This window comes from Lethenteron reissneri, chromosome 4, assembly GCF_015708825.2.
Source record: "Lethenteron reissneri isolate LAM-NWPU_2019-01 chromosome 4, ASM1570882v1, whole genome shotgun sequence".
Taxonomy (NCBI): domain Eukaryota; kingdom Metazoa; phylum Chordata; class Hyperoartia; order Petromyzontiformes; family Petromyzontidae; genus Lethenteron; species Lethenteron reissneri.
In genome coordinates this window covers 2751249-2823337 of record NC_083782.1, presented here as the reverse complement: position 1 = coordinate 2823337, position 72089 = coordinate 2751249, and the positions used below count along the sequence as shown (strand labels likewise).

Sequence of the window (72089 nt, the reverse complement as noted above, 5' to 3'; positions counted from 1 at the left end):
GAGTTAGATTTCGTGGCGAAGATTGATGCAACACATCCTTTCTCTGTGGCCAGTGAAAAACAAATTGTCGCATGGCAAGGCTGCATCATTTGGTGTGAAATCAATACCAGTTGCTCCATGGCTCAGACCATAACAAAACGATGAAGGCAGCAGCAATGCCCAGTTGAACATCGGGACACTGCTTGAAAAAATATGTATTGATTAAAGCTATCTCGAAACACACTCATACATTTGTGATGTATTCTGTTAACTGTATTGGGTAACTAAATGATATCCCCAGTGAGCAATCATCATTAGCCTTGCTCTATCTACTACTAGATGAAAACCTCACCACGCCAAGATAATTCCTCGCGATCTTGCGATGCACAAATCCATATATTTGTTTTTTTCGTATGGGGCTGATGCGGTGTGCAATATATATGTAGATAACAGGAGAGATTAAAAAAACGTAAGTTAAATCACACATATAAAACAAATGAGGGAGAAAACTGCGTTCAATCTCGCAATGCATTTCAAAAACGAAAACGCATTACTCTGTTTTTCAGTTTCGCAGGCACAAAAATAAAATAAAAAAGCCGGTCAGAATGCAGAAAGTCAGTGATGGGGAAATTCTGTTGAAGCGGAAAATGCATATGGGCGAACGTGACCCCAGAATCTCCGGATTATCAGATGCTCCGGAAAGCAAGGCACACCCCAAAAACGTTTGCCCGGTGAAAATCAAATAATCTAAATCTAGTCACGCACACGCACAGCAACCAGATCATGAGGGGCAGGGCCCAACTCTTACATTACAACTTTTACTTGGGGGTGGGGTGGGGGGAATGTGTCTCTTATATTCCGAATAAGATGGTACTGTAAACGGATTTAACCCGAACATTGGACAAAAGATTTAGTGATGCCACTGTGTTAAAATTTCTGAAGGTTTAAAAAAAAAAACAATATATACAATAAAATTGAGAGCTGGTTGTTGTTTTTGTCACCATTTTCAAAGAACTCAACGCGTTCGTCGACTGGGCTCCTTCAGGGACGTTTCCAGAATTGATAAATTGATCAAAAGAAATGAGTTGGTCATGTTACTGGTGTGGTTAGCACGCTGAGCTGTGAACCTGGTAACCCCAAATTCGATTGCCGCCCCGACCAATAACATGTGAAGGTTTGAACCCGTCCTGAGCTTCCCCTCGGCTGACTCGGCCTTAAATGCGTAGCCGGTGTGGTGCGTATAAAACTTCGACAAAGGCGGGCAGGCATGGGGTTTAGCCACCATCCCCCTCGTGCGCCGTGCCGGCTTTCGTAGGTGCTCGCTAACAACACTTGCCCCAACAGTCAGGTAAGGATCTTTGTCTTTTGTTTGTTTTCCATAAATATATCCCAACCAGGACCACGCTGAACATTTATTTCGACGCTTTGCGTGGCAAAGAATTAATTAATCTGCTTTTATTCGTATTATTATCACAAGTTAATAATTTGGGTGGAACAGTGGTGGCGTAGTGGTTAGGGCACTGCGCTATGAACCTGTCAAAACCAGAGTTCAATTCCCAGTCACGACCAACGCAAGTGGCGAGTGAGGGGCCGTCCATAAATGACGTCACGCACCTAGGGGGGGGGGGTCAGACATTTGTGACGATGTGTGACGAGGGAGGGGGGGGGTTGAGAAATGTGACGTCACATCAAAATGCGCAACTTTAAATAAATATAGAATTGTTAGAACAACACTAATTGTTATAACAACACTCCTCCAACATCAGAGTGCAGCACCACATTAAATACGCACTACAATGACAATAGTTTAAAGCGATTTGAAGCAAGTTTTGTTTCAAAATGGAAAATTGTTTTTTGGGGGGGGGCAGAACTTTGTGAAATCATATTTGAGGGGGGTCTGACTTTTTATTTATGGACGGCCCCTGATATCTGAGCGCCCACTCTTTGCCACTCTGTAACTGAACCAGTGGGGTTAAGTTGTGGTCACCACATGGCATCCAGCAGTAATTTGACAAAGGGGCTATACGGTATAATAAAGACAGCATTTTGGGAGGGGGTCAGAGAGCAGAAGGATTCTGAGTTGAAAATGGCTCAGCTGCCAGTCTGACACTGCCCTTCCAGCACGTATATATATTAAAATTAATATATTTGAATTGGGTAATTGAATTTCGAAGAGAGAAAAAAATTACACTGGCGTATTTATACATTTTTATAGTGCTTTAGAATTTTCCTGATTAAAGAGAACCCCCCAACGCGCCTCGGACAGCCAATCTTAAGCTCAAAGAAATAATGGTCTCTTTGAAACATTAAAGACTAAAAATTGCACTCGCACAAACCGCTTCGAGGAAGAGGATAACAAATATAATACGCAAAACAAAATAGTATTGGGACACAAAAAATATTTAGAGGCAGCGACCCCCCACCCCCCCAAAAAAAATCGAGACGACACCGTTTTCTTTGATATCGTGTCGCCACTTCAAGTGCGCCCGTGAGCGAATCGACGACGCTCGCGGCTCAACACGATGCGAGCCAACTCCATCCACAGTTTTATGAAGCCTCCCGGCCATGGACCAAATGCATTAGGGGCTGAACTCCAGTGACCCCCCTCCACCACCACCCTGTGATCCCGAGTGGAGGAAAAGAGGGGATTAGGACAGATTTGACACTTTCCATTCGGCGAGCTGGCCAAGCGCACTCGGGGGGGTGGGGGGCAGGCAACTCGCAAGCTGGATTGCGGGGCTGAGTCTATCGATGCGTGTCGCATATGCAAGGTGTGGCGTCGCGCCGACGAAACGCCGTAATATATATCGTGTGCATATGAATACCCCCTCCCCCCTTCCAACCTTTGCTATAACATATAGGGTGTGTGTGATGTGTGTGAAAAAAAACTATTCTCGCTCGGAGCAGACGTAACTGTGCTCGCCAAACTGCTACGTGCGTTCGATTAAAAGTGGGGAGCGGTGGCGCAGTGGTTAGCGCACAGCGCAAATTTGGTTCGATTTCCAACCGTGGATTACCGAATTCTCTGGATTATAAGGCGCATCGGAAAGTAAAACCGACCCAAAACGTATAAAATTATACAAAGCTGGTAGCACAGCACACACAAGAACTGGATAATAAAACGCACACGCACACACAACTTTAGCTTTCAAATACAAGGGGGTAAGGTGCGTCTTATAATCTAGAGTATACGGTACAGCATTGATGAGTGACATCTGAAGCGGTGTTGTGCCTCCCCTAGGTGAACTCAGCATTAACATCAATCCTTGGTACAGTGTGCAAACATCGGCACCGGGAAGATGAAGGTAGCCAGGCACGATGCTGACCACGCCACATCCTAAAGATGCTGTTTCCTGTCATTAATATGTGCTCGTTAACAGCCCAAACAGTCTCTTAAATGATGGGGAATCTTTGATCCCAGAATTCTGAACGTGAGATAAGTCATTACATCTGAGATGCAACGTCTTTTTAATCCATCTCGAGCCACGGCGCTGTTTATAGTAACAATTGGCGATTCATCTCTACGGTGCTCATGTACTTTTGTTTTTATTCTGAGACATTCGGGGCCGTACATAAATGACGTCACGCGATTTTGGACGATTTTTACCCCCCCCCCCCCTCGTCACACGGCGTCACAAAATGTCAGACCCCCCCTCAAATATGACGTCACAAATCTCTGCCCCCTCCCCCCAAATAAAAAATGCTTCAAATCGCTTAAAACTATTGTCATTGTAGTGCGTATTTAATGTGGCGCTGCACTCTTATGTTGTAGGAGAAAACATTTATTAAAAAGTATTTTTAATTAAGTAGAACGCAAACTGCCAAATCGCTGTCTATGGTGCTGACGTTATGAAAAACCGCCACTTTTTCAAATTTTCTTTCTGTGGATGTCACACCTGATGATGATTGCTTGTGTTGCAGTCGAAACATCGTGAGAATTTGTATTGTTTTATATTTATATTATTTTATTATTTTCCTTCTACGTGACTTTACCGAAAGAACCAAGAATAGAACATGTCTATATTTATTTAAAGTTGCGCATTTTTATGTGACGTCACATTTATCAAACCCCCCCTCGTCACACATCGTCACAAATGTATGACCCTTCCCCCCAGGTGCGTGACGTCATTTATGGACGGCCCCTTACAAGCAGACGAATGGAAATCGAACACTACACGCAGCTCATGTCCCTTGACCTTCTTCCGGCGCCGTATGGAGCCATCCGTGCTCATCACTCACGACGGAGCCGGAAAATATCGCGGACGTAAGCATTCCTTGCCAGAAATCGAAAACAAACAAACAAAAAATTGCCACCTCTAAGAATTCATCATCATCATAATCAGCCATGATCAATCCACTGCTGGATGAAGGAATCCTCAAGCCATCACCATTTCTTGTGCGCCAGCAATGTGTCCCCCCCACCCCGGCACCTGCGCAAGAACCGATGTAATTGCTCCATCAATTTGTGTGTGTTGAGTTTGTTGTCCGCCATTCCATTAGCGCGGTTGGCTACGTACGGTGCGAAGGAAGTTCAACATTGTACATACAGTAGAACCCAGTGGCGGCTCCTGCAAAATCTCTCAGGGGGGGCAAATGTCTGGATGATTGATAAGGATAAGGTCCACCCATGCAATGGATAAATTACCAGCTTAAGCATGTAAAGGCAACTTCACTTCTTTAATATTAATGAAAAATAAAGTGACTCTTACAATACATCTTGTTTGTTTCTATACTCACTATTAAAACAAACCACTCAAGTTTCTTTTATTAAAGATTCCACTAGGTGGCGACAAATTATATTGTTGGATGAAACGTGCTTACGTATGATGACGTTAGCACGTATGATGACGTAAGCACGTTAGGGCGAGCCCTCCCGGAAGCCATAGAGAATGCATTGCAGCGCCCCCGTTCGAAAAAAAACATCTTTGAATGTAAGTCTATGGGGCCACTCGGGGCGATTCTCAGCTGGAGGGAAATCGCCCAAAAAGAGGCGGTACTCCACAGAACGTGACATGACGCTGATTGGACTATATCCAGAGGCACAGTGACGGCGAGCGTGACTCTGTGGTTGAATGACATTGGTGGTGCGTCGCCCAATCGCCCTAATGAAGAAACCGCCCCTGGTAGAACCCCTCTTAATGACGGTCATTGGTTCCACGAAACCAGTCGTTAAGTGCTTTGGTCGTTCAGCGAGTCTAGGAAATACACGTTAAAGGCTTAAATTGTTCCGATAGCATCGAAAGCTTTTCTTTGAACCTATCTACGTGACTTTACCGAAAGACCCAAGGGGCCGTCCATAAATGACGTCACGCACCCGGGGTGGGGGGGGGGGAATCAGACATTTGTGACGATGTGTGACGAGGAGGGGGGGGGGGGTGAGAAATATGACGTCACATCAAAACGCGCAACTTTAAATGAATATAAACAACACGTTCTACTTAATTAAATAGACTTTTTTATAAATGTTTTCTCAGTGCAGCAACACATTAAATACGCCCTACAATGACAATAGTTTAAAGCGATTTGAAGCGTGTTTTTTTTTGGGGGGGGGCAGAGCTCAAAATCGCCCAAAATCGCGTGACGTCATGTATGAACGGCCCCCAAAGAATATGAATTCCTGCAGTCACGAAAGCTTTAAGTCAATATTTTTACACTTTTTCACCCACAAAACTTACATTGTAATATTTAAATAATGGATATTAATACATAAAGATTCTAGCAGCGTTGTAAGTGTAGTGTATAGTAGTGTAGTGTATAGTAGTGTAGTATATAGTGCAGTGTATAGTAGTGTAGTGTGTAGTGTATAGTAGTGTAGTGTATAGTGTAGTGTATAGTAGTGTAGTGTATAGTAGTGTATAGTGTATTGTATAGTATGTAGTGTATAGTAGTGTAGTGTATAGTGCAGTGTATAGTAGTGTAGTGTATAGTAGTGTAGTGTATAGTGTAGTGCATAGTGTAGTGTATAGTAGTGTAGTGTATAGTGTAGTGCATAGTGTAGTGTATAGTAGTGTAGTGTATAGTGTAGTGTATAGTAGTGTAGTGTATAGTAGTGTAGTGTATAGTGTACTGTATAGTAGTGTAGTGAATAGTAGTGTAGTGTATAGTGTAGTGTATAGTAGTGTAGTGTATAGTAGTGTAGTGTATAGTGCAGTGTATAGTAGTGTAGTGTATAGTGCAGTGTATAGTAGTGTAGTGTATAGTAGTGTAGTGTATAGTGCAGTGTATAGTAGTGTAGTGAATAGTAGTGTAGTGTATAGTGCAGTGTATAGTAGTGTAGTGTATAGTGTAGTGCATAGTGTAGTGTATAGTAGTGTAGTGTATAGTGTACTGTATAGTAGTGTAGTGAATAGTATTGTAGTGTATAGTGTAGTGTATAGTAGTTTAGTGTATAGTAGTGTAGTGTATAGTACAGTGTATAGTAGTGTAGTGTATAGTGCAGTGTATAGTAGTGTAGTGAATAGTAGTGTAGTGTATAGTGCAGTGTATAGTAGTGTAGTGAATAGTAGTGTAGTGTATAGTGTAGTGTATAGTAGTGTAGTGTATAGTAGTGTAGTGTATAGTGCAGTGTATAGTAGTGTAGTGAATAGTAGTGTAGTGTATAGTGTAGTGTATAGTAGTGTAGTGTATAGTAGTGTAGTGTATAGTGCAGTGTATAGTAGTGTAGTGAATAGTAGTGTAGTGTATAGTGCAGTGTATAGTAGTGTAGTGTATAGTAGTGTAGTGTATAGTGCAGTGTATAGTAGTGTAGTGAATAGTAGTGTAGTGTATAGTGTAGTGTATAGTAGTGTAGTGTATAGTGCAGTGTATAGTAGTGTAGTGAATAGTAGTGTAGTGTATAGTGTAGTGTATAGTAGTGTAGTGTATAGTGCAGTGTATAGTAGTGTAGTGAATAGTAGTGTAGTGTATAGTGCAGTCTATAGTAGTGTAGTGTATAGTAGTGTAGTGTATAGTGCAGTGTATAGTAGTGTAGTGTATAGTGCAGTGTATAGTAGTGTAGTGAATAGTAGTGTAGTGTATAGTGCAGTGTATAGTAGTGCAGTGTATAGTAGTGTAGTGTATAGTGTAGTGTATAGTGCAGTGTATAGTAGTGTAGTGAATAGTAGTGTAGTGTATAGTGTAGTGTATAGTAGTGTAGTGTATAGTGCAGTGTATAGTAGTGTAGTGAATAGTAGTGTAGTGTATAGTGTAGTGTATAGTAGTGTAGTGTATAGTGCAGTGTATAGTAGTGTAGTGAATAGTAGTGTAGTGTATAGTGCAGTCTATAGTAGTGTAGTGTATAGTAGTGTAGTGTATAGTGCAGTGTATAGTAGTGTAGTGTATAGTGCAGTGTATAGTAGTGTAGTGAATAGTAGTGTAGTGTATAGTGCAGTGTATAGTAGTGCAGTGTATAGTAGTGTAGTGTATAGTGTAGTGTATAGTGCAGTGTATAGTAGTGTAGTGTATAGTGCAGTGTATAGTAGTGTAGTGTATAGTGCAGTGTATAGTAGTGGCCTTTCTCCAGGTGCTCTGGAGCGGCTGCTGACCAACCAGGGAAGGAATTTCTCTTCCTCTCTATTTAAGGACATGTGCAACCTCCTGTGTACACAAAAAGTGTGCACTTCCCCGTACTACCCACAAACTGACGGGATGGTTGAGCGTCTTCATCAGATGCTCACCTCAATGCTGTGCCACCAGGTTGATGAGTCTCAACTGGATTGGGATCTCCATATCCCCAGGGTCCTAGCGACCGGGTACTCGCCATTCTATCTCATGTATGGCTGCGATGGCAATCCCCCGGCGGACGTGCAGCTACACATCACACCGCTCGCCTCGAAATAAAAATTGTCAGACCACATCCAGTTCAAGATTAAAAAAACTGACCAAGGCATGGAAGGCCGCCAGGGAAAATTCCGGGGCAAGGCAATTGGCCAACGAGAAGTTGCAGGGCCACCGCGTATCCGAGCACATATGGGCTGAAGGTGACCGGGCTTGGCTACACTGCCCCCAGGTTCCCCTGGCAACATCCCCGAAATTGCTAAGACCCTGGAGGGGGCCGGTCAAGGTTGTCCGAGTCGTCCGCCCCCAGTGTGTTAAGGTTTAATGGGGGAAACGGTCTTGGCACGTACACCCGGGCCTGAAACCCTATGTAACGCCTGCGGAACCTCACCCTGAGACATGCCGTCCCACCCTCAGATGCCGCGGGAATGAGGCCTTCACGGCCACCGGCGTCGGCTGCCCCCACAACCGAGCGCCCACCTGCCCCACCTGATGGGGCCCTGACGGGGCCGGCCTCTCCTGACCCGCCCCTGCGGGCTGTTCCCCACTTCGAACCAATTTCTGCTGAGCCGCCACAGAGACCTTGTGGCTCGTACGATGGTCCTGCTACGTGGACCCGATTCAAGACCCCCCGGTTTTCGTGATTCTCCACACGCCCATGCCACACACACTTCCCCCTTCCGTCGATTAGACTTTGTTGCCACCATTGAACCTTAACACACTGGGGGCGGTTGCGTTGTCGTGGTCGTTGATCGTGTGTGTACCACAGGGTGTGGGCGGTCGCGTGTGCACCATCGTACTCCCATGTATATTTGTAAATAATGTACACGTACAGGTGGGCTGGAGTATTTATATGGGTTTTTATTTTTGTTGTTATTGTTGCGTTGAGGCACACATACTCATTGTTGTGTTCGATGTTCATAAAAAAAGAGGGGGGGGGGCTGGCAGCCAAGACGGCTGAGCGCTACGAGGGGGGGGGGGGTAATGTAGTGGGTATTGTTAGCGTTACACGTGGTTACCACTAGTTGCCTGGTGTAGCGTCAGCCATGGGTCAACAGGGGGCAACAGCAAGTACGGCTTGTATCAAGTAACGCCGTTAGGCCAGGGAACCCAGAGGGCAGTTGGGAACCGGAGGTACACACCCCAGGCCCCCAGTGGGGGCTGGGGGATTACGCAATAGTTGAGGTCCCTCCAGAAGGTTCCAGAGAGTAGGCGTGGCCAGGGGCGAAGTGACCCTGGGAGCTGTTGTAAGTCGGACCTCTGAACGGGTTCTGCAGTCATCGTCAAGCTGAAGACCGAAGAGCCAGCCCAGAATAGGACCCTGGGAACCTGACGTCCTTCTAAGGGCCAGGACCGAGTGGGCAAGTGGCCTTGACCCGAGGACCTTGGCTGGGTCGGGTCAGGTAGCCTCCCCTAGGTCCCCCTAGCCGGAGGGCTGAGATATAGAGTAAGTGGTCCCAGTGATTAGGGTACGCTAGCCCAGAGGCTATACCTCCCCAGGGCATCGGGTGGAAGGGGCCAATACCCCTTTGTGTCAGGGACCTTGTGTTACCGTTATAGTTGTTATATATAAACGTGTTGCCTCCAAAGAAGACTGGGTCTCCATCATTACCACTACATATATATCATTTCCTAGATGGAACCGATTGTTGCACGTTCTGAGATGATAATGTCTTTACTACGCTGCTGGTAATGTCGTTACTACGCCACTGATAATGTCGTTCCTACGCCACTGATAATGTCGTTACGACGCTGCTGGTAATGTCGTTACTACGCTGCTGGTAATGACGTTACTACGCCACTAATAATGTCGTTACTACGCCACTGATAATGTCGTTACTATGCCACTGGTAATGACATTACTACGCCACTGATAATGTCGTTACCAGGCCACTGCTCAACACACATACAAGCCAAGCGAATGAAAACCCCGACAAACACGAAGCTAAATAAAAAACGACTCAACAAATTTAAGAAAAGACACCAACGCAAAGAAAAACACGCAGAGTAGAACAACGCGCACGGCCGCGTTCGAAAGTGGTCGCTCAGTGAACACGTTGCAGAGATTTGGGGCTTTGGCACCGTGCACAGGGCACACGGTCACCCATCGGGAGCGGGAGCGGGAGTCCCTCATATTAAGCTAATATGAAAACACAAATTCTTTACTTGCATGGTGAAGTCATTATGTTTTTTCATTTGCTATACAGACAGATAATACGACAAATCGCTAACCTTAAACACCCAGTCTGGATTTGAAGCTTTCGTGACTGCAGGAATCCATACTCTTCGCGTCTTTCGGTAAAGTCACGTCGGTAGAAAAAATAAAATAATAGATCACATCTATTATATCGATCACATCTATTATTTAAAATTTTTCTACCTGTGTGACTTTACCAAAAGAACCAAAAAGTACTTAAACACCCAGTCGTTCATACAAGTTAAAGGCAGTATAATACTATAATAATAGAGCAAGTGCAGAATCGCTGAACCGGAATTGATAGCTTGAACGCATTTAGCGCGGGGCACTTGAAAGTGCTGGGCCCGTAGCTACCTTTGCTACTCGGATAATCCGGCACTGTGTGGGACGTTTACCGTCAAGGTCGTGGCCGGACACGCTACGGTCGGATATGCGACGTCGTGCCGGTGGAGCACACCGAGCGAGCGTGTCGCTAACCAGAGGAGGGGAGCGTGGCTGGGCATGGGCCCCCCCGGTGCAAGGGATCCAATGGAGCCTCTCCAAATCCGCCTTCCCAATCGTGTGCGTGTGAAAATTAGCGTAGCATCGACGACGCGCGTGCGAGCACACTTGTGCACAAATATGTGCACATACACTCGGACGCAATGCGCGTGCACTTGCACGCACAGATTAGACACACAGAAGGGCATGTGTATGTAGTAGAGTTAACTACTCGATGTTCACAAACTGGGAGAGCAAATCGTTGACAAGGTTTTCCCGCTCAAACTAACGGTCAGGGTCTCACAAGCTGTGAGCACTGACCGTAAACAAGGTTTTCCCGCGTGACCAAATGGTCAGGGTCAGATAGGGTGAATTGGGATCCAAACGCAGATTGGGAACGACCAATCACAGGGTTCCACAAGGTGGCCGGGGATTGGACAACTCGGCCACGAACAAGTATAAAGCCAGAGCGCTCAGAGCTCTATGTCCAGTCAGAGGACACTGAAGAGCGGGATATTAAGTAGCCTGTAGGGTGCGGAGGCTTGTACCTTCTGAGTGTAACGGGTGAGGGGACCGTATACCCCTCAGTGCATAGGGACTGTGTTCATAATACAAATAAAGGTGTGTGCTACAAACGACGTTGAAGAGTCCGTCTGTACAACATTACATGTATTTCACTTGCACACTTTAACTGTTGCATACTTGCAAAAATACAAGGATCTCCCATATAGCCTTAGCAGACTGTTGGGGCAAGTGCTGTTAGCGAGCACCTATAAAGGCCGGCACGGCACACGAGGGGGTGGGTGGCCAATACCACGCCCGTCCGCCTTTGTCTCCCTAGTGGCGATGTTTACACATCGCACCAGGTACTCATTTGAGGCTGAGTCGACCTAGGGGAGGCCCAGGACCGGTTCAAATAATCGTCACTGATGTTGGCCGTGAGCGGAAATCGAACCCGGGTCACCAGGTTCGTAGCACAGCGCGCTAACCGCTAAACTACCGCCCCCACTTGCACACGTACACACATACATGAAAACACACGAACACACTTTTAAACACTAACGTACAAGCATACATACATGTACTCCCATACGACAAAGACAAAAATCCCCCGTGTAGCCTCAACAGACTTTAGTGGCAAGGGCTGTTAGTGAGTGGCACCTATGAAGGTCGGCACGGCACACGAGGGGGTGGGTGGCCAGCAGCACCACGCCCGGCCGCCTTTGTCTCCCGATTGGCGATGTTTACACACCGCGCCTGGTACGTATTCTAGCTGAGGCCCAGGACTCTTTCAGATAATTGTCACCGGCGTTGGCCGTGAGCTTACCGTATGTTGAACTTCTTTTGCGCCGTATGTTGCCTAGGCCCTTCCGACCCAGCGGGGCCCCGTTGCAATTGCACCGCCTGCACACCTGATCTCCACGTGGCAGCGGTTGACCAGCAGGCTCTGCAAGGGCTTTCTCCGCCCCGTCTGGTGTTTCGCTTACACACAAAGTGATTGGCCAAACACCAAAGTGGAACTTCCCACATGAACAACCATGCATGACCTTGAACTAGGATTCATGTGATATCATTTTTCATTATAAGCCATGATATCGCATTTCACGGTGAGACTAATATTTTACGTGTCAGCGTTCTTTACATTTGTAATCGTATGTCGGAATGTTATCCTCTTCTCTTTGTGCCTCGATGCACATCGAGCACGAACCAAGATTGCTTCGACGTAAATCGGCTGTGGTTCACGCGATATAAGCCTCATGCCGGACATCTATCTTGGAATCATCGCAGCTTTACAATTTAAAGTGCTTACATAATGCACATGCTGTTGAGAACTTGATGAGTCACAGAGCCGGCAGGCTATCGATTTCTCTGCACAAAGTTATACAAGAAAGTTCAAGTCTAGTAGCTATTTAATTTGGGAACTTTATATATTCTCGTGAATATTTTGCGAAGGCATCAAACATCTGAGGTGAATTCAAACAAGCAACGGTGATCGCGTTGCGACGACATTTCGCGCAACAGAGAGGAACGGTGCGACAAGCGAAGATCTTAAATCGCACGATTCATCGTAGAATCGCCACACCGCGGCGACCATATGTTGATCCTCCTGCCAGTGAAGTATGGTCGAGCAGAGCCCCCAAGACTGACGTGGCATGGAGAGGCTTTCCTTCACCAGTGGAAGGCCAAACTGCCGTCAATTATTTATCGTATAAAGAGCCTGCGGTTCAACAAAGATTTATTTTCGGGCCTGTTGGTGCAGGAAGGATTCCGTTAGGCCCAAAACTTTCGCAGATTGATGGCGAGTCGAATGCATTTAATCCCGTCGTATCAATACTCTTGAGTCACTTAACCGAATCGTCCTCAAATCCATCTATTATCCCTTCTACTTTCAATCCGTTATTTTTGTCGGTGCTTATACCCCCCAGAGGATGGATTGATAGGTTGATACGGTGTGAACAAATAGACACTATTTTGTGACAAACCCCACGAGAGCCGTGTATTGGAAGCTTTGCCACATATGTCATATATATAGACCGACGTATGGGAGCGACACACATTCTCATAAGAACTCAAGTATTTCACAATGCCCATCTCTGCCCTGCAGAAGCAGTGGTGCAACGGTTAGTGCAATGCGCTATGGAACCCAGTGACGGAATTGTTTTGTTTGGCCACGGCTAACATCAGTGGTGAGTGATATCTGAACGGGGTGAAACTCATTGGGCGACACGTTATCATTGTCGATGAGGATTTGCCCACAAAATAGAAACCTGGTTACAGCAGGGACAAAAAAATAATCAGGGAACAATCCAAAAACAACGGTAGGCGGTCAAGTTCCGATTTGCCAATGTCGTGCATAAGCACGGTACATCTCATGCAATGGGTATGGCTAAACGGTGAATCGGCAAATGTGCTGTGCACCTACACGTATGTTTACATTGTCTCGTCAAGGATCATGAAGCATCACAGCAGCAGCGTTTGGCTGGCCATCGAACAAAGACGGTCACAGCATCGTGCGCTTTCAGATTCGCTTCTGCGTCCGTCTGAAATGCTCTTCCTTCTGATATTAAGAAGCCACTGTAGCTACGCACTTTTAAACCTAGACTGAAGAATCGTTATTTTTTAAACAATGTTTTTTTGTATTTAGTTTGTTGTACTTCCCCCTCACCTCCGATCACCACGGTTGGCTACGTACGGTGCGAAAGAAGTTCAACGTACAATACGTGACTGCAACCATCGCTACTCAAATTACACACACGCACACCACAGCCGACGGGCAAATGTTCAGAGGGTTAATCTTTTGGCGGCTGCGTCATCAGACTCCTGTTTTCTCAGTAACGGCTTAAGCCACTGCAAAACGTTTCTCTGCTTAAACTTGTGGCATTTTGCCTCACTTGCAACAACCCGCACACCAATCGATTTTCAAGGCTTCGGTCCAATAGCCAGATTCCCAAGAGATAACTGAGTTAAAATGTAGATTCGCCTCGCGAGTTCGAACGATCCAGTTGCTTACGTGTCAGATTTACTCTGCCAGCTGGATGCCTTCTCCCGTGCAAGTGGCTCAGTATTGGCCAATGCACCGATGCTTTACGGTTATGTTCATGGCTTTTACTTAGTGACGTTATAGTGCGGGCATTAATTGTGAAGAGCAATAATCGCTGTCAAATGGCTTCATCGTTATCTCAGGGCTATAAGGCGCACTTTTTTGACTCCTGTATTTAAGCACCCGTTGGGAGTGCATCGTATAATCCGTCAGGTGTGTGCGTGTGTGCGTGACCAGATTTTAATAACTTTATTGACCGCAGACAAGTTTGGTGCGCGTCAGACTATCAGAAGTGCCTTTCAATCCAGAGAATGCGGTCATTATCAAGGCAAATGTTGCGTTGGTGTTTTCCTCAAAAGGCATTGGTAAATCAACGTTTACACACATTATAGATCGAGGTTGAGCATCAAAATGGTGTCAACTTTTTTTCCGTTTAAACTGTTTAAATGCACTATGTGGTTTCAACTTGAACTCGAGAGCGCTTAGCCAGTATGCTGAAAATCCTGGGTTCGAATCCAGAAAAACTGCCTGTTATCAAACGGGGTTCTTAAGCGTAGTGAGTTGAAGGTCACGGCCCAGTCACCAATAACTGCACACAACAAAAACCCGTGCTCTGTGATATCCGTTTCTGCGGGCCATTCTCCAGACACAGGGTCGTACTGCTCTGCGAGATATTTATATCTAATTCTTCCTCTTTTGACATGATTTCGATAGTATAATCGGGTTAAAAGTGGGCTTGGGGGGGGTGGAAATATATATATTGAACCAAAAAAAGTACTTAATCCTATAACCACTTACAGAATACAAATCTATATACGTCTTTCCGGAGGACACATGTTCGCCTGTTTCACCCTGCACTCACTGAATCTCAAGACTCCCTTCAGCAGAATCCTGCCAAATGTTTCGCGGTAGGGGGGGGGTCGACGTCGCTGCTTGTAATCCCGATTTTCAGTAAATGTGCCGTGTAACTTTTCAGGATTGCGACGTTTTGGGCCAACACCGGTTCAGGTACACGTTTATCTTAGGTAGGGGAAGAATCCCATAAGAATCGGGAGAAAACCCCATGAAGGACGGGTCGGGGGGGGGGGAGAACGCATAAACTCCACGAAGACATTTTGGGGTGTGAATATAAATGTGTCGTTAAACCCGCCACCACCCGCACACAGCCAGTCACTAAGGTCCGTCACAGCACACCGGTAAGCTGGAGAGTAAACCCACCGCCACATCTACAATTCGACCACCGTGACGTTTCTCCGGCAATTACAACCAGCATCATCAAATGTTGTGGGGCTGACTCTTCAACACACCGGTGATGTGCACGAGTAACGAATTGGCACGTGTCGTTTACGTGACAAACTTGATTAAATTTGGCTGTTGTCGGGTGGTGGCGGGTTTAACGACACATTGATATTTAGGCGATCTAACCCAAAAATAAAAGCTATATTGTGGACAAGATTGGTCACGAAAGGCTCCTACCACTACCACTACTACGCGTTAAACTCCACGACGAAATCTGCCCGAGTCAGGAATTGAACCCAGATGCTTGTTGGCATTAGGCACGAATGTTACCGCTGCACGCTTCCCCATCACCAACCGCACTGCGTGGCAAGCGCGAGAGAAAGTATGGTCAAACAACCCGCGCTACTGACGGTGAGCGAGGCGACGAAGCCAGCAGTGGATTGAACGAGTGGCTGTAACAACACGTGTTTTGCAATTCGGTACCAACCTCATCAATAACGCTGCACAACACTATGAGCAATAGTCACAAGATTCATGATCTTCATGATGCAATCAGAGGGCATGCTCCTTCGTGTATAGTGAAGTGCCCGTCAATTGGCTTTTCACAAGGGTGTGTCTCTCCCTGTGGTCGGGTGGATTTTTCTCCGGGTCCTCAGGGGTTTTCCCTCCACATTTTAGAATCACCATCACGCGTTCAGAGTGTCTGGCTGATATAAATGTCCACGTGATCATAAGCAACTTCGTTGAGCTATCATTTGATGATGGCCAGGTCGCTTCTGAAAAAATCTACAAAGTCGGTGGGCCCTTACCTGGAAAAAATCAACCTAAAATGTTTATACATTTTGACTTAAAACTTTCGTGACTGCAGGAGTTTATATTATTGGTTCTTTCGGTAAAGTCACGAAGATAGGAAACACAAATAATAAAATAAAAAATAAATTGAACTTTTTTATTTGAAGAAATAATACATTTTTTAATTAATTGAAAATATTTTTATTTTTTATTTTTTTATTTTCTACGTGACTTTTCCGAAAGAACCAAGAATATAAAAAATGTTCATAGTTTTTTGGCGGAAAGACCCCCACTAGAGGGAGCTCGAGAAAGAGAGAGAATGCCTCTTGTGGACGAATCTTCCACGACTGCACAGACGTCTCGGAAGACGTGGCAGTACCCACACTTCACCCCACCATACGCAAACTGCGGGCTCGGCTAACTTGCTGCGTGTGCAGTGTTCGTGCTGCTGTGTTGACAACGGCGGGAGGGGAGGAGGTTTAATAGACGTGCCCATTACTGCCGCGCCGGTAGATCGAACCGTGCAGTAACACAACCACAACAACAAACACGACCACTCACGAGAAAAGGTAATCGCAAAAACACTCCTCTCTCCCAGGACGCAAGGCCAGTGTTTCCCGGCGGCATTTTATCGACCAGTCTCAGATGAAGCGAGGTGGTGATGATGATGATGGTGGCGGTGATGGTGGTGTTGGCAAAGGGAAGTCCAAGAGCTGGGCTGAAGCCAACGGCGAGCCAGGCAATTGCGCAACGACCGGTGGGCGACTGCTTTGCCTTGGTGCCGCTGTCACGGTTTCCGCGTTCGAGTGAAGCCGCCGCGTGAAGTTGGAGGGCAGCGGGGATGTTTGCGAGCGGGCTCCTTGCTCCACAACCTCGTTGCCAGACAACCTGCGCAGGTGGTTCGCCAACCCGCCCGCGTGCGCGCGCGCAACCGAAGAGGTCGGCCGCTTGCACAGAACGGTGCGAAATAAGTTCAACATGACATGAACCAAAAACAGGACGCGGCTGTGTTTTTTCAGAAAGTTGGCGAATTAGCGAAGCGTGCGTGCGGGGGCAGAGGCGGGTGAATGATGAGCGTTGTGCCCTTGGTGCCGTGAAACGAGAATTGGAGAGGAACGAACAAAAATCGGGGTTTTTTTCTTTCTCGCGGCCGCGGGAAGTGAGCAGAGCGGAGAGTTGCGAGGACCGGACACACCTGGACAGGTGTGCGGAGGTGAGTCCAGACAACACGCGCCGCGCTAACCCTGCCCACAGGTGACAACGTAGTGCACGCAACGCGCCCTTGCCAAACCACCGGACATCTGAACACAACGGCGAAACAATATGAGACGGGCGACGTTTCGGGAAATGGGCAATTCTTCTTCATAGGCGTAATTTTTTGTTGGTATTGCAATGAAGATTTTACGTGATGTGAAAATTGTATTGACCAAAACATAATTGGTATCGATAGCATGCGCCTGCTAATAACTACACATCTTCACATGATCTATGTTGAACTTATTTCGCAACCTAAGTTGCGAACCGTGCTAATCGAATGTGCGAGTTAAATCCGGGTCGAGGGTCAGTCAACAAACGCCAATGTCAATCCACTGCTGGATGAGTCCGTCGAAGTGGTTACTTGACCACACTTCACCATGCTGCAAACACGGCGATTCGCTCTGTTTGCGGACACTTGCTGCCTGCACGGTCTATAAATAATTGCACGAGAGACCGTGTAAGTTGGTGTGGTCAGGAACCCACCCGACCGCCTTTGTATCCCCAGAAACACACCGCAGGACAGATTAAGAAGATGCCGCATGCCGTTAAAGCTGTGTGTTGTTAGGAATCGAACCCAGGTCGCTGGAATCGTTCTCTCCACGTGTTCTCACACAAAGACAAAGATACCCCGTGTAGCCTTACCAGACTGGTGGGGCAAGTGCTGTTAGCGAGCACCTATGAAGGCCGGCACGGCGCGCGAGGGAGTGGGTGGCCCACCACCTTTGTCTCCCCAGTGGCGATGTTTAAATACCGCACCAGGTACTCATTTAAGGCTGAGTCGACCTAGGGGAGGGCCCAGGACCTGTTCAGATAATTAATCGTCACCGGTGTTGGCAGTGAGCGGGTATCGAATTCGGGTCGCCGGGTTTCGTATCGCAGCGCACTAACCACTACACTACCGCTCCCCACACATACTCATGAGCTCTCACCCACACGCTCGTACTTACACAAAAAAAGACAAAGATACCCCGTATAGCCTTAACATACATTTGGGGCAAGTGCTGTGAGCGAGCACCCATGATGGCCGGCACGGCACACGAGGGAGTGGGTGGCCAGCAGCACACTTGCACCCACGCAGGCGCCCTGACTTAGCATTCCAACATTCATTGGTCCACTTGTAACAAAAATACAAAGATTGTTGGGGGGCTCGTGCTCACGGCCAACACTTGTAACACACACTCCCACACACGCGCACACATGTACACTCATTCGCTCACTCAACTCGCATGAATACTCACTCTTCACAAACACACGCGCTCATACACTGGCTCACTAACGCACGCGCTCACACACCCCACCACTCTCTCACGCGTACACTCACACAGACGCATTCACTCTGAAAGCACGCGTTCACTCGCTGTACTCCCTTTACTCCCACACACCTGCCCTCGCACACTCCAGCACACTCACGCACAGATGCCCTACATGGAAGTTCTGGGGCGCTCGGCCGAGCCGGTCGCCTTCCTCTCGGGTCTGGCGTCCTCCCTCGTGGGTCCGACCATCCTCATGCTGGTGTACGAGCGAAGCGGAGCGACACTGGACAGCCGACACGACGGCTCCGACGGCACGACGCACGTGGCCTGCGGCGGCGGCGGCAATGCCACGACGCTGGCGGGCTCGGAAGACGACGCCCAAAAACGCGCCTCGCAGTTCTTCATGTTCTACAACATCGCCTCGAGCGTGAGCGCCATGGTGCCCAGCCTCGTCATGGGTCAGCTGGGAGACCTGCTGAGTCGACGGCTGCTGCTGGTGGTGCCCCTGCTGGGCACCTTGTTGTCCCAGCTGCTCCTGCTCTTCGTGGTCGGCGTGAACATGCCCCTGCAGTGGCTCTACGGCTACGTGCTCATCTCGGGCCTCACCGGGGGTTCCTCGACGCTCTGGGCCGGGGCCAACGCATACGCGGCCCAAGCAGCCCGGACACCGCCGCCAAGCTCGCAAGTCGGGCGGAGTGACGAGGATAGGCCAGGAGGGGATCACGACGGTGACGACGGCGACGCCGAGGCGTCGGAGGGCGCCCCGTTGTTCTCCGACCGTTCGCGAAGCCACGCGGCCGGCACCGGCTACGGCAGCGCGGCCGCCGCGATCGACGACGGCAGAGGGCCCGGGGGCGGCCTCTGTGACGTCGGAGAGGCGCCGTCGTCCAATCAGGGAACGGCTCGGCAGGGGCGCGGGATTCAAACGCCCGTGCGGCACGGGCGCAGCTCACGCAGGCTCATGTTGCTCGAGCTGTCGTTTGGCTTGGCGGCCACGCTGGGCAGCATCGCCTCGGGACACGTCTTCGCCAACTTCAGGCTGCCGCTTTCGTTCAAACACGGCTCGTTTTCAGTGCTGGCCGCGATGTTCATGTACACGCTGGCAATCTTCTACTCGCTCTTCGTGCTCAAAGACGTCAGGCCGCAGGCGACGGCCAGAGAGGCCAGCAGGGTCACCCTGAAGGGAGTCCTCCACGTCTACAGATTTGGGATGTTCAAGGTACGGCCACCGGTTTCACGTTATGAATACACTGCATTCATGTGTGCATCCCTCTTGTCAACTCACTGCTGGATGATGTGGGTTTCCCCACGTCGTGAAGTTCGAGGGGATGATTTGCAGTGCGGGTTGTTGAAGGTGGTGAGCATACGGTGAAGCTTATAAGTACAGAACAACAACGGACGTTGCTTTACGGCCCACAGCGTAGCCTCACGGCGGCGATATTTGTAACTGGGTGTAAACATTCGTTTCGTTATTTAGGAAAGCTCCAGTTGAGTCTCATGATTGCTTTTGAGAAGGGTCCTGCATTGGGGTGTGTGGGTTATTTGTGTTTTGTATTGAGTGGATTTGCATGTGATAGGAAACCAAAAGTACACATGGGGAAAACAACTCAGAGGTCTGCACACAGACAACTTACACGAGCTCACTTGTACTGCCATTCTGCTGGCCATCTTGCAGCACAGCAGATTTTCCACCAACCTTTGCTTCCAAAGAGCTGGATCACTGGTTATCAATTGCCACCACATTGAAAACAAAACGTCTCATGTTATGCATATTTATATAATGCCTTATTCCAAGACACTTTAACATTCGACATAAGATGACAGTGGTTGAGATAAAAAGAGGTTATTAAAAGTGGTGGTGGTGTAGTTACATGGTGACGAGAGAACAGGTGGGGGTGGTTAAGGAGGGTTGGGGTAGTAATAGGGGTTGGAGTAGTGATAGGGGTTTGGGTAGTGGTAGGGGTTGGGTAGTGGTTTAGGAAGTGATAGGGGTTGGATTATTGGTAGGGGTTGTGATAGGGGTTGGGGTAGTGATAGGGGTTGGGGTAGTGGTAGGGGTTGGGGTATTTGTAGGGGTTGTGATAGGGGTTGTGGTAGTGATAGTGGTAGGGGTTGTGATAGGGGTTGGGGTAGTATTAGTGGTTGGGGTAGGCCTGGTCATAGCTGGGAGGCGGAGGTAGGAAGCAGCAAGAGGATGGACCAGAGCAGGGGTCATCAACCTGCACCACCGATTAGCACGGTTGGCTACAACATGGTGTGAAAGAAGCTCAACATGCACACGTACATACAGACATAATGTGACCGTACTGATTCGTCGACTGATGGCGCTTGCAGCCAGGTGGCCCCAGCGATCAGCGCACGGTCTTCGTCCTGCTCTTCACTAGCGCCATGCTCTACCAGCTGGTGGTGCGCGCCTTCGTCGACTTTCTGGGACTCTTCATGCTCCGCTCGCCACTCTGCTTTGGGCCGGACCTCGTGGGCTACGCCACGGCCATTGGCTGCTGCATCTACATCAGCAGCTTCCTCGCCAACCTGATGCTGTCGCGCTGCTGGACGGACCAGGCGTTAGCCATGATGGGTGTCGCGTCCTTCTGCGTGGGCACCTTGGTGATGACCTTCATCAAGACGATGCCGATGTTCTTCGTAGGTACTTATCCCGCCCGTCCGCGCATGCGTGCGTCGCTCAGTAGTTCAATCAATTTCTGCCAATGTTGAGGACTTGTGTCTACCGGGCTTGACTGTTTTGTGTCCCCTGAACGGTGTTCGTCTACCGTCATGAAGGTCAAAACACTCCCCTTTCCGCTGCCTTCCGCTCGCCGCTTTGCTTTGGAGATCCCTCCGACGGTCTCGTTTTTTCAATTTCTTACGAGCTCGTTCAAGTCACGTATTAAGCTCTCATCTATTGCACCTTCAATCGCGCCTTTTGTCGCTGGCTGCTTGGTACTTCGGCCCTTTGGGCCTGTGCCCCAGTTTAAAGTTTATTTTGTTTAACCAGCTTGAGAAGACGAGAGATCAGGAGAGATTCTCGTTAATCAAAACACTACACCATATGACATTGTTTTTTCCGAGACCAAGGTGCTCTGCAAACCCTCGGACCACCATCAGAAATTTGTTCATGAAGCCATCCAGATATACAAACACAGACAAAACTTTAATCGAGAAGATGGATTCAGATTTAGCAATCATTGGAAAGATGTGATCATTTTCTCACCTGAAGATGGACGCTTGTGTTGCAACCGAAACGTCGTATTTTTTTATCAGAGTATTTTTTTTTGCATTCTGATCACAAGCATTGTGGTGAATGCAGACAAGATTCCTTGTAAAAGGTTTCAGTTTGGTGTTTTAACATCTTAACACCTGTTTTGTTGCCAGAAAAAAGAGGTTGTTTTGTTTATTCAGGAAAGAATTGCAGAGTCTCATTACCTTTTCTAGAGGTTCCATGGTGGCAAATTTCGTTTTACTTATCCCTGAAAGTCTCATCGGGTTTCAATATATATTTCTAGAAAGAGTCCAACTTGAATTGGGATTATTGGCCAACTCCTTGTTTTAATGAGTACTGGCTTCTTTATGCGTGGGAGGAAACCGGAGTGGCCGGAGAAAATCCACGGGGCATTCAATAAAAAGAAAACCTCATGTTAGCACAGTTGGACAGATCGGGGACGCACTTGCTGTACCGCCAATTCTTGGCCACTTAAAAAAAAAAACAGAGGGATTTGGGGGGCCTCACATATTGTACCTTCTTGATCTCAGAAGGAATTGATGATGAGGTGTATGTATGTACGTATGTCGAAACTTCTTTCGCACCGTAAGTTAGCAAACCGTGCTAATTGGAGGTGCCACGACTGGTAATGATGACCTCATCATCTTGCCAGATTTGGGCGGCCCTCGTTTTTGAACCAGTTTCCAAAATTGAACCAGACGTGCGTGTACACATTGATATTTCGTGCAGCTAATTAGTCAAGGTTTACGTGTTAATTAAATTAGCACTGGCAAGGCTAATTACGTATTGAAAAAAATCTGATTATAATCATAGGCAGCGATCATATTTACCTAATTATCTAAATTACCCGCAGATGTTAATGAGGATTTATATTCAGGCGTGTTTGGATTAATGACAACAGCGACCTTGCTGGTTGCATTAAATGAATAGAGAATCTCTAATTGAACGCACGTGCCGCTAAATAATTTAACCGCGAATTAATTTATTCAAAACTTATCGTTATTTTTTTGTTATCTCAATAAGGTATTTAAGAATGTATTGCCCATACTAATTTACGAAGATTGATCATTAGATTTGCACAGAATAGGTGGTTGGGTGTCGCCTAATTTTCAGTTGGCTTTAGTGTCGCACTCCACAGGAGGTGGTGGTGGTGTAGGTTCACTGTTAATTGGGGCCGTATTGAGTACAGGGACTCCTCTACTAACAAACGAGTTAGGTTCCAGAGGTCTGTTCGTAAATTAAAATGTGTATAAGTGAAGGAGCCACCGCACGTGTACTCCTCTACTTACGAACATCTAATTGTAAATAAACTCCTCTACTTACGAACGTCGACTTATGAACTTTCAGAGATACGAACAAACCTGTCCGTATGTCTAGTTGCCTGTTCTGACCGAGAGTCGTAAGTTCAACCGCTGCTCAATATACGGCGGTGGTGGCATCTACATCTATAGAACATGAAGAATCAGTGGCATCTACACCTACAGGAGTATTATACAACTTTTAAAGCCATTCCTCGTGTTTAGTGTACACGCCGTACAACATGTTTGGAATCGACAGGAGTAAAGTTTGACTTACGAACAGATCGACTTACGAACAGACGTCTGGAACTCGTTCGTAAGTAGAGGAGTATCTGTATTTGTAAGTGAGTAAGCACAATACTCAGAGCGACGTAGAACTTTACGGGCGGCTTAATTTGCTCGATGCACGATGAGAGTTGTAGTTAGGGAAGAGGGTTGTCCGTTGCCATGCAGTGTTAAGTTTGAGCATTAGGGTGGCAGGACGGCATAGTGGTTATGGTCGTGCCTCACATCTAAGAAGGACCCAAGGGTTTGATACCCGAATGGGGCGCCTTTCTACGTAATGGTTGTTTTAATATATTCTCTCTCCCCGTTCTGCACGGAATTTCCTCCCGGTTGACCGGTTTTCTTACATGGCACAAAAAAAACACATACACATTGTAACCGGTATTGGCCAAATATCCCAAAGCTGAACAATTACATTGCAAATTACTCATTTGGAACAACACGCAAATACGGCAAGCAACATTGCCCCCTCGCGCAGAAAGTTGCAGGACCCCTCCTTGGAAGAGAGTCGTGAGACGTTCCTCGGTAAACAAGTGCAATAATGGTAACAACATCAGTGGCCCTGCCATTTAGAAACATGCATTGAGATGATGTCGGTGCTATAAATGTCCAAATGATGGTGCCACTTTGTTGAGCTATCATTTGTGACCAGGTCGCTTCTGAAAAATAAGTTAACACATAAGTGGGCTTTGCCTGGTAGGATGGAGATGGTTTAGTGTTGTCTTTGTTTGTGTTTGGGTGATTTGTTCACCTTTTTTGTACTTTTTCGCTATCATGTTATTGTACTGTTTGTTGTAGTAACGTTCTTGCCCGCTCTGACTGCACATCTGTGAAAAAGAGCTTTATAGCTCATCGGATTCTTCCAGATGAAATATATATTCTGATAATGCATTCACTCAATCAACGCCCAGGTTTCTCATCCTTTGGGGGCCTATATTCAAATATTTGGGGGGTTTATTTGTATGTTTGTAGTTACAAGTGTAGACCCCCGTCATATTCATTAGGAATGTAAGCTTCCCAGCCCTTTTAGAACACCACCATATCTGGCAACAGCGAACCCACTCCGTGGCAGGTGTGTGTCGACCTATCCGACTGCAGCACCATGTGACAGACGCTGCCAAGATATCGTTGGCGTGCGTCATAACCTGGCCTATAAATAGACGCGGAGAAGCTGCCAAAACACGAACAACACTCACCTTGCAGGTGACTTGTTGAGAGCAAGGTGAGCAGGGGAAAACCCAGCGACAGTTTTCTACTTGTGCCCCCCCCAACACCACCACCCGCCCCCAACTAGTTTGTGCAGAAGGTTCAGTTTCATTCATTAGGTATAACCCTGCGAGCCATGCGGCTATTGACTCGGGTGCAACCGCAACAAAACAAAAACATGAACAAGAAGCATCTTAAAGTGACGAGACTAAACGCAACAGAAAAGTCCTGGGGGAAAAAAACAAAGTATTCCAGAAAAAACACCGTATTTCAAAGCTGTGTGCAAAAATCCCAGTGGGATGCAAGTCAAACAATAACAACCATAAGACAATGTAGATTAAAGTAAAAAAAGGTGTCAGTTTTGTTGCCAGATAAAAGGGTAAAAAAACAATTATCATATTTTTTCTTCTGGCAAATGAGGTTCCAATAGTGTAAATGCTTACCCCGAGCTCTCATACTCTGATGGTGCATTGTCTTTGAGTTGTGCGCCTTTTGGCGTCATCTGGTCCAACACCATGTGAGACTAGGCTCTAAGGAAAGCTGTCTCGGGTGTGGACCAATCAACTTCAAGGACAGTGCATACATTATCAGAGTTGTGTGTTTTGTTTGCATTACGACTGCAGGTATTGTGGTCTATGCAAACATGACTCCTTGTAAAAAAAGGTGTCAGTTTTGTTGCCAGATAAAAGGGTAAAAAAAACAATTATCATATTAGATTAAAGTCATCAGGTAATTGGCCAATGTGTTACATGTACGCACAGCACGTGCATAGTTAACATCGCAGTGTTGTCTTTTAAAATTATTATAAATGTGCACGTGCACCTACAGCCCTCTGTCAGTCCACTATTGGATGAGGGCCACCCTAAAGCCTCGCAGGTGTCGGGGTTAGTTGACCCTACTTCACCACGCTGGTGAAGGTAGGGAACACAGACACGGCAGCATAGAAGTACCGCACAACAAAACGGTGGATTTCACCGCGCCGTGCTATGCCGTCCACTTCATAGTCACGTGGTCCTAAGACGGCCCGTTCGTTTCTATGTGCTATGGAGAAGGGCCGTTGCCCGAAACGTCGCCTATTACGTAAATGTGTCCTTTCATGTAAAGGCCACAATGTGATTGAGTGAAAGGCTTTGTGCGTGTCTTTGGTTTGTACGTGGATCTGCGCGCACTCTGAGCGCTTGCTAATCTATGCTGAACACAAAAAAGAAAAACCTGCTTAGTTTCCGAGATCTCACCTGGCGCGCCCCGGGTGATTTCATGACAGGGGGGGCGGGGGGGGCGAATGTGACAACTCAATGTGAAATATACCCCGACGGCAAAGATAACCCACGTGGCGTGACGGGAAGGTCCTTCCTTATCTTATATCGTCTACAAGTGGTTTGACAAGAAAGGCCGTAACATCTCACACATGTCACATGAGTACACGCTTGAAAGCAAAGAAGTTATTAGTAAACAATAACTTGAGCGCCGTTTCACTTATGATAGTTGTCTTAGAAAAGTATATATATATAACGTCGAATTATTTATATATACAGTAGCTCATCGTGTGACCTTTATCACTGGCAATATTCCTCCGATGCTTGGATTGTTTAAACACATATTTGAACAACGGGCTTGCTCCGGGTGATTCTGTTGACAAACGCTGTACGAATTTCAAGGTGCGGTTGTTCGTAGTTCAGAATTCTGTGCGGGAGTCGCGTTTTCGTCGAGCTCTGTGTGCGTGCGCGTGTGTGCATGTGTTCGCGTCGAGCTCTGTGTGCGTGCGCGTGTGTGCATGTGTTCGCGTCGAGCTCTGTGTGCGTTCGCGTGTGTGCATGTGTTCGCGTCGAGCTCTGTGTGCGTGCGTGTGTGTGCATGTGTTCGCGTCGAGCTCTGTGTGTGTGCGTGTGTGTGCATGTGTTCGCGTCGAGCTCTGTGTGCGTGCGCGTGTGTGCATGTGTTCGCGTCGAGCTCTGTGTGCGTGCGCGTGTGTGCATGTGTTCGCGTCGAGCGCGCTGTTAAGTGTGACATCTGAAGCACTAACGAGAAGCCATCAGGGTTCCACGGTGGCAAGATGTTAACGAGCTCGCCTGATATACAGGAGGTCGTGGGTTCTGTCCGGACCCTGACGCCTGCTGCATTTTGGAGTTTGTGTGTCTCTCTCCCCGTAGTCATGTGGATTTTTTTTTTATCTGGGTCCTCTGGGTTTTCCCTCCACGTTAAGAAACGTGCTTCTCCATCATTAGACCTCCTTTGCCAGTACCAAAATATAATAGGGTTTTTCCTCTTTTTTGTGGTAACAAAACTGAAACCTTTTTACAAGGATTCATGTCTGCATTAACCACAATACTTGCAGTCAAAATGCAATAAAAAAACATACTATGATAATATAAGCATTGTCCTTGAAAAAAAGTTGAATAACCCTATTATTAAACGTGCGTCCAGATTATTTGTCTGCTATAAATTTCCACTCGATCAGTCACTTCGTTGAGCTATCATTTGTGGAAGTCAGGTCGCTTCTGAAAAAAACTATGTAGGTCAGTGGGCCTTACGTGATAAAACATTTTTTAAATGGTTCAGTTTTAGTTTAGAAACTTCTGAAGAAGTTCACGGCCTACAGTGCGAAACGTCGGGCATTGGGCTAAACGACGAGCAGGCCAATCCGAAACGCACGGGAGAGCCATACAGTGCAACCGCGAAAAAACTTGCTCAGGCAGTTTTTGTTGTCGCTAAAAATATCTTTAAAGACTCGCTTTCTAAACATAGTGGAGGTTATTCAAAACGAGTCGGAAGGCCCTTCAGGTCCAACCGTGATAGGTTACTTCAGGTAGGAGTTCATTTACCCCACAGAGATTTTCATGAATTGAATTTGAATAACTCAACCAAACTATTTTTTTTATTTTACCAGGTAAGGCCCCACTGAGCTATATAGCTCTTTTTCAGACGCGACCTGGCTATCACAAATGATAGCTCAACGAAGTGGCTTACTTATAGCAGCCACATACTCTAAACGCACATTAGTTCTAAATATTGAGGGAAAAGCCGGAGGACGCAGAGAAAAATCCACGCGATCACGTGGAGAGACTCCAAATATACAGCAGGCGTCAGGGTCGGGATCGAACCCCCGGACCTCCTGCATACCAGGCGAGGGAGATAACATCTTGCCACTACGGCGGCCTAAAACTGAACAAATAAACAAAAAAATTGCAAAAGTGCTGCCCTATACTGGCAGGACGCGAGGTGACTTGAGGGATTCTCAGAGGTAGCTCTGTGGTGTCCGTGAAAGGTGCGAATGTCTACTTCATCTCACGGTTGAGAAATTGGTATATTGCCATCCGGCCACGTGGCCAGATGACGAACGTGTCATCTACGTATCTCTTCCACAAGGAAGGACGTCGGGTGGATGTCTGGATGGAATCTGTCTCAAATTTCTCCATGAAAATGTTCGCTACCACTGGTGATAGGGGAGAGCCCATAGGGATACCTTCATTCTGTTTGTATAAAGTACCATTCCAGGTGAAGTAAGTCTTGGTAAGGTAGTGCCTTACCAACGAAGGTACATCATGATCCAATCCCTGTTGGACTAGGTCTTCAACGATTGCAATAGTATCAGTGGTATGTCCTCCCCCCCCCCCGTCCCGTGCCTATATAAAGCCACAACAGCAGATTTTTTTTCTCACCTGAAGATGGCCGCTTGTGTTGCGACCGAAACTTCGTGTTTTCTTTTATTATTTTTTCTATCTACGTGACTTTACCGAAAGAACCAGAGAGTATAAAACAATGTTCGTGAGACAAATGTAAGTTACAATATATTAAATAAAACCCAATCCATTGTAGGAATTTGAAATGAGACTCATGTTTGTGCAAGGATATATTGAAAACCATAGATCGGACCAGTAAGTAAAGTTATTAGATCAGAGGTCAAAAATTAGAAATGTCGACCTTGTTCGCATAAACTACGTAACGAAATGTGCCATGGTATTGCAGTAGATCACTCAGGTTACACGGCGACCTGAGTTTTGACTCCAGGCCACGGCTAACAGAGGCGGCAGGTGATATGGAGCGTAGTACGGTGGCTAGGAGATGTTATCTACCTCGCCTGGTATGCAGGAGTCCGTGGGTTTGATCACGACCCGGACGCCTGCTGTACATTCGGAGTTTGCGTGTCTCTCTCTCCCCGTGGTCGCACGGATTTTTCTCCGGGTCTTTCGGGTTTTCCCTCCACATTTAGAATCATCAGCATCACGTGTTTTTTTTTTTATTAAATCTGTCTGCTATAAATTTCCACACGATAAACCACTTCGTTGAGCTATCATTTGTGGAAGCCAGATATCTTCTGAAAAAGAGCTACACAGCTCAGAAGGCTTCGTTTTAGTGGTACTAGTGATATTCCGAACCGGTTCTGGCCACTCAACCGGTTTAGTGAGCCACCGTCAAAACCATCTGAATGACCGACGTGGTTTTCGGGAAGCCTTCACCCGGGAGTGATCTGTCAACGTGATGAACACAAACATGTACAAGGGGCACTTGGTACACGTGCAATGTATCCAACGCATTCAGCGTGTGTGGTTCAATCATCTGCTGGCGATACTCTACAAAGTTGCCCCTAGAGGGCGATGCTCTACAAAGTTTCCTCCAGTGGGCGATATTCTACAAAGTTTCCTCTAGAGGGCGATGTTCTACAACGTTGCCTCTAGAGAACGATGTTCTACATAGTTGCCTCTAGAGAACGATGTTCTACATAGTTGCCTCTAGAGAACGATGTTCTACATAGTTGCCTCTAGAGAACGATGTTCTACATAGTTGCCTCTAGAGAACGATGTTCTACATAGTTGCCTCTAGAGGGCGATATTCTACATAGTTGCCTCTAGAGAACGATGTTCTACATAGTTGCCTCTAGAGAACGATGTTCTCCATAGTTGCCTCTAGAGGGCGATATTCTACATAGTTGCCTCTAGAGGGCGATATTCTACATAGTTGCCTCTAGAGAACGATGTTCTACATAGTTGCCTCTAGAGAACGATGTTCTACATAGTTGCCCCTAGAGGGCAATGTTCTACATAGTTGCCTCCAGAGGGCGATACTCTACAAAGTTGCCGACAGAGGGTGATGCTCTACAAAGTTGCCGACAGAGGGTGATGCTTGTAGCAGTTCCACATCACGCATCCCCGTCGTCGTCGTCGCCGCCAACTTCTTGGCGACACAACGCACTTGCGTGTCTTCTCCCGATGCGTCCTCGGTCCTCAACCGCGTCTCGTTTCGGTACGATGTCCGACGTTTCGCTCCGCGTGCTACGAATTTTTTTGGGAACCGAAATTGACCGTGAATGTGTGTCCCGAAGAAGCTCCCACCAGAACGTGGAATGAAACGTCCGACATCATGCCGAAACAACGACACAGTTATTATTTGCTCAACAACAACAACAACAGCGTGCATTGCAACTGGTATTGGCCACAACATTATTCACTGAATAATTACCTGAAAAGTACTCAATTGGGACGACACGTTGGAACCCCACACCCCACACTGGGAAACTTGGCAGGAAATCTTGTAACAGTCTTGAGACTCGGTGAGACTCCCCTGGATGACGTCAATAAGCATAACACATTTCCATTTTATTCCATCGCATTGCAAAATAGTCCGCCGGCTTCTCTGTAAATGCGAACCCCGTGAAGTTCTTGAATTGAACCACTGCAGATAGAATCGCGTAGCTGCAGGGAGAAACGTGAAAAGCGGCATCGCTTTTTTAATCCGCCAAACATTCCTTTTCAGGAGTGTCAAACTTACTATATCTGGACAGTTTTTCATCTCGTCAGGTATTCTTTGAGTGTTGGGAAAAAAACTAGAATGCCGTGCACGCAAGGGAAGGGCATCCGTATTTTGTAAAGATGGAGCTGCTGAAATGTGATGACATCGGGCACATTCCGTGTGATTTAGTAATTGGAGAAAGTGTTCCATGCACCCGTTTAAATGTTTTTGGATATCAATTGTACACTGACACGCTTCCCCGTTCCCCCTTCTCGTTGCAGCAAGGGTCTTGATGCAGTTATCTTTGATGCCTCTACCCAACATTCGCTCTTCCATGGCAAAAATCACTGACCCGCAGTGGCTGGGTAAGCTGTGGGGATCAAGATTGGCATTTACAGGACATACGTGTACGTCATCAGTTTTCTTCCGATTACATTCCGATGACGTAAGTATACGTGTACGCCAGATAAATAAATACAATTAATAAAATATATTTACCGGTAAATAAGTTTCCCGGTAAATAAGTTTCCCGGTAAATAAAATAAATTTACTGGTAAATAAAATAACTTTACCGATAAATAAAATAACTTTACTGGTACCAAGGTTCCCACAAAGCCATGCGGGAGGTCGTGTTGCACAGTTTGACGTCAGCTGTCAGAGTGCAGTCATGTTGCTACGGTTCTCTGCGGTAACAATTTATTTGAAAACAACGGCGCTACTACACCTCTCTAAATACAATTTACGCTAGCCGCTTGCACGTTCCGAGCTTCAAGGGACCTACCCTGCAACTGACATCTCAGAACGGGTAAGGGATAAATGAATGCCTCCGTGACTCAAAAAACACCTCCAAATTATTGCAATGTTGCTGCTGCAGTCTTAGGCCAACGGGATCCAAAGGGGGAATCTGTCCTCATGTGGCACAAGGTAATAGCAGCACTGGAAGGAAAATGGGGGGTGGGGGGGATAATGATGATGGCACATGGTTTTTCCCAATGAAGTAAAAATTGCGAGTAACTTACCGAAATTCAACAATATTGGGACCACAAACGTCGGCACACGTGGCCTGCTGCTTTGTCGAGTAACACCGCCGGGGATTTTGAACGTCCACAGCGAGATGCAGACCCGCACGCAGCCACGGTTATTTTTTTTTTATAACTTAATGTTCCTCGAAACTTTTCTAAAAATACGCAGGTTGACATATAACAGCAATGTGTGTTATATGACGTAACATGTATCCCTCTATTGAAGGAACAAAACAGGAGGATTTCTCCACAAATCTGGCTGTCGCCTGATGAAGCTAGTTGCAATTACTGGCGAAACGTCGTACTCAGATTGTAAATGTTGTGGCTTTGCTCTCCAACACACCTGTGTGCAGTACTAGTGACGAATTGGTATGTTCTGTTTACGTGACAAACCTTACTAATTGGATGTGTCGGGTGGTGGCGGGTTTAACGACACGTATATATTTACGTGATCTAACCCAAAACAAAAAAAACTATTATGGACACGCAAATATGGTTTGTTATAAGAAAACTACAGGTTCGACGATGCTTTTTTTCGTGTCGGGCACTGAGCCGAAACCGTCACACTTGCTACGCTCGAATCGAGAAGCTGACTAAGCCGCGGGCAACAAGTCCCATTGATTTAATCGCAATGCCCCTTGCATCCGGCAAGGCAAAAAAACTACGTCTCAAGGGTCCTCTGAACCAGGGTCCTCGCAATGAGATGTCCTGTGGGGCAATTCCACCCAATGTAGGGTTTTTGCAGAAGTTGGCCGGCTCTGCAGCGGTGGCACTTGGCAAAAGGTAACTGGGCTACAGTGTCAGCCCCCCCCCCCACCCCCCGAGTAGCTCAAGGGAACCCCGCCCCCAAAACCATGAAATAATAGACAAACAAAAAACTTTTTTTTATTTTTTGTGGGATGCAATTGCACGAAAGACGCTCTGTAAAATGAAATTATCTGCAGCTCTTGTCTCTCATCTCACTACACCTCTATATCTTGTCTACAGCTCTCATCTCATATTCTTTGGTTCTTTTGGTAAAGTCACGTAGAAAGGTTCAAAGAAAATAACAAAAAATAACAAAAAACAAGGACGTTTCGATCGCAACGCAAGCGGTCGAAAAAATAGAGGAAAGCTGCTGAGGCAGACTGTATTAAAGGTTTGAAATGGGTGTAAAATGGGTGTAGCCCAAGGGCCATAAACGAAGTGGGCGGGGCTATTGATGTTAATGTGACAGAAATTAGCATGTTAATGGAAGATCGGAGGACAACCTCCACGACGAGCGTGCAGAGGTGGCTATGTTATATGTGAGAGAAATTAGCATGTAATGTGAGATCTCAGAGCCGCAGCCACGTCGCCGCGCGAGGTGGCTGAGAAATTTTACCTGTTAATGTAAAATCAGAGAGCCACAAATAACAACTAACATCGGAAGGTGGCAGGATGGAAACATCACAGCCAGTTATGACTTAAAACTGATTAACAACGTCCTTCCAATGATTCCTCAGTTTGTATCCATATTCTTGGTTGAAATTGTGTCTATAAATATGGATGGCTTCATGAACGAATATTTGTTGATAGCCAGTGGGTTTGCAAAGTACATTCGTCCAGGAGAAATCTATTTCGTGTGAGCCCACCGCATTAAAACAATGATCAGCCACGGCCGAGGTGTTGGTCCTACCGTATTTCAGATCTGCCTTATATTCACGAACACGGTCCGAGACATGTCGCTTAGTTTCCCCAATGTTACTATTGCCGCAGGCACAGCTTAGTTTGTAGATGCCGGGGTATTGCATGTCAGGGATCACATTCTTCACAGATGGGATCAGATCAATAATTTTATGTACTGTGTTAAATCGAACCTGGATCTTGTGTTTGTTCATGATTTTGGAAATATTTTTAGTGACCCCTGCTATGTATGGCAAGGTGATGGTTTTGATTGGGTCCTCAGATGGTTATTTCCCAACGGTTGGGGTGATAGCTTTACGGATTGTGCAATCTGAATATCCATTCATCTGAGAACTTGGTGTACGTGTTCCAGTTCACTGGCTAGGTGATGATGGTCGGAAATACATCGAGCTCTATGGTGTAGAGTTTTGATGAGGGAATTCTTCTGGGATGGATGGTGGTTGGAGTCAGGTTTTAGGTAGGCATCCGTATGGGTGGCTTTCCTGTAGACAGAGTGTCCCATTGAGCCGTCTGGTCTCTTATCGATTAAAACATCCAAGAATGGTAACTTGCCATCCTTTTCCACCTCCATGGTGAATTTGATGACTGGGTGTATGGAATTAATGTGGTTGAGGAATTGGTTCAGAGCTGGTCAGCCATGTGGCCAGATGACGAACGTGTCATCTACGTACCTCTTCCACAAAGAGGGACGTAGAGTGGATTCCTGGATGGCATCTGTCTCAAATTTTTCCATGAAACATTGGCTACAACTGGAGATAAGGGAGAACCCATTGGGGTACCTTCAAATTGTTTGTAGAATGTGCCATTCCAGGTGAAGCATTGGTGAGGCAGTGTCTCACCAGGGCCGGTACATCAGGATTCAGTCCTTGTTGGACCAAATCTTCAATGATTGCAATGGTGTCAAACACCGGAAGTTTGATAAACAAAGAGACCACATCGACACTAACGAGCAAATCACCTGGAGATAGTGAGATGTCCTTAATTAACGATACCAAGTGAGCTGAGTACAGCTGAGGTGGTCTTGAAAGTGAATGGTTGTAAGGTTTAAGACAAAAATGGAGCCAGTTTGTAGGTGGGTAAGTCAATGGTGGAGACGATAGGACGAAGGGGTGTCCCTTCTTTATGGATTTTTGGAAAGCCATACAATCTGGGTGGTCTAGCAGCAGAGGGTTTTAAGGAAAACCGCTTGGTTGGTTCGACCAAAGATGTCGAATCAGTGATGATATTGTTGGTTTTCGTAACAAGGCGGTTGGTGGGAACTCTTTTAATTGTGGTATAGCTACCATCATTAGGTAGGTCCTGAATTTTGTTATTGTATGTGGTTTTTGTCCATGATAACTGTGGCATTGCCCTTGTCGGCTGAGAGGATGACGATGTCGTCTCTCTTTTTTAATTGAGAAAGCTCAAAGTGCTCATCTTTACTGATGTTGCTAATAGGTGTTTTAGCGTTTTTGAGGATTTCAGCGATTTCCGATCTTGCCACGTCTGCTGTAATGTGTCCCAAACCCTTAAGGGCTACGTCAAGACCTGGGAAATGCTATCATCAACTGGGATGTGTTTAAGGGTGACTGCGAAATCCAACCCTCTCACCACATCTCTCATCTCACTACACCTCCATATCTTGTCTACATCTCTCGTTTTTTTTAGTGTAAATATTATTGCGCACACACATATACAAACTGCCAAATGTTGGTCTTCCTCAGTGCAGTGCGGTCTCGGAAACATTAGTAATAACCTCAGTCCACCTCTTCATTCAGACTCGTTCATGTCACCTCGTCGCAGACATGCCCTCCGCAGTTGGTGAGCAGCCGTTGTCGTGATCGTCATGCGAGAGATGGTTTTCGTCCACTCGCAGTCGCCTAAAATAATGATAACTATTAAGAGGCGAAAAAACCCACTTTATCCATGAATAGTTTTCGTCACCAACATTGGTTCACGAATTCAAACCGCGTAGCCTCTCACGCCAGCGTGTGCTCCACACCCCCCACTCATGAACGGTGTTCACTCTGCCCACGTGTCCACAACCCCCACTCAGGAACGGTGTTCACTCTGCTCGCGTGTCCTCCACCACCCCCACTCATGAACGGTGTTCACTCTGCTCGCGTGTCCTCCACAACCCCCACTCATGAACGGTGTTCACTCTGCTCGCGTGTCCTCCACAACCCCCACTCATGAACGGTGTTCACTCTGCTACGCGTGTCCTCCACAACCCCCACTCATGAACGGTGTTCACTCTGCCCACGTGTTCTCCACAACCCCCACTCATGAACGGTGTTCACTCTGCTCGCGTGTTCTCCACAACCCCCACTCATTAACGGTGTTCACTCTGCCCACGTGTTCTCCACAACCCCCACTCATGAACAGTGTTCACTCTGCTCACGTGTTCTCCACAACCCCCACTCATGAACAGTGTTCACTCTGCTCGCGTGTTCTCCACAACCCCCACTCATGAACAGTGTTCACTCTGCTCACGTGTTCTCCACAACCCCCACTCATGAACAGTGTTCACTCTGCCCACGTGTTCTCCACAACCCCCACTCATGAACGGTGTTCACTCTGCTCACGTGTCCTCCACAACCCCCACTCATGAACGGTGTTCACTCTGCTCACGTGTTCTCCACAACCCCCACTCATGAACGGTGTTCACTCTGCCCACGTGTTCTCCACAACCCCCACTCATGAACAGTGTTCACTCTGCCCACGTGTTCTCCACAACCCCCACTCATGAACGGTGTTCACTCTGCCCACGTGTGTTCCACCACCCCCACTCATGAACGGTGTTCACTCTGCCCACGTGTTCACCACAACCCCCACTCATGAACGGTGTTCACTCTGCCCACGTGTGCTCCACCACCCCCACTCATGAACGGTGTTCACTCTGCTCGCGTGTTCTCCACAACCCCCACTCATGAACAGTGTTCACTCTGTCCACGTGTCCTCCACAACCCCCAATCATGAACAGTGTTCACTCTGCCCACGTGTCCTCCACAACCCCCACTCATGAACGGTGTTCACTCTGCCCACGTGTTCTCCACAACCCCCACTCATGAAGAGTGTTCACTCTGCCCACGTGTTCTCCACAACCCCCACTCATGAACAGTGTTCACTCTGTCCACGTGTCCTCCACAACCCCCACTCATGAACAGTGTTCACTCTGCCCACGTGTCCTCCACAACCCCCACTCATGAACGGTGTTCACTCTGCTCACGTGTTCACCACCACCCCCACTCATGAACAGTGTTCACTCTGTCCACGTGTCCTCCACAACCCCCACTCATGAAGAGTGTTCACTCTGCTCACGTGTTCTCCACAACCCCCACTCATGAAGAGTGTTCACTCTGCTCACGTGTTCTCCACAACCCCCACTCATGAACGGTGTTCACTCTGCTCACGTGTTCACCACCACCCCCACTCATGAACAGTGTTCACTCTGCTCACGTGTTCACCACCACCCCCACTCATGAACAGTGTTCACTCTGCTCACGTGTTCTCCACAACCCCCACTCATGAAGAGTGTTCACTCTGCTCACGTGTTCTCCACAACCCCCACTCATGAACAGTGTTCACTCTGCTCACGTGTTCACCACCACCCCCACTCATGAACAGTGTTCACTCTGCCCACGTGTTCTCCACAACCCCCACTCATGAACGGTGTTCACTCTGCCCACGTGTCCTCCACAACCCCCACTCATGAACGGTGTTCACTCTGCCCACGTGTTCAACACAACCCCCACTCATGAACGGTGTTCACTCTGCCCACGTGTCCTCCACAACCCCCACTCATGAAGAGTGTTCACTCTGCTCACGTGTTCTCCACAACCCCCACTCATGAAGAGTGTTCACTCTGCTCACGTGTTCTCCACAACCCCCACTCATGAACGGTGTTCACTCTGCTCACGTGTTCACCACCACCCCCACTCATGAACAGTGTTCACTCTGTCCACGTGTCCTCCACAACCCCCACTCATGAAGAGTGTTCACTCTGCTCACGTGTTCTCCACAACCCCCACTCATGAAGAGTGTTCACTCTGCTCACGTGTTCTCCACAACCCCCACTCATGAACGGTGTTCACTCTGCTCACGTGTTCACCACCACCCCCACTCATGAACAGTGTTCACTCTGCTCACGTGTTCACCACCACCCCCACTCATGAACAGTGTTCACTCTGCTCACGTGTTCTCCACAACCCCCACGCATGAAGAGTGTTCACTCTGCTCACGTGTTCTCCACAACCCCCACTCATGAACAGTGTTCACTCTGCTCACGTGTTCACCACCACCCCCACTCATGAACAGTGTTCACTCTGCCCACGTGTTCTCCACAACCCCCACTCATGAACGGTGTTCACTCTGCCCACGTGTCCTCTACAACCCCCACTCATGAACGGTGTTCACTCTGCCCACGTGTTCAACACAACCCCCACTCATGAACGGTGTTCACTCTGCCCACGTGTTCTCCACAACCCCCACTCATGAACAGTGTTCACTCTGTCCACGTGTTCTCCACAACCCCCACTCATGAACGGTGTTCACTCTGCCCACGTGTCCATCACCACCCCCACTCATGAACGGTGTTCACTCTGCTCACGTGTTCTCCACAACCCCCACTCATGAACGGTGTTCACTCTGCACACGTGTTCACCACCACCCCCACTCATGAACAGTGTTCACTCTGCTCACGTGTTCACCACAACCCCCACTCATGAACAGTGTTCACTCTGCTCACGTGTTCACCACCACCCCCACTCATGAACAGTGTTCACTCTGCCCACGTGTTCTCCACAACCCCCACTCATGAACGGTGTTCACTCTGCTCACGTGTTCTCCACAACCCCCACTCATGAACGGTGTTCACTCTGCTCACGTGTTCTCCACACCCCCCACTCATGAAGAGTGTTCACTCTGCTCGCGTGTTCTCCACAACCCCCACTCATGAACGGTGTTCACTCTGCACACGTGTTCACCACCACCCCCACTCATGAACAGTGTTCACTCTGCTCACGTGTTCACCACAACCCCCACTCATGAACGGTGTTCACTCTGCCCACGTGACCTCCACCACCCCCACTCATGAACGGTGTTCACTCTGCCCACGTGTTCACCACCACCCCCACTCATGAACGGTGTTCACTCTGCACACGTGTTCACCACAACCCCCACTCATGAACGGTGTTCACTCTGCCCACGTGTTTCCACAACCCCCACTCATGAACGGTGTTCACTCTGACCACGTGTTCTCCACAACCCCCACTCATGAACGGTGTTCACTCTGCTCACGTGTTCTCCACACCCCCCACTCATGAACGGTGTTCACTCTGCCCACGTGACCTCCACCACCCCCACTCATGAACGGTGTTCACTCTGCCCACGTGTCCACAACCCCCACTCATGAACGGTGTTCACTCTTCCCACGTGTCTTCCACAACCCCCACTCAGGCACGGTGTTCACTCTGCTCGCGTGTGCAATGAGCCTTGTCCGGGTGCTCGGGTCCATAATGTTCAACTACATTTACAAGGAAAGCCTGGAGCTGCCCTTCTGCCTGCCCTTCTTGATCTCTGGCATCGTGGGAGCCACCATCCTCCTCCCACTTGGGTGAGTGTCACCGCTTCGACTGCGCCGGAGCGTGGGCGGTTTAACCCCTCACCTCAATCGGTCAATCGACCTTTGTTTCACGTGCCGATATCGCCCTCAATGAAGTCCGTGCATCGGTCGGTGTCACGTTGCAACGGATCGGGAAACGGTTACAGGGGGCGTAGAGCAGCAGGAGGAATGGGAAAAGAAACGTATCACCACCTCAGCGGTGAATTGCAACGGTGCGCAACGAATAGCATAAAGGGTAAGTAGTAATTACAAATAAATAAAAAATGGAATGTAGATTTTGTTTTATGTTATATTAAATGACATTTTATGGGAAGGCAAGTCTGAACGGCCCCGTTTCCTCATGCCACTGCTGGCAGAAGAGCCTTCACCAGAGGGAGCTAGAGGACAGTCCGCTATGGATCGCATTTGGCCTACTCTTCCTCGCTGGCCACACACCTTGGAAGAGGTGGGAGTTGCCCAACACTTCACCCCCACCGAGCGTGACCTGCCAATCAACTAAGGGGCCGTTCATAAATTACGTCACGCACCTGGAGAGGGGGTCAGACATTTGTGACAGTGTGACGAGGGGGGGGGGGGGTTGAAAAATGTGACGTCACATCAAAATGCGCAACTTTAAATAAAGACAACACGTTCCACTTAATTAAATATACTTTTTTATGTTTTCTCCTACAACATCAGAGTGCAGCGGCACATTAAATACGCACTACAATGACAATAGTTTAAAGCGATTTGAAGCATGTTTTATTTTTGGGGGGAGGCAGAGCTTTGTGACGTCATATTTGAGGGGGGGGTCTGACTTTTTGTGACGCCGTGTGACGAGGGGAGGGGAGGGGGCAAAAATCGTACAAAATCGCGTGACGTCATTTATGGACGGCCCCTAAGTGGACAGAGGTGGAGCCGGGGGAGAAGAGGATTTAAGAAACGTTGCCGTGCCGGGAGAACGAACCCAGCGACTGTTAATCCAGTGCTCGAACCGCATCCACATTCATCGTATCACGCACCGAACATACGTTCCGTTGCAGGGTTGTTTGGTGGAAGAAGGGGCAGTGGCGGCGAACGGAGCCTTCTTCTCCGCAGCAGAGAACGTGAATGCCTTTTCCTCGCCATTTCCTAAAAGCCCCAAGACGCCAGAGGGCTGCCAACAGACGGAGCGATTAAAGTTGGAATGCGTAAAGAGTTGATGCGTTTCTTGCACCGAGGCTTGTGCGTTAACTCGGGGAATGCTTGCAACAGGTATAACATGGAAGTATGAATGTAATAGTGAACTGCAGTCTGTACCGATGTGAATCGCCTCCGATCCTAGGTTAGTAATATTAAATCAATTGTACATGGGGGGGGGGGGGGGGGTGTGAATATAATCCTATTTAAGTGAAGGTGTCATCGGTGTTTTGTAATTTTCTACTGTTCCGGTAATATTAAGATGTACACAAGCATGCACAACAAATGTTAAGTTTGTTTACGAGCGGTTATACAGGGACTCCTCTACTTACGAACATTTGACTTACGAACTTTCAAAGGTACAAATATTTCATATGTCCAGTTGCCTGTTCGGACCGATAATCGTAAGTTCAAACGCCGTACAATAGATGGTGGTGGTGGCATCTAAATCTACAAAACACGAAAGAATCAGAGGCATTTACATCTACAGGAGATTATACAACTTTTAAAGCCATTCCCCGTGTTTAGTGTACATGCAGTACGCCATGTTTTGGAATCGATGAGAGTAAAGTTGGACTTACGAACAAATCGACTTTCGAACAGACCTCTGGAACCCCACTAGTTTGTAAGTAGAGGAGTCCCTGTATTAAGCATTGTGCAAAACTGTCCTCTTTAAACAATGCACTTCAATTTCGATTTAAAGCTTTCGCGACTGCAGGGATTCATCTTCTTGGTTCTTTCGGTAAAGTCACGTAGAAGGAAAATAATAAAAATAAAACATAATAAAATACAATTCTCACGACGTTTCAGCCACAACGCAAGCAGCCGTCCTCAGGTGAAGAACAGGTCTGTCGGAAAGACAGACCTGGCCGAAACGTCGTGAGAATTGTATTTTATTGTTTTATTTTTATTTTCCTTCTACGTGACTTTACCGAAAGAACCAAGAAGAACAATGCACTTCAATCAATATTTGAAACATGCGCCAATGACTTCATGCATGCGTGAATATCCGAAACCAGGGTTTCCCAAACTCCAGTCCTCGCCACGCATCACGTGCTACGTCTTTCTGCGTTCACCAATGCACTCCACGTTGAAATTAAAAGTATTTGGCTGTTGCTATGAATGTCCACGTGATAAGCCACTGTGGGTGAGCTGCTACCATTTGTGATGGACAGGTCGCTTATGATAAAGAGCTGCATCGGCTCAGTGAGCCTTACCTGGTGAAATAAAAAAAAAAAGTTTAAATCAGAAATAATTCCCCGAGCCTGATGAGTTGTAAACACACATCCCAACGCAGTTTCTTGCCGAGGCGTCTTGAACTGATGGTCTGTCCGCCAATGATGGAACAAGAAAGTAAAAAGAACCCACATTAAATATTGTCCTGCACTTAATTTGGATGTCAGCTCTGACACTTTAAATATCAGTTTGACCCACGCAATGGACATGACTGTCACATGCAGGACAGGTGGGGAAGTGCATCTCCCTTTTACTGCGGACCAGGGGTCGCTTGATGGGACCTCGAGAGGCAGCAGCCTCACGATTGTCCTCGTGGTGTTGCAACGCTGTGGGAGATCCGAAAGGACACTTCATCACACGAGACGAGGCTGATGGCGGCAATTTTAGGAAATAACAGGGGGAGGGAAAACGACAGCAGAAACAACACCAACGACTGAAGAGAAAATATCAACCAGAAAGTAAAACTATCCCTTGCGAAAGCAAACACGCAGTTGTGAGCTCTTGGCGGAATTTCTAGATCCCCAGCAAGGTTTTACAAACCGGTCACACCAGTTATCGACAGAAACAACAACAACAAAGGGTATAAGTGTGTTTATTACAAACTACTGTACAAATCACAAAGCATAACCATCGCAATCCGCCGTATCACGTGTTTTACATCTACACCATAAATTAGTGGGTGTTGCGGATAGTATATATATTTTTTTCTTTTTTGCACAAGTAACACGTCTACAAAAACAGCGGTTTACATTGCGGGTAAACGGCGAATTCAGATGGCACACCGCGTGTTTTAACACTGTGCAGCATATACAAAGACCAGGTCGTGGCAAGCGCCGTGCACGGGATTTGGAATTTTGCCCATCACAAAATGTAATAAATGTAATCAGTCAGCGAAGGGTCATACAAAACGACCGTTACATATTGGATGTCTTGTCATGGTGGCAATAATTACAGCACGTCATGTAGTGGTGTAATATTTGTTTATTTAAGCCCTTGAAAATGAGCTTTACTCGGGGAAAATCAACTTTGATGCTGACAAGCCGTGGTCCGACTTGGACAATAAAACATTTCCAAGCCGAGAAATGCACCATGCGGATTCCAGTATCTTCACGTTATACATTTTAATGTGGGTTAACATTTGCATGGGATTAATCGTTTGTGAATTTTAACAACGTATATTCACTTATAATATATATTCGAAGTTAACACTTGTTTTGTAAAATAAAAAGATGAACAACTTTCAAGCAAACAGTCCTGACAGATGTTGGGGTGTTTCTTTATTATTTGAATTTACGTTAAGGCAAACTGGTGGCTTTATCACATGAAACATTTACCATCTTTAGGCCATTAAAAATAAATCCTAGGCACTTAATTTGAAATTCAGATGGGTGGTGAAAAAACAATTAGGTTGAAACAGGGAAAGGATTCGCTTAGTTTGCGAATGATTAAAGCTAAAATAATTGTGTAAGTGGCAAATTGGCATGCGCGTTCTAACTTTGACAGGCATTCATTGTAAAAGTGAGTGCGTTGAGCCGTGAAAATAACTTGAAAAAAAATAACAAAAAATTACATTTTGTTTACTTAATTCTGCGAATTTTGATGAGGCAGCCTGAAAAAAGGCACGGTAGTGTTCGACAATCTAAAACAAAGCTGAAAGGTACCATTGCAATCAACAGTTCAGTTTTCCACAGTAAACACTCAACATATGAAGCAAATATCAGGCACAGACTTTGTTGTTTAAATTCAATTACAAACACACGCCCTATAGTGGGTATTAATGGGTAGAATGTGGTGTAACAGTAGTTCGTATCTCGTCGCCTATATACAGGGACTCCTCTACTTACGAACATTCGACTTACAAACTTTCAGAGATAGTAACAAACCTCATAATATTCATATGTCCAGTTGCCTGGTCGAACTGAGAGTCGTAAGTTCAACCGCGGCGCAATAGACGGTGCGCCGGTGGTGGTGGCATCTATATCTGACGAAAATAAAGAACCGGCGCGTCATCTACATTCACAAATTACACAACTTTTAAAGCCATTCCTTGTGTTTAGTGTACATGCCAGACATGTTTGAAATAGACAGAAGTAAAGTTGGACCTATGAATAAATCGACTTACAAACAGACCTCTGGAACCTAACTCGTTCGTAAGTTGAGGAGTCCCTGCACCCATTTTCCATGGTTCATCCGAGACGTGCTAGCACAGAGCACACGTGGCACAGGTGGTTTTACTATTGGCTACCCTACCAACGAGCCAGGACCAAACGGCAATGCGCTCGCCTTTACCAAATATCTGAATCTGGCTCGGGGGCCAAGCAGGGCCAGGCACGAGGTTTATTATCTACATTTGTATCATGTGATATCGTTTACGTGCATCCCGAGTCACTTACAACACGTGACCCGCATTAACACGACCCCGGAGTTTTGTAGCAGGAAATCAACCTGGCAACTCTTTGACCCATTTTGGGCTGGTTTGGCAACTGGCCCCGCCACAGCTCGGTTGGACAATGGAAAAAATATATTTATGACCAAGTCAATCCTATAATCTTCACAACATTTCTATAGCAGGAGCCAGTTATTTTTCCAGAGGGCAACTGCTGTTGAATTATGCAGCATTGGATGACATCAAAATGTCTACATGTGACGTGAGAGCAACGTGAAAAGGATTGACATTACACCTATTAATAAAAAAAATACAGATACAACCAATATGTCTGTGAATGGAGGTCACATTCTCTCTCTGATTTAGACCACTAATCATGTGGCATGCCAACTAATTTTCATTTTCTACAAAAAGTAGATTTTTTTTATTAAACTGACATTAAACTGACATTGAAACCGTTTAGCAGTTGTGATGGCCCATTACATTAATTGTATAAGTGCTGTAATTGTCTATGCCATTACATTGAAAGCTTCTGTGATGTGGTCTTATTCAAAAATCACCACAAAGGCACAGTTTAATGCTTTAATACTGTAATTAACCTACTATTAAATTAACTAAGACAAACCAATTTAAATTAAAAACTACAACTTCATATCACTGATATCTCATTTCGGTGTGTCTACATTATAACAGCATTTGCTATCACGGACGTTTTACCAACATGTACTTCAAACTTTGCAAGTCGCGTTGGTGTAAGATCCTGCAGGTTTGTGCATTCCTAAGAATTTTATTACACACCGAACATTGGTTTTTTTTAATCTACGAGTTTGTTTGAAGAGGTAGATTCCAGAGCATTTTTTTTCATTAATTGTACCGATTCATCATTCATTCACAAGATTCACATCCCTTATTCTTGCAGCAAAACGATTATTGATGCAATGTCAAATGAACCCAGAACCGCACCGCACGTTGCATTCATAATTCCACAAATTAACTGGTGAAATTAAGTCGGTGCGAAAAATAAAATTACACTGCTTTGCCAATTTGCGCACAAAGCTAAACAATCACATATAACCGAGGGCGTGTTTGAGTGCGTTGTGTAATCTGGTAATGCTGTATAATGTCTCAGCATGGCTACAAAGCAATCAGGGGTTATGCATAAAAATGATTAATCATGGTCACACGTTTATAAGAGCATGCTATGGACAGCTGGGATGATCAGTCTAATAGCTGAGCCTCCTGAAGGCAGGAAAACCACCCCCACTAGCCAAGCCCAGCGCGACGCGGCTGATGATTTCGATGTCACCAAGGCCCCTGCCAGCCCTGCCCCCCTCAATGACTTCCCATACAGTAGCACACGTGGGAACAGAGGCGAGACACATTTTGTATCCCCAACTATTCTTGTGTTATTCGATTAGCCAACGAATTGAATAAAAAGATTCACCAATATAATATTCGTGCTTTGTTATTCACTCAATAAATCATGTAACTTTTTATTTGAGGATGACAGTGCAGTGAGTTTAACGGCTGAGGTGCTTCTGTCAAGACTTCTCATGTAGTGCCTGAATTATAACGAACACAACTCACCAATACCTTGCCACAGGGTTCCCTCTGCCTGCTTCAAATTGATGCTTTGTGATGACAATTAAAAGGTGCAAAGGGCCTTCAAAGTGCAAAGCTGACCTGAGCCAGAACACTGTGGCTTAGGGGCAATTAGTGTGTGCTCAGACACCAGTCATCTGAAAAGTTAAAGTAATCACTTTAACTGTATGCAGTGGGTGAAATCCAAAGCTATGCTAACTAGTTGCAAATAATTGGCTTCAGTCTGATCACTGGTATGTGGAATCATGCTCCCTTGGGTGATGCTGCTATCTCACCAAAAAATGTTGTCCCGCGGTCCAACGATTAGTATGGAGAAACTCCGATCATTCTTAAATTGCCGGCAAGCTTAGACGCAGCAAAAATCTTTCAATTTAAACAAAGTAGCGAATCACAGATCTGACTTGAAGGAAAGCCCCCATCCCAGCTTTTCCTGAAGCAAGTCACTACTTTAAATGGTCATCTGATTCAATGGAATTGCCGAGTTGTGTTACTCATAGCTTAATACTAGTATATAATGTAAATGTATTTCACGTGCAATGTGGAAAATACAGGAATTTCTTGGAATGTAATGAAATTGAAGAGGGTTTCCACTAAAGTAACGTGATTGCAACAGTTGGACTGAGCGTGCTGCCATGCGTAATTTGCATATGCAGTTGTGGGACAAATAAAGTCAAAGATGTACTTATCTTGTTACAAATGGGACAGAAATTGTCCCCAAAAATAATTATGTAATTTCACTCCGGGTTACACAACCATCCACTAACGTTAAAGAGAAAAAGTGTAACTTCGTATGCAGTCACAACTGAATAACTTTGTTCAACGTCAACTCTAGTTACTGGCCTGAAGTCTACGTCTGATGTATCCACAGCATGATGAACGGGTCCCAAAAGTACATCAAAATCCCTGAATGCCCTTGAATGGCTTTGTGAAAAAGCACATTGGGGAAAATAATGAGCCATCGTCCCATTGCGCGCCATACAAATGTGGATTGCCACCCCATTTCAATCTCTGTGCATCGTAAATCTTCCTTCGAAAAATATCCTGAAGCAGAAGATCAGCGCTGGATAGTCACATTTGCAACTTTGATCCGTGCCTGTGCCGTATCGATAGCTCAATGTCAATGTGCTATGTTATTGAGGGACAACTGCTGTGTGGTGTTATCTTGGTGTGGTCTGAGACCGTTTTGGTGTCGTTGTTGCTGCCTTGCTCAAGCTTGATAACTCGGACTTGTATAATTAAAGAATGACATCTGTGAAAGAGCTTAATAGGTCATCGGATTCCTCCTGCAGTCCAAATAAATATTCCGATTCTCATGAACCCGAGCTGTGGTAGGCTTTTATGGTTCGACCGTATAGCTCTGCCGATGTGTTTGTGGGTTGTACTACATGCTATTTAGGCATATGTCCGACGTTTCGGTTCCATGGGGCTGGGGAGCTTCAGCGGAAAACTGAAAGCTCTCAGCACGTGGAGCGAAATGTCCGGGGACACCGTGCCGAACGATGAAAAGCAGTTTTTGCTGCGGACTTCATTGAAGCAAAATCGTGAGTGGGGAGCAGATATTAGCATATGACTTCTGAAATACAATTTGCTCCTCCTCAGAATGTTTATCGATTTGTTAAGTCACTCGTTTGTGATTTCGCAGCGTAAAAATGGGGCACCTTTTATAGCTATTCAAATGTAAAAAAAAAAATGACCCGATTTGCTGTGCATGCTTACAAATCTATAAACTGGACAAGTGTAGCGTGAAAGCACCTATGAAAGGGTTTCACATGTCTGAGCGACTGAATTCCGACACCTCCTGGCCTCGGATACGTGGCACAAAGTGGCTTTGTCCAATTCCTATCTCTAGCTCACTTTCCTCACAGTGCCATTTTACAGCCTCGGAACAGCTACCATTACGGAAATAATTTTAACGTCAAAAAAACGTTGACGGTGAAAACGTACAATTACCCTCAGTACATCAACGTAGAACACGAACGAACGATGATAATAATGCATTCGACACCCATGCTGAAGCGGAGGCACCTACAGAATAATAAAATGTTGTGGCATCGAATGTGCTTTGACATCAGAAATTAATTTAATTAGCCTGCCATTATAGTGGTAGGGAAAGCACACTGCTGCGGTAAACACATGGAACGTATGAGTGGATGTTCTCACAAAAGTGTAAGCAAAAACATCAATACACCTGATGTTGAGTACAATTATCAGATGGTAATGGTGACATTCACATGTTTTTTAAATTTAAGAATGCAAAATGTCAATGCCCGATAGAAAACAAAATAGGAGGGAAAAATAAATTCCAGTTTAAAGGTCATCTTTTAATTATTTTTATAAATAAATTCTTTTAAAAAAAGTTAAACCTCCAAATATTCAAACAGTGGCATTTTCTTAACAAAAGCGAAAAAAAAATCCTGTCAGTCTCATGGCTGCCGTTAATCAAGAATTAAATAAAGCGACGAGGTTAAATTAGAAAGGCCGAGTGTTCGCGAGCAAAAAAAAAATGAGTGCTGCATAGGCAACAACGGTGCAGCGAAGCGAACAATGGAGCAAAGAGCGCGTTGCTGAAAATGCGGCCAAGACGTGGCACAAACGCGGACAGGTGTATCGGACAATGGATAAAAACGCGCGTCGTTGAAAATGCGGCCAAGACGTGGCACAAACGCGGAGAGGCCGAAAACCTCATTTTTCTTGGAATCGCACGGCTACGTTGCACTTGAATCCCTTCAGCAAAAACCCATCGCAGGCAGATGACGGTCCCAATCACTCAGCTGTGAGGGTGCAATTCAAAGGGCAAATTGGGGGTGGGGGGGGGGCATGCATCAACTGCACACAGCCACCGCTCGGTCAACAGGAGAAGATCTGGCGACGTCATGATGGCAGTACGGTAGTCTATCTCTCCCAGATGCTGATAATATATATACACACACACACACAAGAATGAGAATATGAAGAGTCTGTGTATATATTCTTCAAGAGCGAGTTTTGGAATCATTTAGTGAGAATTAAGAAAGACAAGAATACGAAAATAATAATAGAATAAAATGTTGAATATCAGAAAAGCTTTGTAACAATAAACTAATTCCAAGCACTTTCATCCAGTTACTTTTTTGCATACGTGTCTTATAAATATAGTTTGACAACTTATTTAGCTGTGCAACTCATTCGTATTTATGGAATGATGACCAGCGTGTTTTTTATCACGCAATAATCTGTATAAATCTTTTTTTTTTTGCACGAGACACACGGGCAATATAATATTCCCAAAGCATGGTGCCCTGTTTAGGAAATAAACCTGTCAAATATGCAACAACAATACAATTATAATGTAGGGTAAATCCTCACTCAAATTGCACCGAAATACCAACAGGAGAAGTCTTGGCTATGATTTTTGGTCTTTTTCCTCCTCTGGTTTGTCCTGTAAGAGTGGGACGAGGGATTCCCACGATGACAAACACTGCAGAGACAGCACGAGCAAAACACGGTCACCTTTGCAAATGATGCAAAGCAGGGCATGAAACCACCATCCACCTCCTCACAGCAGATATTTCAAAACACGGTCCATCGACGTGCAACAGGTGAAGACACCAACTAATTAAAAGCTCATCAAATGTGGCACCAACACAGCCTTAGAACAGAAAAATACGCGCAATCGGAAAATAATGGGACGACGTTTTGGCCAACGGTCCTTCTTCAGTGTAAAGACGGAGCGGAGAGTGACCGACATAGAATTTGAAATCAGCCGGTGTCAACAAGATGCAATTAACACATTACGATAACATCAGTGATATGACGTACGCCTACGTCACCGGAACGGAATCGGCACAAAAAATTAAATACCTTCATCGGTAACGAGGCTCCCACAAAGCCATGCGCAGAACATGTGGCAGTTTGGCGCCAGCTATCACAAAATATAATCGATCACTACACTTCTCGACAATAAAAACAACAAAATCTTTAAAAACAGCGGCGCTATGCCTCTCTGAATAAATTTAATGCCGAACCGCTCGCGCGTTCCGAGATTCAGCGGTGAACAGGACACCCACCTTGCAACGTGCAGACATCTCGGAACGGCAAAGGGTTAAAGCTTGATAGGACAGGAAGAGATCTGGGTTTAGGGGCCACGCTCACCTCCTGGTAGTATCGCATGTTCCTATCCGAGTGGCTGACGAGCAGCTCCCGGAGGTCCCTGCGTTTGTTGCGCTGCCAGCGCTCCCAGTCCGCCTTGAGGTTGGCGTCCGCGCACTCCATACGGTCGTGCAGCTTGTCCACGTCTTCCGCGGACTGCGCACACACACGAGCGGGCGGGCGGGCAGGCGCCACACGAACAACCGCAGTCATGCCGGACCCGACGGCAACATCCCCCCGTAGCGTCGCACAAGCGGCCAAAGAAGAGAAGAGCAATGAGATGGGCTTCGTGCAGAAGCGAGACGGCACATGGGATCGCAAGGCCGCCGTGCACTGTGGAAGACACTGCGGGGAGAGGCCTACATCCAGCAGTTCATAGATCACGGCCGATTAGCACGGTTGGCTAAGTATGGTGCGAAAGAAGTTCAACATACATACATGATAGTGATGATGATGATGTTTAAACCTAGCTCACTTCATGATAATGCTGTGTTAGACACCATTACTTGAGCAATAAATACGTGAGTGGCCACCAAGGATCTCATGATCACAACATTCACCAGAGACAAACATGTCACAAATTAGTAAAAAACTGATATCTATAGAAACGCTCCTGTTGCAAATAAATGATAAACCACCATTAAGGACAACCATGTTTTGAAAATAGTTGGTATACGGATGATGACTAACGATAGTTTTAAAAATGCATGCAGACTAAAATATAGGGCAAATTGATAGGAATTAAAATTATAAACAAGTGCAAGTAGAATTTTTTTTTATTTAAAGCTTTCGTGACTGCAGGGATTCATATTCTTGGTTATTTCGGTAAAGTCACGTAGAAGGGAAATAATAAAATAATAAAACTATAAAACTGTAAAAATTCTCACGACGTTTCGACTGCAACACAAGCAATCGAAACGTCGTGAGAATTTTTATTGTTTAATATTTGTATTATTTTATTATTTCCCTTCTACGTGACTTTACCGAAAGAACCAGGAATAAATGCAAGTAGCTTTGTAGCCAAAATCTAATTTAGTTCCGTGTGTCACAAACACATTGACATGATCTAAGCAGCTGGCATAATGCATACAGTGTTTCGTATTATCGCGTGCGTGCGCATACAAGCATACGGAGGGAAAGACATCTGCTTCGCCAAATGGTTGTGAAAGAGGCCAACTTCCTAAACATAATGAGTCACACAATTTACACAGATCCACCTCGTTGGAAGTCAACTGTACGTCGTTTAAGTGCAATTCCCAATGGTGGTGGGGGGGGTGTCGGGTGGATGGGGGAAATATGCACAATGTTATTACCCCCTCCTTGTCTTCTTTCCTGCTTGCCAGAGACTCCACCTTGGTCTCAAATTCCGCCTGGATTTGGTCTCTCCTGCGCAGCACAGCCTGAAAAACACGGCCGCCGTACCAAACCCAAGAAACACAGTGATGCTCTGGAAAATGTCAACCCTGTGGAACAGGTACTAACGGCATTGGTAATGATGATTTGCAGCTCCGATTGGCAAAGTTGGCTACGTACGGTGCGAAAGAAGTTCAACGTACATACATACAAGTAAGTGCATATTATATGTCCAGGTTGAAGTTTGTGAGCCATGTGATAGTTTCGGGGGCAGCGGGACTAACACTATCCAGTCCGCCGGAGAGTGGATGAATAATACAGCTGTTCGCGATACGTACTGATGCCATTGTTTCGACCGATGTTTCTAGCTTTTTTTTATTAAAAAAAATAAACATGCTTGCGAAACCTGAATAAGTTTGTACAAATGTGACGGGCAAAAAAAGGAATCAATATCTTAAATTGAAAACCATGAACCCCCAAATCGTGACAAAGAGGGGGTGGAAGGGGTGTGGGGGGAGGGAATCGTTTAGCAGATGGAAGAGCGACGTGGCGACCACCTGCGCGGTGTCGGCGTAGAGCGAGTACTCCCGCAGCGTGGGTAGCACCTCCTGGCTCGAGTGCAGCATGAGCCGCTCCAGCGCCTTGGAGCAGCTGGCGAGGCAGGTGTGCACGCCGTGCAGAGGGCGCGACAGCTCCGCCTCCTCGTGCACGGCCCAGCTCGCGTAGAGCGGCGCGTACTCGCACAGCTCCGCCTGGTACTCTGCGGACGTGGCGCGCGCGCGGCAATCGCGTACGAGCTATAAAAGATGGCACGAGCAACGCGGCGCGATACTTGAGGCGTGGTTTTGAGCCCGACGCGTGTGCGCGAACAGTCATGCCCTTCTTTTTGTTAAGGCGCTCTTCCACCTCCAACCCAGCTTATATATAAGCTCCTAGCTTGGCAGTGTCTCATTCTTCACCTGAAGACGGCTGCTTGCGTTGTAGCCGAAATGTCGTGAGAATTATTTTATTTTATTATGTTTTATTTTTATTATTTTATTACTTCCCTTCTACGTGACTTTACCGAAAGAACCAAGAAGAGTCATGCCCCTGTTCCACTGCGACATCCGAGCCGCACTAAGGCGTGGTTTAGTCCACTGGCTAGTTGCCATGCCAGAACCCAAACATTGATGAGCTCGCTTCGCAAGACATCTGAAACGGGCCAATCAGGGTCACGGGCAGGGCAAACGATGAGTTTATCGTGTCACGTCAGTCACTACACTGCGAGGGGCAAAGTGTCACCGTGTCGTCTACCTCTGTCTCGGCTCGTTCACTTGCATTTGACGTTCAAGGCACGGCTCCGCTTCTTCAGTGAGCAATCTGGCGCATTCTGGGCTGCACGGGGCTGACTCGGCACCGCGCCGGCATGGTGGTACATTGGAAATAATGTTCCATAAATGGGACCAATAATATTTGTCAACATTATTGCAGCAGAACATCTCTACAAACACTCTCAGATCCAGTAATTGGCACTTGAGTTTTCAGTTACCGTGGCATCGTCAAAACCGCCTTTGCTATAATGACACCAACGTTCTGGAATGGTGCGATTGAATCTACAACTGTTATAGATGGACTTGGATCAATTACAGCAGACGCGAGACTCGCTCGCTTACGAGTTGTGAAAGTAACAACTCACCGGACTGCTCCTTAAGGATCCTCTGCGCTATCCTCTCCAGCGTGCCGAGCTTCTGGCCAAAGGCTTCCACAAAGTCGGACATCGCCGTGAACTCGGGCGGCCGTGCCTTGGGCCGTCCGCCAGCACCGGCCACGAGTCTCACCGACTCGCTAACGCGGCTCAGCAGGCTGGCGCCGCGCCTCTGCAGAGCCAGGTCCTGGTCGGCAAATGACGCATTGGCCCGGCGTTACCGCCACAGCAATCGACGAACTTGATTTACAGGCAGGCGAGAGCCCGTCGAGACTCGAGTGTTGGTCGTTTGCCATTACCACCGCTGCCGTCGCTGCAATCGCTTCATTTATAGCCATTCGTGACCAGAATGATGACCTTCGCCATTTATCACTTAGGCTTACTCGTGTTTCCGTTTTTAGTTATGTGAAGAGCAATTTGCCCTGTCGGTGTACAGAACTTTATAAATCCACTGCTCTATGAGATCCTCTACCCATGGGGGTTATTTTCGCATACTTCACCCGCACCTCCGATTAGCACGGTTGGCTACGTGCGATGCAAAAGAAGTTCAACATACCACGTTGCTCAGTGGAGGTTGGTGGTGGTGGGGGGAGCATAGATGGATGAGCACCTTAGTACAATGCAACCAATGGATTTTACTGACCTGTCCTTTGTTACCATGTAGCCCTCCAGCTTATAACACCTGTTATGGATGACGGAAGCTCATCTAAGCGTAGATCTGATGAAATTGCCGAATTCTGGCCGCATTGGTCAAAGCGCTGTGGCAGAACATATTGGACTCAAAATTGTGAGGTTGCGCGATCAAATCGAGGTCAGGGGGTCAACTCAACCTATTAACCTTTCAGAAAGGAATAAAACAAGTATGACCATGTGCTCCGTCAACATCGGCTGTACAGTTCAGGATTACTTGTCAAATGCTTGAAATCTATGCAACACGTTCAATTGTTTTACACATTTTATTGACCGTGAAAGGATTATGGACCGGGTGAACCCTTCACCAGGATTTTAAGACAAAAAGGCCGGAACATTATTTTATTATTATTATATTAATTGTAGGCAAACTCTGGTTGATCAGGTATAAAGTGATGTTCAGGCTGTTACCTTGGCTGTGAGAAATGAATGGAAGTAGCTGCTGAAGGAGAGAGTGGGGTGGTTAGCCAGCCGGTTCAGGAACTTATCCAGGGCTTTCTGCCGCGTCGTCACAAAATCCTCCGTGAAACGATCCACGACTCCCTTCATCACAAACTTCTCCGGCAGCGGCTGCAGGGACAAACAAAAATTGCCTACAAAAACGATCCGACCAGTTTTTTTTTAACCCTTTCCAAATCCAAGTTCTTGCATTAATTCATCTGTCCATCGGCCGGCCTTGATCATCAGCCATCATCCCTTCCAGCAACGCCTCCTGTGGTCCACTTATCGAAACAAATTGGGTTATGTCAGTAACCTGCGTATGTTTTCTAATCCATGCGTTGCTCTGTCTCTCAATGCAGTTACAAGCATGCATCTCTCTCCCACGCTTGTCTGTGCCCTTGTTAGCTTTTGTCCCATGTTGTTTGCTTATAAAATATAATACCGACACTGGTTGCCTGCTACCACGACCGCCATCACGGTCGCAGGTAAACAATGGAAGGAAAACCACGTCTTCCTATCGGTTGCACCTTGGAAATAAGCAACTTTTAACACTATTCACTGGACTAACATTATTAAGCACTATTGTTTGTGAATTTGACAGATGTGAACGAATGAAACTGTGCCATGGACAGATGCCGTGGGATGCGCCAGGCATCCCAATGGAATGAAGTAATTGGTTTCTCTTCGACAAAGAAGCCAGTCACAAGGCTGCTGTGTGTGCGACGGAGCGTTACGTGTTGTTTTTTTTTAGATAGAAAATGTAAGTGTAAGCCACGCTACAGTACGGCTTCGAACAATAAATATTTATAACAAATATATACCACAGGCCTGGCAAAGCCATGAATAAGTGATGTTCTCATGCCCACGTAAACAAAAATTGTTCTCAAAACACGTAGGCAGCAATATTACTAAAGTAATGGCACCCCCATGTGGATTAACCAGGATATTCAACTCTGTGAGATTGTTGTACTTAATACACCTTTAATGCATTCACTGACACTGCAAGCATTATATTCTTTCCCACAATATATTTTACTACCGCCGAGAATGAATACAAGATGCTTCGTTCAGTGCACCGTGCCATTACTAAATAATGTGTCAGGCCACGTACTAAAGAATTACAACTATTTAATGCCCGGGTGGCGCAGCTGTCAAGATTGCTGAACTCACACCGCTGAAATCCTAGATTCGAATACAGGCCGCCTGCCTATAATGACACCGACCGAGTTGGTTCTTAAGTGTACTGAGTTGATGATCTTAGTCTGGTCACCAACGACTACACAAAAACAACACATTACACGTGATTAATATGGCTAAATTAAAGCTCTGAGAATGAAATGTCAGTTTGACTATCCCGCGACAGCATATTCTGTTGTAGGGCAGGTGGGATAATGCCGACTTGTAATGTGTGGATTAGAGGTCCGTTGAAGTGATCTAAGTAGTAGTTATATATGGGCCATTATCTAACATGCAGCATTGCACTGCTTTTTTAGAGATCCTAAGAGATTATTCGTGCTGTGACACAACACCAAAACACAATCGGGATAACAATCGGGTAAAAAGACAAAAAAAGGAGATTAAAGATGAATTTTTCCAAGGCTGTGAGCTTGTCTTAAATGCTTAACGTTTACAAAAGCTCTTGTCAGTTTAACACGTAGGCTTTCGCGACCAATGTTATTCATAATCAACGATTTTTGGGTTTAGATCGCGTTTATTTATAAATGTGTCGTAACCCTCCACCACCCGACACGGCCAATCAGTAAAAAATGTGTCACGTTGACAAAGACAAATAGTTCACTGCTTTAGCCCACCGGTGTGTTGAAGCAACAACATTCACAATTTGAGTACGACGTTTCGCTGGTAATTACAACCAGCATCATCGGGCAATTCGCCAGAATGGCAATACTGATTGGCCGTGTCGGGTGGTGGAGGGTTACGACACATTTATAAATAAACGCGATCTAAACCCAAAAATCGTTGATTATGAAAAGCTCTTGTATTGCGACAAAATCTCAGCCCTGCTCCTGTGTAACAGCAGTGTCATAGCGAATGCTGCCCTTCAGAGACATTAAAGCCTACTGCTCCATCCATTTGTGTCATTAAATGTGGCCACTTGGTGATGGTGCTAATGCCAAATTAAGACCACTAGCTGAAGAAGACAGTGCTTGGGGGAAGAGCCATTTAAATGATCTGCTCATGAGGAGTTAGACGAGTTAGTAAATCTTGAGCTAGCACGGAGAAGACAGAAATACTTTGTCAGGAAAGCAGAATAATGAGGCTAAAGTCCAAATGAATTCACTGACATGTAGGCAAGTAAATGGAAATATTAACATACAGACAGGCAGGTGGACAGAGCAGACACAAACAGTAAGTGACTGGCAGAATAGACATACAGACAGATAATTAGTGACCAAAGACAAAGAACCCCCTTATAGCCTTAAAACAACTTTTGGGGCAAGTGCTATTAGCAAGCACATATGAAGGCCGACACGGCACGCAAGTGGGTGGGTGGCCAACTTCACGCCCAACTGCCTTTGTCTCCCCAGTGGTGATGTTTTACACATGACATCAGGTACTCATTTGAGGGTGAATCGACCTAGGGGAGGCCCATCACCGGTTCAGATAATCGTCACTGGTGTTGGTGGCCGTGAGCAGGAAACAAACTCGGGTCGCCGGGTTCATAGCGCAGCACAGCGTGCTAACCACTGCACAACTGCTCCCCACTAAATGGTCACCCAAAGTAAACACACACACACACAGACGTACCGGGATGAGGTGCGTAGGCTGCGTCTCTTCCAGTTTTGTTCGCAGCCAGTCAAAGTCTTGATAGCGTCGGCGCACCACAAACTCCATGCCGTCGTACTCGCTGCGTGTCGTCTGCAAAAGATTTGGCACAGCACAACACACGCAACTACAAAGCCCGAAGAGCGAGGATTTTAGAATTGCAATACAATTGAGTTTTTGCGTAGCATGAAAACGGAGGTCTCCAGATGCTGTGCAGTCATGACAAGGTGATACATCATGAGAGCGTAAAGAAAGGAATTTCACAAACATTACTTGTCTGACACAGACAAGCACTTATCCAATTTAAATAAAAACAAATTACAATCAAAAGTCAACCATGCACATCACATAAACATGTGCAACACAATCACTCTGTCGAGCGAAAACACAGGGCAACTTGGGGATTAAAAACAAAAAGGCAGATCTTGGGTTACTATATCACAAGAACACAGCAAGACTTTAATTGACACTTCACAAGAGGGCAGATACGGCTGGCTAGTCAGTAACGAACTCTACCTGGGCAGACAGATAGCAAGCAGCTCCTTCCCCTGAAAACAACATGCCAATAAATGCATTTGCATGGGCTCGACACACAGCGGCACCACCATGATGGAAGAGAACATGCCAATGTGCTCAGTCACCTAAAACCCTGTGCCCAGCCATGCAAAGCAAATGCACGTGGGTGTATAAGGAAGAGGGTTGCTGGCCATAAAGATAAAAAAACACTCCACTATACTCCCCACATACCAAACCACTCGGTTTTCAATCTTAGTCATGTGTACCATTGCCAAGTGCAATGTGAACCTGCCGTGGGACTCCCCTAGATCAAATAAAATGAGCACCTGCTGCAATGTCAACATTAGGGATGGAGAGACAGGCAGCTGGGCGTGTGGTGCTGGCCCCATCACCCTCTTGTGTGCCATGCCAGCCTTAATAGATGCCTGCTAACATCGTTCGCTGACGATCAAAAGCCTTGGGAACAAGACGCTATTATGTAGCTTGATGCCTTGACCGAAGGATTGAGGTGACCGTGTCTTTTGGCCAGCACTTGCGAACAGCAGAGAATACCCCTTCGTTGCCATTGAATTTTTTTTCATATTTCAAACTACGGCAGAGTTATTGTGGTTATCGTGCCGTGCTACGAGCCCACCAATCTTAGCTCGATTCTCGGCCATGGCGTATAGCAGTGATATGAGAACAGGGCCATTCACCAACTTGCATTGACCAGCACGCAGAACGGTAAAATAGCCTGCATGACTGACATGGTGTGGCGAGGCCTATTGGATGATTAAGAATGGCTGGTATGCATTATTGTAATTTTGTTTCCAACTACCTCGACAGGGTGGTGCTCACCCGCTTTGGAGTTGAGGGTTGGTGGATGGTGCAGAGATTCGTGCAACCAAATAACCCAGTGAGCTGCAAAAAGTGGCTAGGAGATGACAGTACAGCAAATGGATGTGTGAATGTTATACCTTCTCTGTACGTGTGGCTTTTCTGTGAGATCTCTGGGTTACATGCCAAATGCAAAACGCTGACTTAAAAAGAAAGTGACAAAACATCCCCTTTGCTGGCTTTCGTAATAAAACGTTAGGCCTCTGAATGTTTTCATTGGCAAAAAAATGCTACCTACTATTTTACACAATTGCACCATATTTCAGGAAATTAATTTCAGAATTAATAATTAAAGAATACAAATATATGTCAAAGATTAAATTAAAGAGATGAGCAAGCCAGCAGGAACGACTTCTTATAGAAAAACAAAGACTCTTGATTATCTGCGTGCATTTTATCCGATTTGCGGATTAACTGCGCACCTGAGATTGACAAATTAATCATTTTTAGAGTTTCTCTTAAGCCCAAATTTATAACACTATGTAACACAATTTTTGTTCCTGGTTAGTAAGTGTTATCTCGTAATTGCTTATGCCTCAAAAGTATAGAAATGGCTATTATTCCCCACAAATTTTGCTTTTGTGACCAGGACAGTGATATTTTGAAATTAACCTATTTTCAATGAGAAAACGGGCGAATTTGTGTCTTTTCGTTCACATAAAATCAGAAAAAAACAATATATGAATCAAAATTAACATGTATTTATACTAAAGTAATACAATAAGTACTACAAAATATTTAGAAGCGAGTAGTTTTTCAAGATTATTGTTCCTCCCCACAGAGAACTCTGGCCAGTCCCGCCTGTGGTCGTGCACCTTGGTGTCCAAATCGCTCGTTCTCATTGAAAATAGGTACATTTCAAAATATCAACATCCTGTTCACAAAAGCAAAGTTTTTGGGGAATAATAGCCATTTTCTGTACTTTTGAGGCATAAGCAATTAGGAAATAACACTTACTACCCAGGAACAAAAAAGTGCTACCCAGTGTAATTTGAAAACAGTTAAACATTGTTATTTTGTTTATTACATGTCACGTGCTTAAACCGAGCAAATATGTGCTCCGGTTAACCCAAAATCCATGTGATCGCCTCTACAGTATGGTACAGTAGTTGCAAACCGTTACTGCAGTGGGGCGGAGTTCGATTGATTTTGATTGGCGTGGCTCTGCTATCCACTTAGTGAGCCAAGGCTTTTGCTCGGGAGCAGGAAAGTGTTATCACTGTGCACGCGCATCGATCAGTCGATCGTTTGTATTCGTTCCACAATAAAAGATTAACAATGAAATTCGTCAGTTGTGCTTAATTTTGAGTGATTTATCCAATCATTTTATTTTGTGAGTTTAAATTTACGAAGGAAGAAAAAAACGCCACTTTTTTCAAATTTTCTTGCTGTGGTTTTCACACCTGATGATGATTGCTTGTGTTGCAATCGAAACGTCGTGAGAATTTTTGTTTTATTTTTATTATTTCATTATTTCCCTTCTACGTTACTTTACCGAAAGAACCAAGAAGATGATACATTGTTCGAAGATGATACATTGTTCGAAGATGGACAAAACTGGTGACAGTGGCCCCCAAAGGAACTCTGCCTGCTTGAACTCAGGTTAGATGCTAAAATGTGGAATATGCACAAATTGTGCTTTCTTAAATAAATTGTGCTTATTAGATGTTTAAAATAACAAAAATTATTCTGAAAACTTACTCAAACTATTTTCACCAACTTATTATATCCGTGCCCGAGGGTCGCTGCCTTCGGCGAAGTGAACATTGTGCGCGTTTCAAATTAGCATTAACATTATTATTACAACGAAACAAAACTACATTGCCTGTGCCGAGTGAAATTGTGTTATTTTGTTTACAAATGCAAGTGCATGATAAGTAATTGGTGAGGCCAAAAGAGATTAAGTGTCACGTGATTAAAAAAACATGCAGCGAAAAATCATAACCGATCGAAGAGTCATAACAAAAAAAGATACCGACTGAAACCACGCCTAAAGCCACAGTTTCCCAAAAAAGTGTATAGTTTTAGAATGATGACAAGGCCTGACAAGAGGATGTTTGCCATCGTGTTGCGTAAGCAAATGGATGGATTACGTATTGTGTTCAGTGTTAGCTACCAAAAAGGCTCTGAAAAAAACCTCTCTAGCTAGACATCTTACGAATAATCGCCGAATATGCTCAGGATACAGCACGTGCATGGAGCTGCGCATGTAAGAAATGATTACGATTATTAGCTTGACTTTTTTCGCTCAGAAAATTTATTTCTCACGCAAGTTTTACCTTCAGGCTATCTGTCGGAACTGACGAGAGAGCGCACACAAAACAGACGAAAAGCATTAATTCTCAAATCAAATTGTGACTCTGAAGCGTAAAAAGTCAACGAATCACGACAGGGTGGGGAATTATGAACTGCAACAACCCTACGACTATCAACACATCAGCTTGAGGAATCTCACGGCACACGATGAAATCTATACAATTCACCAACTTTGCCGATAAAGTATTGGATTACAGGCAAGCACCATCACACCATTTAAACCGTGCACGTAACCTTCTCACATGTTATTGTGTCCCCTCAGGACACGAGCAAGTTCTTTTGTTTTCAACGTGGAGCACGTTGCTAGCACTGCTGAGATCCCACATTCGAATCTAGGTAGCTGCTTGTGATACTGGTAGGAACCTCTGGTTACACCAGCCCACAGGGGATTATTCTGTCCGTCCGTTCGTCGGGTGGGGAGGCAGGGGCTGGGTGGGGAGGGGCTGGGTGGGGAGGGTGGGGAGGGGCTGGTCACCCCGTGGTGCCCTTATAAAACTCAACATTTAACCTACTCACACCGGCTTGTGCCTACCCTCACAGTCGGGCATATTTGCAGAATACACCACGCCGCCGTTGACCCTGACCATTGGCCGAGCAACCCAACGTTCCTACCAGCTCCTTCCGCAGGAATGTGTTTAAACTGTGTTTAAGTGTAGCGAGTTCATGGTCTCAGCCCAGTCATCAATGGTTGCACAATAAAAAAAAATCACATGCCATTTGGTTCTGCATTTAATTTGGCTAAATTCCAGTCCTGAAAATTGTAAATGTTGGTTTGTCGTGCACGAGAACATTACTCTCGGTGTTAGAGCAGGTGGGAACCGCTGCCTCCCTACTGTGTGGATCAGATGTCACCTTAAGAAAAATCGATCGGAGGTAGCTCTGTAACATCCGCATTCATGGACCATACTCTAACACGTACGGACGGACGGACGGGGGGGGCTGCACTGCTCTATGAGCGTTACAAATGGATACTCGGTCTAACAATAGGATGCCGACAGCACAATCAGGATAACAGTCGGGCAAAGACAAAATACAAAACCAAACAATAACAAACTATTTAATGGGAACAACAGTCGCGGCGATCCTCCTCAACTCTTGAGCAGAGACCACGCGCCCCGTACCCGCACAGTGACGCGGTAGGTGATGTACGTCTCCATGGCCGTGACGTGTTTCTCAGGGCTGTCTACTCTCACAAAGAGGTCCGTGGGCTCCGACTCGGTCTCCTCGCCCAGCTGCAGACGGTTGAGCAATGAGGCCGGTGACGGTGGCTGCATGGGACTCCTCTCGCACATGTGGGTCTCATCCTGTTGAGCGGGGGGGGCGGAGAGACCACGGGGCTGAGTTATGCGGGGAAGGTTTGACGATACGGCACCGCAGCAGCCATAATATCCACCCATTCGAGCACTTGCACAAGCTAAACGAACCGTGGATTTTTCGAGACCTGGCAAGAATTAGGTCACAGGCGTAGTTTGCCTAGAGAACGCAATTAACTTAAGGATAGGCATAAGAAAATTGAGACGGGAACAACAAATCAATTTAAGCAAGTACCCATTTATACTGGCAAAAGACTGCCTAACTACACATTTTAAACATATGCAATGTTGAGAAATAAAATACCCTGGAGTTATCTGCCCCATTTGTTGATCAGCAGTTTTGGATGAATGCCAGAGGTTTCATATTTCACATGTTTCAAAGGTATATCATCGGTGATTGCATAAGGTACATTTCAGGAAAAAATCCAATGTACAGTACGATGCTGAACGATAACAAAAGGCCAACCATGGATACTCAAGCACTCACAGAACACGAAGCTTAAAATACCATTCACATGTTAAGATTTATTTCTGTGGCAGCAGTTTTTGGGGTACATTATAGCTGGGCAATTCCAATAGCAATGAATATTTGTATCCTAAATTCACAGCCTGGACGATTCTTGCAGGAATTACAATTCACATATTGGCGATTCCCATGTTAAAATCTACAATCAATTGTATGGGATTCTGAGTGGGATTCTGTTATGGAACACTCATGCAATCAAATAGGTTTCGATTACAATTCTATTGCGAATATAGCATCGCTATTCTACACTTGCATTTGGCAATATGTTCAGGAGCTAAATGCCAATGTCGAGGTCTGCTACCCATGAGAGGGCTTTGGCAGATAGTCCGTGTAGCGTCACTAAGTTTTGGCTAAGCTTTGCTAAGCCCAAAATCAACTTCCATACGATTTGTATAAATTGTGATTCTGGTCGATACCGGCCAGTAGGTTTTCAAGCAAAATCGCTATGGAAATGTATTATATATATATTCATCGGCCATACGTCTCAATGGCTATTCCACTCGGCCGGACAGGTCCCGCAGGCTCTCTCTTGCTTTTTGAGCGACTGAATGCAAAGCAGGGGGCCTTGAATCCCCAACCGCCCCAATAATTCTATGGATCTTGTGAATTCGCAATTGCGTAGGAAAGAAAGCAATCGTGATTCCATGCTAGGAATCGTGAAAGTTAACCAGCTTTCGGATACATATAACGTCCAGATGCAATAAGTAGTTTCACCAATGGGTCCATAATGTTAAGATTACCAGAAATTAGTATGCACATATTGTTAATTAGGCATATTTCCTCATTTAAAAGCAGCGTCTCCTATAACATTCTAAAGCGATTGCCTCAAAACATCCTGTTTGTTAAATGCTTTGCAAGCTGAACAAGAGGTCACATTTCAATGGAATTCAAGTGAAGAGGTGCAAAGTATTGATTTTAGACATCTGGGCTGCATGTGGCGTGTCAATACGAGCCGAGGAAAACTCTCAAGTTACTTTTGAGCCCCGCAAATGCACAGCAGGCAGTTATTAGCTATGCGACATGACCTTCGATCATGGATAATGCTTGTGCACGTGAACTCTGAACGCCTGTTTGAGCTTAGGTTAGCAGTTACTTACCAAACCCACCGTTAGCAAGTAGAGAGCTCTCTCTCTAGAAGTGTCCGGGTCTACTCTTCCATGCTGGTTAGGCGTCTTGGAAGAGATTGGGTTACCCACACTTTACTCCACCACAAGCGACCTGCCCGTCGGCTAAATGTGGCATACCCATTTATAATGCTGGGTGGACAGAGGTGGGGGAGATTTAAGAAACGTTCCGATTGTTGGCAGATCGAACCGGCGACCTCTGGATTGCAAGTGCATTGTACTAACCCTTAACAGCAAGGCAAGCATCCATCTGACTGAATAAAAAAAATAACTTCACCACGCCTCTCATTGCGTTTCAACTCTATTCAATATCACCAGAGTGCAAACTGTGTACCGAGGCTACGGTATGACAAACATTGCCACAGTGCCAGGCCCTTTGGGACTTTTAACATCCAGGCTCAAATGAATAACTGACCAAAGTGCCTCACCACCTCTCAAGCACAAAACGGATAGGTGGCTACCATGCAAAGTATGTCACGATACAATAAACACTTCAGCCTATCTTGCGGATGAAAGCATCAGGCACACTAAGCCTTCTAATGTGTGCAACACATAGCGACGTTTCCATCGGACACATACGATTTTAACCACATCAATAGTCAGCGGTCTAACATACTGTATTGGGACTTTTAATGGCCCCAATATATTACATGTAGCACTGCATGGTTAGACGCATCTTCAAAACCACCCCCACCATTCACACGATTATATTTCTGCAGTTAACCTAATGGCAGTAGTGACTGTCATACTGAAAGCCATGTAAGTGGCATACTAAAAAGGACGTTTAGATGTAGTGGCATTCAAAGTGCAACAATTCGTCTGGTCATAAAGTGGAAAGCAACTTTTAGAATAAATTAGGCTTGTCATAACATATTTAATTATGGACATTAAATGTAACTCCCCAAACCAATAAACCGATACAACGCTCAATTGAAGACAGGCTACAATGGCATCTAGACAGAAGAACAACTACAGCCCATAACTGACGTGGGCTCACTTCGGTGTAGTGACCAATGATTTTAAGACTGTGACATCGGTGCTACTTTAAGGAGATCGAGTTCACTTGTGTTCAGCACTGTAAAAAGTGTATTACACTTTAAACACTTGTGAGCAGAGTGGAGGCAACAAATAATTCCAACGCCGTGTGAAAAACAGCAGCCAGTAGAACTTGCTTGCAAGCAAGACCAAGAGGATGGAGCTAATATTGTCCTGAAAAATAATCTGGCACCAAAAGGAGATAAAATCACATTCCCAGACATTATTAACCTTTTATTTCCATAATGTAATATGTATCTGTCTGTGCGATCACAATACATATAATACCATGTTCAATAGGCTGGCTCGAAAACATTGTGACTACAAAACATTGAACAATAAGAGGAATATCAAAATATGTATTTGCTTTGCTAAAAATGCATGCCAGACATATATCTAATAGTCACACATAGCAGAAGTATTTTTGTTGCATTGTAAAAATATATAGGATTTACTTAATATTCTATCAAGTATTGTATATTCTAATACTGTTACTTATTGCATAGTGGAATAAGCATAGCGGGTTTTGTTGCTGCAAAAACCACAAGACCTTTATCCAGCAGGGGATATACCATGGCTGATGGCAATCGTGATGTTGATGAATACATCAAACATTAAAAAGGTAACATTTAGGAGGAACAATGGACAAGCAACAGGAGGAACAGTAATGGCACCAATTACTATACAGTCTGCATGAGCGGCGAAGAGGACAGAGCACAACTATTTATTTTAGCCACTCCACAACGCAGCCTGGATCGACAACACTTTGCCAAAGTGAATTTAATTGTACCAGAGAAACAAATATATATAACCCTCACCTAAAAATCCATGTAAAATACTGTGGTAACACCTTATAAACAATGCAGAGCACCGAACAATTTCCACAGTAATCAGCTTTCAATGTAAACCCGTTTGGAGAACGTGACAGCCAGCAATTTCTACTGGGAATAACAATACCAGGAAAGACCCGTCTCTCGGCACAGTGGCGTTTAAAAAGAATGGCAAATAATTAACAAGGAAGGCCATTTTGTTGTTGAAAACGTTAAGCTATTACCTTGTCATGAAATATTTACCCAAATACCACAACGATATTTTACAGCCCTTTGTCGAATCCACTTCTAGATGAAGGCCTATTCGACAACAACACCAGCAACCCATCATAGTATCCAATACTCCTGATGCCATGAGCATTGGAGATACACATTTCGCTGGGATCAAAGGTGATTGAGATACAAGCATGAAAATTCCACTTTACACAGTCCCAGATAAATAAAAGGCGTGAAACGTTTTAGTGTTGTGTAATATGTACAGCGGGGTGCCAACATCAGACCTGGTTCAAATCATTTGCTTGTTAGACTAAAGCACTGCCAGATTACAGATGATCTCTCAAATTGTGCTGATAACGCAAAGGCGTTGAAGCACGGTTACAATCAACACGTTTAGTAAAAGAATAGGCACAGATGAGCAGCGACCTTGGGACCCCTGAGCAAACCCCTACATACAGATTAGAATGCCATTTCCAGCTGTTGACTTTTAGAAGAAAGGTAACTAATTGACAAGGTATAATCCAGGAAAAATGTAAACTTCACGTTTCCACATTGCATATATTGAGTGGCACCCAAAGATTCAGCAGCCTCTTTGGCAATCCATTGTTGAATGAAGGATTCATCCCCATGCTGTGGGTGGCGATGGATAAGTGGAGGTTTCATGTGTTCCTATATTACCTCCCACTGATGTTAGCTGTGGCCAGTCTGGTTGCTGGCTTCATAGTGCGATGTGCTTACGGCTATGTTACCATACAACTCCCATTAACACACTACACCGATATGCACATCTCAGTCACACATTGTCATCATCACTGTCAACTAAAATTGATCAGGTATTCCTGGATAGTTTTAACACGTAGGCTATCGCGACCAATATCATCCATAACATACAATAGTTTTTTTTTGGGTTAGATCACATAAATATGTGTCGTTAAACCCGCCACCACCCGACACAGCCAACCTAAGTTCAGATTTGGCTATCGCCTGATGAAGCTAGTTGTAATTACTGGCGAAATGTCGTACTCAGATTGTAAATGTTGTGGCTTTGCTCTCCAACACACCGGTGTGATGTCCTATTAACGAATTGGCATGTTCTGTTTACGTGACAAACCTTGCTAATTGGTTGTGTCGGGTGGTGGCGGGTTTAATGACGCATTTATATATTTATGCGATCTAACACAAAAAATCTGTCTTCCTGGATAATTAATTTTTCTCAGTGGCCAGTTCCATAAAAGTATTTTTAAAAAAAATTTGCCCTCCGCTTTGTGGGAAAAAGAGCAAAATCCTTAAGTTATTTCACACAAGCACGTCTCCCCTTGTATGTAAAACGTGCTGTTAAAAAAAGACGCAGCGAAGTTGTGGGGCGCACAAAAACAAAGCAGAAAATGTGATTCTAGATTTGAAGCTTTCGTGACTGCAAGGATTCATATTCTTAGGTTTTTTTCCGGTAAAGTCACGTAAGTAAAACATCAAAATTAATAAAATTTTGATGTTTTACCTACGTGACTTTACCGGAAAAAACCTAAGAACAGAAAATGTGACTTTGTGAAGTAATCCCCACGCGCGCATCAGCGTGGGGTGGGCCCTCATCCAGCAGTGGATTGGGTCGGTAAAGCGGGCAACCCACTTAAGGTAGCGGTGGTCAAGTGGATTTTCCGTGTAAATCATCCCCGCCACATAAACGTGGAATTTCCGTTCCTGCGAGTACATAAGCACGGGACCCGCACTTATTTCAACACAACCCTAATCTTTTAAAGATGTTTATCGTCATTGAGGACGACACGGGAGAGACACCCAAAGCGATGGAACGCGTCCGATCCGTACCCCCGGGGAGATGGAGCTATGACTTAAGCTCGTGTTGCAGGAACGAGGTTGAATATTTACATCGTAGGATCGTGAGAGAAGTTGATTAATCATGAATAATGATGATGACTTTGAAAAACAATTTTATATTGGCCTGAAAAAAAAAGACCGAGTAGGCCGCGCGAGGCATCCCGACTTGCCTTGTTCCTCCTACCGGGCACGAGCGCCCATCGCGGGCAAAGCCGGCCAACGCCGCCGCCAACAACAACACCACGAGATACAAAACAGTGGTCACCACCAACCTCTCCCGCACACACACCAACCACATCATCACCATTGTTACAGCCCATCGCGGCGTACTTCGTCTGTTGTTACCTTGCCAGTGGCCCCGTGCTCCTTCATGTCGTCGTCGTCATCCTCCTCCAACAGTGGAGAGTCGTCGGAGAGCGGGTGCGAGACGCGGCCCAGAGACGCCGTTGACTCCATAGCGGGAAATCGAAACGCCACCCTCGTCACATTCCCCTCACAACCACCACCACCACATACACACACCCCTTACTTACAGTGCTATATGCTTGTGCGTCTCAGCTTCCTTGGTTCAATCGTAAAAGTCCCTCGAGAGAGGAGAGAGAGCGGGAGAGCGAGAACCCTCCAACAGTCGGTAGGTGTCGCTAGGCAGGCCGTACAAACTGCTGCGAACGCCATTCGACGCATTCCTCAATCACGCCACATTTTATAGCGGGAAGCCAGATTGCGCTGTGTTTGATGTTGGCCGGCTCGAGATTTGGAGAGAGGGGGAAAAAACCCGGAGGACCCGGAGAAAAATCCACGCGACCACGGGGAGGGAGAGACATGCAAACTCAAAAAATACAGGGTGTTTCAAATCGATGGACTCGATTTGAAATCGCGATATCTCTGCAACCACGAACCGCCCATGAATGAAACTCTTACCACTTGAGAGGGCGGGGCATAGAGAGGGCGGGGCATAGAGTTTAAAATGATTTTTTTCGATTTAAAGCTTTCGTGACTGCAGGGATTCATCTTCATCTATGTTTTATTTTTATCATTTTATTATTTCCCTTCTACGTGACTTTAAAAGGATTACCGCTCGATGCCTCTCCCAGCGCACAAATTGCCCCTTGCCTAGGTCATTCATTTGCAAGATGACAACCCCGCAACACAAGGCGTTTTGCATTCTAAAGTTCAGCAAGACTTAATCCGTAATTGCGGTGCAGCGTGCGTTTCAACGGCACTTTGGCATTGATGCGCCAATGTCAAAGAGCATTCGTCGTTGGTACCGACAATTTGAGGAAACAGGCTGTTTATGTAAGGGGAAGAGCACAGGGCGACCATGCACCTCAGAGGAAAACGTGAGAAGAGAGGCGTTTGGGACGAATTCAACTATCGTCTCGATGTTGTCCGTACAGCATGTGGAGGGCACATAGAGCCTTTATAAAATGGTTAGTAACATTTGATAACTCATTAAACCATTTGTAAATTTGTGTAATTGTAATTGCTTTGTAATTGGGTCCCTCATTTTGAAACACCCTGTCCAGCAGGCGTCGGGGTTTGGATCGAACCCACGGCCTCCTGTATTCCAGGCGAGGTAATGAACATCTTTGCCACCACGAAATGTTAGGCGGCTCTGTTTTAACGGAACAAAACAAAAATATGCGACGTTTCGGGCAATGGCCCTTCTTCACAGCCGATACGGTGTTTTAAACGATAACATGTTTTATATGGCAACGTTTTTTTGCGTGTGGTATCACGAACGGTCATTATAATCCGAATCGCCGCCTAACATCTCACGGTGATTATGAGATGTTAACTACCTCGCCTGGTATACAGGAGCTCGTGAGTTCGATCCTGACCCTGATGCCTGCTGTGGTGTATTTGGAGTTTGCATGTCTCTCTCCCCGTGGTCGCGTGGATTTTTCTCCGGGTCCTCCGGTTTTTCTCTCCACATTTAGAATCAACGTGCGTTTAGAGTACGGTATTTGGCCGCTACAAATTTCTACACGATGATAAGCCACTTCGTTGAGATCTCATTTGTGGCCAGATCGCTTCCGAAAAAGAGCTATATAGCTCAGTGGGCCTTACCCGGTAAAATAACAAATATTTTACGGCAAAAAAATACTTACATTTAAGGCAGTGTTATTGAGTAATGTGTTGAGTTGATTGTTCATTGTGTTTGTGCTCAACTGCCAACGTAGCAGCAGCGTCACCACCAACTATTGTATCCATCCTGCTATGATTCTGAGCCCCAATCACCATCCCTGGTCCCATAAAAAAAACGAAAATCAGGTTGCTAAAGCCACAATAGCGTACACAGAGATATCACATGTCCACACCTCTAGTCAATGCGCTCTGAGTGAGGCATTTGTTTCATTAGAAATATATATGGATACCTAATACCTAATACATCAAGTGGAAAATACGACTTTGGTTACGAATACCAAATTATGGACTGTGCCAAATATGAATTGGAAGGTGGTGTGTGTGCTACGATTCACATACTGTACTTTTATACAGAGCAATTGAATGGCTACATCACTTGGAATAGAATCTCTCATTTTTGCCATTAATTGGCCATAAAAATATCACTAAATAATCATGAGCATTCTTGTGGAGAATATCAGTGACAAAATAGTCAAGCAGACAACAGGTGTGAAAACTTGATTTGAAGCTTTCGTGACTGCAGGAATTACTCTTTGGTTCTTTCGGTAAAGTCACGTCGAAAGAAAATAAATTAAATAATAGAATACGACGTTTCGATTGCAACACAAGCAACCGTCATCAGGTAGAACTAAATTTGAGAGAGAGAAAAAACAAAGACACGGAGACACACAGACAGACACACAAGCAGAGAGAGACAACACAGAGACACACAGAGAGAGAGACACAAATCAAGTTTGAACCACCTCTACTGGGAGAATGCAAGTTTGTTTTCTCTCTCTCTGTGTGTCTCTGTCAAATTTCACACGTAACTTCTAATTTAGCAATCTTTTGGAGAACGTAATCAACCAGGCTATGCGTTAACTGTGTGTTCGCCGACTCTCTGTGTTGCATTGCATTACATTTCCAAAAAAAATTGCTACATTTTGTTTTCTCAAACTGCCTATTTCTCTCTCTAAAATTTACCAGGCTCTCAAAGGGCCACTTGATCTTTCTTTCCTTCAGTCGCTTCGGGGTGGATTTCCACACAACTCTCTCTAAAATGTACCAGTCTTGTTGGGTCTTACACTGACATGCTAATTTCTCTGCTCCAGCAGCTGCCCCAGCAGACCCAACTCTCTTTCTGTCCCCCTCTCTCTCTATTTAAGGCCTCGACACAGAGGCATTGGGTCTCTGTGTGTCTCTGTGTTGTCTCTCTCTGCTTGTGTGTCTGTCTGTGTGTCTCCGTGTCTGTGTTTTGTCTCTCTCTCAAATTTAGTTCTACATAATGACGGTTGCTTGTGTTGCAACCGAAACGTCGTATTCTATTATTTCATTTATTTATTTTTAATTTTCTTTCTACGTGACTTTACCAAAAGAACCAAAGAGTAGACAACAGGTCTCCTGCACATATATGTCTCTCCACGTAAATAATGAAAGTATATTTTTTCCACAACCCATTGGCCTCACGGCCTTCTGTTAGTGCACCATTTCAGCAGCATTGATTCGTTACAAGCGTACTCTGCACCGGTGTTGACAAACAGTGTCTCTCCTTAATGAAGGAGAAATTGTCCATTAGCGTGTTTTGTGTCTGTAGGACATTGGTTTCGCATTATGTATGAGAGTGTTTTTGTGTGGCGCTGACATTTCCCGCCCATTCTAAATATTCGTCTGCACGGCACCCATGCCACAAACTGTGTGGCCCAATGAAAGGAGTTTTCCACGGTTTGATAACTCATGCCCGACAGTAAAAACAATTATATTCTTGGGTCTTTCGGAAAAGTCACGTAGATAGGTTAAAAGAAAATAATAAAAAAATAACAGAGAACTACGACGTTTCGATCACAACGCAAGCGGTCGTCTTCAGGATAAGGGAGGTTAGCTTCCAGGGGAAACTGTTTATAAGGGTTTGAAATAGGCGTAGCCTAAATGTCAGCAGCCAATGAAAATTTAAGTGTTCGGCAGCGAGTCCAGCGGTAGTTCGTTTTCCACCAATCAAAGGGCTGCCAGGTGAAAATTAGCATGCTAAAGAAAGATTACCATACTTTTTGGTTCTTTCGGTAAAGTCACGTAGGTAGAAAAAATAATAGATCATGACGTTTCGATCGCCACACAAGCAATCGTCTTCAGGTTTTGATGTGTGGCGATCGAAACTTCGTGATCTATTATTTTGTCTACCTACGTGACTTTACCGAAAGAACCAAAGAGTACGGATTCCTGCAGTCACGAAAGCTTCAAATCAAGAGAGATGAGCTTGTTAATGGCAGATCGCAGAGCCGCAACCAAGAGGTCGGCGCACGCAGTGACTGTGAAAGCGCAAGTTTGAAATGGACATGAAGCACAACTAACATCGGAAGGTGGTAGGATGGGAACATCATAGCCAATTATGAGTTAAACAATTGCTTCTTAATTTGCCAGGTACCATTTGACGCATCCTAAAATAAGAGCTGAATTTCAGCTGGAGCTGTTCAGGGCTGAGCTTCACAATATATTGCTGATGTTGGAGGGAAACTGCATGAAAGCATTTTGGGCATTTTTTTTTTACAATTGGTGTGGATATTTGCCATGGTATAATGGTGAGCACACTGCACTTACAATCCACAGGTTAAAGTTTAGTCACCTCCCAGCACGACAGTTGAATCTCCCCACCTGTGTCCAGCCAGAAGTAGAAATGGATACACCACAGTTGATCGGCAGGTCATGTGTGGTGGGGTAAAGTGTGGATACTCCAACCTCTTCCAAGACATCAGGACAGCATGGCAGATTAGGCCAAATGCTCTACAGAGTGGCACTCTCGACCTCCTTCTACTGGAGGCCCTTCTGCCGGTGGTAGTGTGAGCAATTAATCACATTTACCAGTGTAACGTAAAATATCAATTTGCCTAACTAGGGCAGTGCTTGCATTGAATGATAATCTCCTCAAATCAGTTTCACAAACGTGTATTTTTGGCTTGTACATGCATGGGAATATATCTGTTTTGTTTTGTATTATGTGATTATTAAAATTGAGGTTTGTTTTGCCGATTATATCATTGAGTAATTAATTTAATGAGCAAAGCTGCCCACGTACAAATTATCTTTCGCGTGACTTCATTGCAAGCTCCAACCTTGTTTCATGAACAGAGAGTGTTATTTTTCAACTGGTTTATTTACTTACTGGAAAGTGAAGACATGTATTAAAATTTCCATATACAATACACTGCTCTGTGCGAGTTACTGGCTGTAGTTGAATGGGTTTGATATAAATTAACCCCATGGCTGCTTACACTTCTCATGCTTCCCTTGTGATGTCTTTAACATGCATACATTTGTAATGAGCGACTTCCACAACAAATCATGTAGAGGGTACTTTTTCTTTATTACTCACACTGGGCACAACACAGGCCAACACTTCTTCTTC

The 72089-nt window shown here is 45.6% G+C and overlaps 2 protein-coding genes across 6 annotated transcripts; one reads left to right on the top strand and one right to left on the bottom strand.

Moving 5' to 3' along the window:
• Window positions 1-16369: 16369 nt before the first annotated feature.
• Window positions 16370-42161, top strand: LOC133349206 (solute carrier family 46 member 2-like). Of its 5 annotated transcripts, XM_061562513.1 has the most exons (7): window positions 16370-16552; window positions 17003-17196; window positions 18642-19712; window positions 20828-21140; window positions 30511-30594; window positions 38353-38509; window positions 39541-42161. In XM_061562513.1, the coding sequence occupies exons 3-7, from the start codon at window positions 18657-18659 to the stop codon at window positions 39605-39607; spliced, it is 1677 nt and encodes a 558-aa protein (XP_061418497.1). In that variant the 5' UTR covers window positions 16370-16552; window positions 17003-17196; window positions 18642-18656; the 3' UTR covers window positions 39608-42161. The 5 variants fall into 5 exon arrangements, 4 of the variants coding, with proteins under 4 accessions (XP_061418497.1, XP_061418476.1, XP_061418487.1 ...); XR_009755918.1 differs by lacking the exon at window positions 16370-16552 and having other exon boundaries at window positions 16752-17196; window positions 30511-30674; XM_061562492.1 differs by lacking the exon at window positions 16370-16552 and having other exon boundaries at window positions 16753-17196.
• A 317-nt stretch (window positions 42162-42478) lies between these two features.
• On the bottom strand, window positions 42479-67449 carry SNX30 (sorting nexin family member 30). Its single transcript, XM_061562536.1, has 9 exons — window positions 66911-67449; window positions 60810-60992; window positions 55963-56073; window positions 53167-53325; window positions 52057-52252; window positions 50939-51141; window positions 50342-50428; window positions 49032-49184; window positions 42479-48357 (listed from the first exon to the last, which is right to left on the bottom strand). The coding sequence occupies exons 1-9, from the start codon at window positions 67019-67021 to the stop codon at window positions 48283-48285; spliced, it is 1278 nt and encodes a 425-aa protein (XP_061418520.1). The 5' UTR covers window positions 67022-67449; the 3' UTR covers window positions 42479-48282.
• Between the last annotated feature and the right edge of the window lie 4640 nt (window positions 67450-72089).

What these genes read in the sequence shown, in the direction of transcription:
- LOC133349206 (XM_061562513.1), top strand. Translation starts at nt 18,657, where the DNA reads ATGCCCTACATGGAAGTTCTGGGGCGCTCGGCCGAGCCGGTCGCCTTC. An exon ending in GATGCCGATGTTCTTCGTAG is followed by an intron (nt 21,141 to 30,510) that starts GTACTTATCCCG and finishes TTCTCGTTGCAG; the next exon opens with CAAGGGTCTTGATGCAGTTA. An exon ending in ACCATCCTCCTCCCACTTGG is followed by an intron (nt 38,510 to 39,540) that starts GTGAGTGTCACC and finishes GTTCCGTTGCAG; the next exon opens with GGTTGTTTGGTGGAAGAAGG.
- SNX30 (XM_061562536.1), bottom strand. Translation starts at nt 67,021, where the DNA reads ATGGAGTCAACGGCGTCTCTGGGCCGCGTCTCGCACCCGCTCTCCGAC. An exon ending in CCTACCGCGTCACTGTGCGG is followed by an intron (nt 56,074 to 60,809) that starts GTACGGGGCGCG and finishes AATCTTTTGCAG; the next exon opens with ACGACACGCAGCGAGTACGA. An exon ending in TCTACGCCGACACCGCGCAG is followed by an intron (nt 50,429 to 50,938) that starts GTGGTCGCCACG and finishes CGTGTTTTTCAG; the next exon opens with GCTGTGCTGCGCAGGAGAGA.